This window comes from Musca autumnalis, unplaced genomic scaffold (assembly GCF_047663935.1).
Source record: "Musca autumnalis isolate F117 unplaced genomic scaffold, ASM4766393v1 scaffold_3, whole genome shotgun sequence".
Taxonomy (NCBI): Eukaryota; Metazoa; Arthropoda; class Insecta; order Diptera; family Muscidae; genus Musca; species Musca autumnalis.
Window position 1 is genome coordinate 158,550,145 of NW_027411866.1, and position 72,089 is coordinate 158,622,233.

Sequence of the window (72,089 nt, forward strand, 5' to 3'; positions counted from 1 at the left end):
TATATCATGTGTACTGTGATTTCGATGTTGATTTCGCTGAAATCACGAAATGAGATGATTTCATTTTCGTATGCGAAATCATGATAAATTTTGCTCGATTCCGCGCGAAATCACGAAACGCCTTCGAAATCACGAAACGACGCCGAATGTAAACCAAACATAACACCCTCTTCTCCTGTTTTCTGCAATACACTTTTGGCCTAGTAGAAATAAGCAGCAAGCATGTTCATTGGCATCTAATATGATATAAATATGATATAAATGGCACCTAATATGATATAAATATAACGCATTCAGAACTTTCTTAGGTATTTTTTATTACACGTTTAGGATGAAAATCAGTACTTTATGGTAACAAATTTCGAAGTTTCAAATTTCATGAAAATTTGAAAACTAAATTTACAAAAAAGTAAGAATGCAGCTGATTGTCACTTCTACCTTATATAAATATGCCTTGGTTGATTTCAAACATATCACAATGATCAAGGTAGATGCAAATGTGCAGCTGATCGAACATGAATTTTCAAAACAAGTTGTTGTAAATTGAATTAATCATCAAAAATATACGACAATATAGAACTTTAAAACTTTATTTGGAAAATTATCGTAAAATTATCTTTATATCGTATTAATTGTGTATTGTACTAACAAATGAAAAAATAAAAAAATGATTTTATCGTTGAGACATCTTAATAATAAATTTTGATAGATAAAAGTTGAGCTCAGAGCCTGCACAATATTGGTACTTGCAGTAGTTTTCCCGTTTAGTGCTAAAAATGTGTTCCCGTGCTCCGAAATCTAGCATGACTTGCACTTCTCTTTAAACAAAAATAGCGCCGAATAACACCCCCTTATCCTGTTTTCTGCAATACACTTTTGGCCTAGTAGAAATTAGCAGCAAGCATGTTCATTGGAACTTAATATGATAGCTGATACGTTGATTTTGATATTTATGCTGGAGTTTTTGCAATTTCCGTAATTTTTCCGTTTCTGTATTTTTTAAGAAATTTGTATGGGGAAGCAATTTTTGACAATTCGCTCTTTTTTCTAACATTACCATTAAAAAGTACGAGAACACAATGAAAAATAGCATTGTAACAAAGTAATTTAATATTTTTTCACATTGTTTTCAAATTTTGATACTAACATTTTTTGTTGCAGCAATTGACCATCTACCTTGTTTATTGTGATACGTGAAAAGTGTTGCAACTTTTGGTACTTTTTTAGGCTAAAACAGGGTTGTATATCATTTGTACGGTGATTTCGATGTTGATTTCGCTGAAATCACCAAATGAGATGATTTCGTTTTTGTACGCGAAATCATGATAAATTTTCCTTGATTTCGCGCGAAATCACGAAACGACGCCGAATGTAAACCAAGCATTAAACGTAAAATGAAATCTCATCTAAAATCCATTAGATTTCATTTGATGTTGAAGCAATGGAATTGTCAGTGTGGACCGGGACAAAGCAAGCAACGAGCTGATTGAGTTTCGGCCTTTAGTGCTGTATTCACGTTCTATGAAAATTATAATTTTAAGAGAATTTCCAGAAAATGCTAATGGCTATATCACACCATATGCTTTTTCACATGTATGACATCAGCTGATCTGTATATAAGTATACCCAAAGTGACAATATACACTTTAAAAAGCATATGGTGTGATATAGCCATAATTTTTACTACGATACTCTTGTGCCAGACACTGAAAATAACACATGAAAATATTTTAGTTTTTAGTAGAGAGCGGCGGTGAAGGAGCCCCCTTTCTCCCTTCTTACCCATAACCTCAAAACATGTACATGAAAATTTTCATAGTCTGGCACAAGAGATAGCATCGACAAATAATAAAAATTCGTAGATTCCTGAAGTTCTGGAACAGACCAAGAATTGCGCACATTTCCATATTTGGAGACTATCAATTTTCGGTGTTTAACCGTGCTATCATTCTTTCGTGAATCTACCACCTTCCCAAAGACATAAATACAACAAGATAAGACATTTTGTTTGCTATCATTCTTCAGTGAATGGCTTTTGAATTTAACATAATGTTATATCACAATATGGTGATATAACATTTTTTTCTTTTATACATTTTTACGTATTTAACCGAATTTACCGATCCAATTGACATAGAATTATTCTTGAATAGATCCTTGAATTCATAAATTTCGTTTCTGATACCATTACATGAAATGTTCCTCCTTGGTTGCGATTTTGAATTAACTGCAACCTGTTAAGGGTAATGTTTCTATACAAAGTTTCGTAAACATTTTTTTGTTGCATGCATTTTGTCTAGTCTTAGTTGTATTTATGTCTTTGACCTTCCCGAGCTATCGTTTTTCCGTGATTAGCGGACACAAATGTCAATCCGGAACATATGGCAAACAAGATTTAGCAAAACAACAAATGCAAAAACAACGAATGACAAACAAAAAGAAACAACAAAAAACGTGCATTCAATACTTTCGGTCGGAATGCATGTTTGTGTGTCAGAAAGGCGTGAATAAAAAAATTGACAAATGTATTAGAAAATTTAAAAAAACTTAAAAATTTATTGGTAAATCGGTTAATCAAACAACTTTGCGGTAAATCGGTAGCCAAAAAATCGACAACACAACAACAACTAGGAAGGAGGAAATTCAAGTGCATTCTAAGTGGAATAAGTAGTGCAATTTTTTTTACGGCAAGTTGTGCTAAGTTGTGTCCCCATGTCGCGTGGTTTTGTTTAAAGTGAAGCAGAGAAATTCATTCAGTTCTTTTTGAAAATTTAAAAGTAGTGTGTTTTCATTAAAATTTCATTGATAATTTAAGAAGAATAAATAAAAAAATGAAATTCGAATCATCGTCAATTGTTCGTTATGCACTATATGGAGCAAGTGCAATTGTCTTTTCGGAAATTGCCTATCATTCATATTTTTGGTTAAAAAATCAAATTAGCAAAATGTCAACATCCAAAGAAATCTGTGAAGTCATATGGACCAATGAGTTGACACAATCGTGCGTAAGTCAACATCGCCGGTTTACTACCGCATCGAGTTCCGGTAACGTCTCGGCATCCGGCTCACCAACAATGTCCGAATTAAATCGTATTGTAAAATTACCGTCGCCCAAGAAATCACAAATGGATTGTTCGAATCCATTTTGTGCCGCCTATAATGTCGGTCGTCTATTGGAATTTATTGATTCGGCAAAATATTCGTTGGATTTGGCCATGTACACTTTCACGTCCTATGACTTGGCACAGGCCTTTAATCGGGCGTTAAAACGCGGCGTATTAATTCGTATTATGTCGGATCATGAAATGGCCTATTCAAGTGGTTCGCAGATTATTCCATTAACCAAAGCAGGTAAGAAAGATTGTGCATGCAGAAGTTTCTAATAAGACAAATTGGTGGTGTTGTTGTTCACGAAATAAAGCCTTAACTAGTCTTATTAGAAATTTGATAAAAATTGTAAATTGTGGCCAATAACACTGTGAAACATTTTCAAGGTAATTTGGAACAAGATGAGTTTAGGATGATATATATATACTACATATAGCCCTTGTGGCCCTTGTCTTATTTAATAGATTTTGATGCGCTGGATGCAGTTTTTCCCTAGTTCTTCTGTTTCTAATTTAAGGCTACAATATTTATGAAGACCGTGAAGTAAAATTCTTATTAGTTTCAGAGATAAAGCCCCGACGAGTGGAAAAAATTGTGCATTTTTAGTTTTGCACAGTGTAATAGGCAAAAGTCATCTACCTGCAACAGGAAATAACTTTGTTCAAAAAATGGTTGTTCATACCATAGTATTTTTGGCTTAAATTTCTTTTAGAGGCACCTAAGGAAGGAAGATCATATTTGCACCTTAGGTAGTCCTTTCTATTCTGATTCTCACGGTGTATAACTTTTGTCCCGGAAATGTATACTTCCCGATATATAGGCTTAGAAAGTTCCACCAAAGCCCCCCAAGTTGGACTTATAGTTGGACACATTTATTAAACTCAATTCGTGTTAAGATTTTGTTATTACAGGTAAATCTTGTCGCTCCGAACACAACAGTAAATAATAAATATGGGGAAGTCCATACTACCCGAGGTAAATTTAAAAGAAATTTTGTTTCCCCGGCCGAAGGCCGGTTATTTGAAAAAATGTAAAATTTAGAGGAAAATTTTGTTCCCTGTTCCCGAGGATTGCACCTGTCCATAGGAGAACGTCTTAAATCGCCATCCGAAGCCCGGCTATATACAGAAAAAAATTGAAAATTTAGGAGAAAATTTTGTTGTCGTTCCCAAGATTTCCGCACAATCTTAAATATCCGGAACTTTCGAGGCCTATATCTCGGGAAGTATACATTTGCGGGACAAAAATTATACATCGTTAGAATCAGATTATAATGGGCTATGTGTGGGGAAAATGCCGATTTTTTCCGCCAGATGCCTCTAAAGGAAATTTGTTCCCTTAAACGGGTCATTAGAGCCAGGCTTAAGCGCGATTGATCTGTATTGAACAGACTGGTCACGGTGCGCCTGAACCAACTTTAAATGGAAGGTGCTTACACAGTTTTTGTGGATTCTGAAACTACAATGTTCATAGATGAGAAAAATAAAAAATCGCTGAAGGGCTTTTAAAATAAATCGCGTTCAAAGTTCACATTTTTTAGGGGTTCACGATTTTGCTTGGAAACTGCAGATCCTATCGAAATGGAATTACATAATAAGTTGTAGCAGTGAAAATTCTCTAAGAAATTGACATTTATGATATTTTCGTAGGTTTTGCTGTTTTTTTCAAAGCACTGTCACAAAGGTCAATCATGTAGAGAATTTTCACAGCTACACAATTCTATTTAATCCCATTTCGATAGGACTTGCGGTTTCCAAGCATATGCGCCGGTATTATAATAATATTGCTGCGGAATTATCCTGGTATGTATTTCCCAAATATGTTGCATCATTGATCTATTAAGTGGTGACCCACACACACATGTAAAGCCCAAAAAAAGTTAGTTTTTCATCATTTTTTTTTTTTCAAAGAAAACTACCAAATTTTTGTAAGTATTTTTTTCATTTAAAACAACACATCTGACTCGAGTGTCCGAAATTTTTATTTTTAAGTTTTTGCCTTTTTAGGGTCGAAGGCCATTATTTGTGAGATTTAATTAATTTAATTAATCGAGCTTTTTATGACCTAAGGAGATTACATTGAAAAATTGATATCTAGCGAAGTCCTACACACACATTAACCACTATGCGACGATCGTTTCGTTAGCTGGTTAGGCTAACATCATCAGGCATATTAGATGTTGTTGTTGTTGCTAGACAATTTTCGCCATTTGGAGCTCCTATTTATACATCCAAGATTGCAAATTTTGCATTTGTGAAGTTCAAATTGAAGCTTTTTATTTCCAAAGACGACTCATTTGTCCTCCTTTTATTCCAGAAATCATTTTTTTTCATAAAAAGCTCGATTAATTAAATTAATGAAATTTTTTTTTGTTGAAAAATACTATGTGGTTTTGTGGGAAGTGGCCCTCCACGAACGATCGATGAAGGACTACAGTGGCAAATGGCCCTCCCTTACTAACGATTGTTTACATCGCATTTTCGATACCTGAAGATCAAGTTGACTGTTGTTTTGAGATGCAAAATTATTTTAACTGCAATAAATGGGGAAAAATAAGCGATTCTTGCCGTCAAAGTGGCGTTGCAGAACCCTCCAGACTTTTTTGACGTTGAAATTTGCGCCCAATATATGAAACTATTTAAAAACTGGATTTAGTTTTTGATTGATACTCTTTTCATGCAATCTGAAATGATCCTTGCCTCTGACAACAACAGATTCACCTCCACTCCCACGTTAAAAATTTGTTTCTTAAAAACTGCTTTTAAGTGTTGAATAAATCTGCATTTTGAAAATAATTCGCGGACAACATCTAAACTAAATTACTCGTTGGACATCGGCGATCTAAAAAAAACAACGATTTGTAAAAAGTTTTCCTCAAATTTATACCTGTAAATCCCCAATAATTAAGGGAAAAAATTTTAAAATTTTAAAAATTTTTATTTTGTCGCAAAATCAAATAATTCATATATTGATATCATGGGGAGTGTCCAACTCCATAATACAAAATTATAAAATCCTATACAAGTCATCGGAATTATGAAAAAAAAATTTACATGTGAACCTATGTTTATTTCGGGCACTGTAGTCCTTCATCGATCGATTTTTTAAAAATTATTAGATTTTACTGAAATGCTGGACCAAGAAAATCACATTTTCAATTTTTGGGCTAAAAAACTGAAGTTTTATGGCCACAAAATAGGCAAACATTTTTTAAAGATTAAATCGATTGATGAGAGTCTAGATTGTGATATCCTTGATAACCTCAAAAAAAAAAAAAAAAAAAAAAAAATTAGAGCAATCGGTACATTAGTTTTCGAATGAGAGTTCGCACCGATTTCAAAATGGCATTTCTATGCTACATATGTATAAAACACAATCAGCCCAATTATGAATATCAACTCTCCGTGAGTTTTCTCACTTTTTCCTTTAAGTTGAAACGGCAGAAAGACAAAACTCACGGGGAGTTTACATTCGTAATATCCTATTTATACTTTAAAATAAACCAATACACTTCTTGTCGATTTTCTGAAATTTGCAAGTGGGTGTTTGTTTTTCTAGCAATATGGCCAGGTCTAGAAATGTGGCAACATACTGAGACCACAAGCCTTTTGGAGTTAGTTCATTGTGTCATATTTTGGGTAACAACTGTGGTTTGTCGAGACAGCCGGCGTTCTTCAGCTGCGGTAGATAGGGAAGTACTCAGAGGACACGGTGCGCCTTAACTAATTTTAAAAGGAAGGTGCTTACCCCTGGGAAGTATTTACAGATTCTGAAACTAGAATGCTCATAGATGAGAAATATCAAGAAACAAAAAAAAAAAAAAATCGCCGGAGGGATTTTTAAATAAATCGCGATTTATGTTCACCTTTTTAGGGGTTCTTTAGGTTTTCACGATTTTGCTCGGAAACCGCGAGTGCTATGTAAATAGGCCTGAAGGAAACGTTGTAGCTGTGAAAATTCTCCACAAGATTGACCTGTATGATATTTTCGTAGGTTTTACCGTGTTTAAGATATAGAAGCTCAAATTGAGACAACCCAGCAAACCAAAATCGGAAGAAACATCAGAGTTCGGACCGAATTTGGTCCGAAAGTCGGATGAAACGTCCGAGTTCGGATCCGAATTCTGTCCGAACTCTGACCGAAAGTCATATGGCGTGGTTGACGTGTTCTCTGACAGAAATTCGGATGAAAATCGGATGTTTTAGCCGACTTTCGGACCGAATTCGGTCCGAATTCGGAAGTAAAATCTTATGAAATTCGAAAGTGTTTGCCGACTTTCGGACCGAATTTGGTCCGAAGTCAGATGAACTATCGTATGAACTTCTGATTTATTTTCCAGCATTCGACCAGAATTTGTTTTTATTATTAAAAGATGTTGAAAATACACAGTTAATTCATGAAATATCCAAATCCTACAAAAGTTTATCTACTATAAACATATTAAAGGTTTTAATATCATCTTATGCTGTGTTAAATGCTGAACTTGGTGGAGAAACAAACTGTGTCGTCAACACGACCTGTGAAATATGTAACAATTGTTATTAATATATGAAAAAATACATGTCTTCATTCACATGCAAAAAATGTTGATACACATAAAAGTGTTAAGAAACTTAACATTGGCCACATACAAATATGAAACATATGACTTTCCACGGAATAGTGATGAAGTTTGACGAAGAAAATCTTTACTTTCATTAACTTCATTAAAATAAAGAAAAGTGTATGCAACCGATCGCTATGAATAACATTTAAACACTATCATGCATCAACACGCATAACAAAAATAAACCAAATTTGTTCTCCGATACAGAAGTTAAAACCCGAGCACTCAATTTTTCGACGTTGATGCGTCGGCACATCAACAATTACACATTTACAATGTGCGAGCGAAACATGTAAATTTTGTTTTCTCTCTGCTTGTTTACACTTAGTTTTGCCAAAGCAGCACAAGGGAAAATAGAAAAATTCCCTTCAGAGAGGGAGAGAGAGGAAGGGAAAAAGTTCGTCAGACTAGTCGGACAGAGTTCGGACCGAAGTCGGTCAGACGCGTCGGAAAAAACTTCCGACTTTGAGCAGACGCGTCGGACGTCCGACATTGTGTTTGCTGGGAATGCACTGACTGTATCGCCTCCTTATAAAACAATGTCATTACTAGAATTTTTCAAATTAAACTTATATAGGGTTCCTTTTTAAATGAAACTCAATGCTTTTGTCTAGGGTTAATTAATATAATTTTTAGTTCAAGTTTATTAAAATGAAATTGTAATTAAAACAAAGGAAAGTTAAAATAAAAGAAACATATGAATAATGATCGTCGTTAATCGTCGTTTCTGCGAGCCGTCTTGAGAACGTCTTTATTTGTTCGCGTCGTAAATGCAACTCATTTTGATAATTGTAGCGGGACATCATCATAGCTAAACATCATTGCTCTCGCTCTAAACTTCACTCAAACTTCTGTTCCCACACTTATATATCTTAAAAATGGTACAACGTAGGAAAAAAGAGAATTTTCAGAGCTTCAACATTTTCTTTAGTCCCATTTTGATATGACTTGCGGTTTCCAAGCAAAATCTTGAGGACTTAAGATAAAAACCTAAAAATTCGAACTGAACCTCTATATCTCAAAAATGGTAAAACCTACGAAAAAACATAAAGGTCAGTCTTGTAGATAATTTTCACAACTACAACATTTTCTTCAGACTCATTTCGGTACGGCATGCGGTTTCCAAGCAAAATCATGAAAACCTAAAAAAACCCTTAAATTGTGAATTTTGAACGCGATTTATTTAAAAATCCCTCGGCGATTTTTTCTGATTGTTTTTTTTTTTTTTATCTGTGAACATTGCTGTTTCAGAATCAGCGAAATCTTCCTATATGTAAGCGGTTTTTATCAAAAGTTAGTTAAGGCGCACTGAGCCTGACATTGTTTTATAAGGATGCGATACAGTCAGTGTATTGTCTCAATTTGAACTTCTACATCTCAAAAACGGTAAAACCTACGAAAACATCATAGAGGTCAATCTTGTGGAGAATTTTCACAGCTATAACATTTTCCTTAGGCCCATTTACATAGGACTCGCGGTTTCTAAGCAAAATCGTGAAAACCTAAAGAACCCCTAAAAATGTGAACTTAAATCGCGATTTATTTGAAAATCCCTCCGGCGATTTTTTTGTTTCTTGAGATTTCTCATCTATGAGCGTTGTAGTTTCAGAATTTGCAAAAACTTCCCAGGTGTAAGCACCTTCCATTTAAATTTAGTTAAGGCACACCGTGAGGACGATTTTCAGAACATAGTCATCAGCGATTAAGGCTTCTCTCTTGTAAATTTGGTCCCCTTTGTAGACCTGGGTGCAGAGCTCCGATTTGCTCCAATGAAAATTTGGGTGGAGGTGGTAGTTTTTTGTGGTCCAATTTTTTTTGGTGAGAGTGGGGATAGTTTATTTGGTGTGGGGTAAGTTTTTGTTTGGCGGTGGGGACGGGGCAAGTTATCCCCATCAACTTTCTCGAATTCGAAAAGAGTTTCACTCGCGAGGGGAATTCGAGCGATTATTCGAAGCTCTGTCTGACTGGGGGTCCCATCCACAATGCGCTGATTAGTATGACTGTCACAGTTACACTCCGACAAAATAAAGTCAAACTCCTAACGTACGGGTAGGTGGAAGAATCCATATAAAACATTCATATGACAAGGACTGACTTATTCCATATTCTATTTTTGGCTTAAAAAACGTCATATTTAGATCGGGAACGAATATCAATAATACGGGGAAATCCCAAATTTTTCACAATCCAGAGAAAGGAAGTGGTGTACATGGAATATTAATCAGAATTTATCAATAACCGTAACGTAATTTCAAATATAAACAATTTGTTATTCTTCTTCCAAATGCAAAACAGAAAATAACGAAAATGCACGTGCACTTTACTGCACCTCTACAATGACATACATATTTCATTCATTCATCATCACCATCGTTGCCAATCATCAGCAGTTTTTATTACTAGAACACCCAAATATGGTGTGAAGTTGTCGAATTGAATTAGTAGAGGTTATACAGTAGTAGTTGAGGGTGATGTCATAGCCCTTCCCCCCATTTGTTGTAAAATTTTCAGATGTTTTGCTCCTCCTATTCTAAAGGTTTTGTGCTTGTTATTGCATTCAATGAACGCTGACAGTAGAAATTTGACGCAGCAGCAGAAGCAATACTATTCTACAAGAAGCCGATCGTAAAAAAAACAGCAACAAACATAATTCAACCGACAACCAACGAAATGCAATGCTGCTGTCGATCGTTGCGTTGCGATGATGAAGATGAGTAGTTGTTGCAGTATGACGATAATAGCACCTCAAAACACATGATTGTATTAAAAGTAGAGCTGGCAAACTATCAATAGTCCGACTATCGTTTTGAATGCTGTCGTAAAACAAAGGATACGTCGGCCACCAAAACAAGTTATTTGGGTTATCTATCGCGAATTATTTAAAACACCATTGCTTCTGAGTCCGATATAAACAAAGCTTTACGACAGTGATCAAAACGATAATCCGACTATCGATAGTTTGCCATCTCTAATTAGAAGTCAACAAGGCGGAGGAGTAGAGCTGGCAAAAAATCGATGGCACTATCGATAATATCGATTTTTATTAAAAATTTAATATCGATAGATAGTTTTGCCTATCGATATTATCGGAATTAAAACCCCTAACCTGAAATCCATTGAAATAAAAAGAAATTTCGCTGCTTTTCGGTTATGTGTGTGTAAGAAAGTAAGTCCGTAGTCACACGTACACAGTTTTCGGTAAAATAAAATGTATTTTTTTAAATTTTTTATAAAATAAAAGCTTTTATTTATTCTCCTTTACATTTCTGTGAACTACTTTTGCATAATTTCAAGAAAATCTTTGACATTTCCGCAATTTTCATCTCCAAATTAATGGCGATGACAACATAACGATAATATCGATAGCAATCGATATTTTAAAACATTATATCGAAAATATCTAATGTTGGGAATATCGATAGTTTGCCAGCTCTACGGAGGAGGTACTTGGGGGAGCGGGAAAAACTGTCATAGTGACGATAGTAACATATTGATAATAGCTGAGTTCACTTTTTCTCTGGCTACATTGTAGTTGTTACTGTTATAATGCTGTTACTGCGGCGCGACGCCCATCATTGCAATGTTTAACTTTTTTATTCCATTATGAAGTTGTTGTTGTTGCGGTTTTGTTTTTTTCTACATCTTTTTCTTTTGCCATTCTTAATAGCGTGAAAAAAAATATTTTCAGTTTTGCAAATTTTTCTCGTACTTTTTTATGTAAACAAAGAATAAAAAGTCGGCTAATAAGTGCTGAGGGAAAACAAACAAACAAAGTAGGAGTACATCACCGAAATAGTCTGTCGAAAAAGATTGCTGGGATTTGAATAGTGCCAATAAATTGAAATTTTTGTCTGTTCCTTTACTTTTAAAAATGGTAACAGTGGCAGAAAATGGTAAAAGTGGTAAACTGCTATCATATAAATTGTATGCTATTAAAAGTAAGGGAACACTTTACAGGTTGAAAATGGTAAGAAATGGTAACCTCAGGCACGTAAAGGAACAGAGCATTTGTTTGATTGGATACGGCATTGCACTATGACCGCACATTATCCGACCAAAATGGCTGATGTTGGTGTTTAGTATACGATGTAGTAGGACGGCCCAAAAGCCTACAAAGTTATTATTATACCCTCAGCATTTATGCTAACGAGGGTACATACACTTTCATACGGGCAAAATGTGCCTCATCGAAATAATGGTTTTAGACCCCAAGTATGTTTGGACGAAATGTGTTTCAGAACGGATCAACCGAGTCGGTCCAAAATTTGGTTTTCGTAATATTTTGTCCAAACTTAGTTTAAGTTTGAAGATGGGTTATATCGGTCCACCCCTTTCGGTACCTCCCCCACAAAAGTTCGAAAATGTCGGAAATATGGACTCAATCGGTCCACTCCTTCGGGTAACTTCCACGCAAAATTTCGGATAAGTTCAGTTTAGGACCTGCTCTCGAATCGCTGCCCTCCATACGACGGTATAAATTTCATTAGGGGCAAGTCCATACTTCCTGAGAAAATAGCCTGAATGTTGCACAAAACCCCTATGACACCGTGTGATGTGGTTTTCTTACTTGTTCTTTTTTTTTTTTGAAACGCCTATATAGACGCTGGAGGGTATAATTAAATTCGTCATTCTGTTTGTAACACATCGAAATATTCATCGGAGACCCTATAATGTGTATATATTCTTGATCAGGGTAAAATTCTAAGTCGATATCGTTCGTTCCCACGCCTCTCACACCCGCTCCTGCCGACCGAGGGGGCCACCTCCCCATACGTAGGGAGCACGTACACACCATGGACCGGTCAATGGCGGGTTAGATGGGGATAAAACTACCGGCTACAAATTATATCAGCCGATATAAAAATTTAATTACCAACTGGAACAACAACATAATTTAATTAGGGAAATTAATATGTATTAACATTAAAGGCTCTTTAGGCAGAATACTACTGGTACCGCTGAGGGAGATGTAGTTTGCCGTTAAACAGAGCTCAATTTTTTAGACACTCAACTTAAACGAACTAGGGTGATAGACATAAATTAAAAATAGTTTCTGCTCATTAGCTGTGTTCTACTGTTCCGCAGAGGGAGTTGTAGATATACAGCTGTGTTCAAAATAATAGGAGTGTCCATACACAAAATGGAAAAGTCCAAAAAAACATGGTTAAACTTCTAAATGTTTCCCCATTCTGTATTTTTTTAACATTGTTGGCATCCCAACTGTTAATTCATAAGCAGAAATGTGGCAATTTGTTTTAAATTATTTACTGTTTACACCAACAGTATAAATCGCCTTCAAATTTTTTGTTCAAAAAAATAGGAGTGTGGAAGAAAAAGGACAATAAAAATATATTTAGTTGAATTTACAACCAAAGCTGTAAATATTTTAGTTAATAGTAGCAAATTCAATAGTTTTGAAGTTTGTTTGAAAACAAAAATCCTTTGGTGGTAGCCAAAAACAGGATTTTGTCTTTGTGGCGATTTTCCCATAAATTGAGCAATTATTGGGCAATTCAATGGATTTTAGAGACAAAACCTTTAGTGATTAGAGTTCTTTAACACTCTGGCTGTTACATCGAACAATATATAACGATTATTATCACATTGATTTGTGTATTCTGATCCTTGGGCCCCAGTTAAGTCTATTTCCATTGGCCCTTTATGTAAGAATCTGCCAAAAAACGTATCTATAATGCATTTATTCCACGACCAAAGAATGTTTTGAAGCCTTCAGCATCTTATCTCCACCCAGAACAATTCGTTTTTTCATATTTGAAAAATTGGATGATTGGCAGATATGATACCTTTTTTACACGCTTTCTTAAAAAGCAAACTTTAAACAAATACTTTTGAAGTTGCCCTACGAATACGTTTATTAGGTTTTGAATCGTATAAAACACAGTTTTCTAATGCAACTAGTCTGAATGAAGTATTTTTGAATGAAAAACGTAAATTTATGTAGAAAAATATAGTACGGTGTATACCAAACCTAGTGTAGTCAAAGCATGATTATCACAAAATGGGGTATAACTACATTTCAAGGTTTCACGCTTCAACAATTTTTTGAATAGAAGCGAAATTGATTGTGTACACAATGCTTATATCCCAAGGACCTCAAAATATTATTTGGTAGATGAATAAATGCATTATAGATACGCTTTTTTGGCCGATCCTTACATAAAGGGCCAATGGAAATTGACTTAACCGGGGCTCAAGGATCAGAATACACAAATAAATGGGATAATAATCATTATATATTGTTCGATGTAACATCCAGAGTGTTAAAGAACTCTAATCACTAAAGGTTTTGTCTATAAAATCCATAGAATTGGCCAATAATTGTTCAATTTATGGGAAAATCGCCACAAGGACAATATCCGTTTTTGGCTACCACCAAAGGATTTTTGTTTTCATACAAACTTCAAATCTATTGAATTTTCTACTATTAACTAAAATATGTACAGGTTTGGTTGTAAACCCAACTAAATTTATTTTTATTGTCCTCTTTCTGCCACACTCCTATTTTTTTGAACAAAAAATTTCAAGACGATTTATAATGTTGGTGTAAACAGTAAATAATTTAAAACAAATTGCCACATTTCTGCTTATGAATTAACAGTTGGGATGTTAACAATGTTAAGAAAATACAGAATTGGGCAAAATTTAGAAGTTTAACCATGTTTTTTGGACTATTCCATTTTGCGTATGGGCACTCCTATTATTTTGAACGCAACTGTACATATGCTGAGCTGAAGGGTTCTTAACAGGCACAAGTAGTTTACAGAACAATAGATTCTAAACTAAGTTACTAAAAATTTTGAATACTACATTAAAGAGGATTGGCAACCTGCTTGTTTATACACTATGAATGCAATATTAATTTTTTTTTTTAAAGTATGTAATGGTTCAGTTAAAGGTATCGTATTATAGATGTTATTGTATATATCACACAATAAACGTAATGGGTTATTATCTTCATAATTAGTTTTCACAGTAGGCAAATTAATTGGCAAGAAATTACGGGTTATACGTGAACTATGTCCGTCTGTTGAAATCAGGATACAGCTCGCAATTTTTGGTATTGCAAATGGGCTACATCGGTCCACGTTTTGATATAGCCCCCATACAACTGGACCACCCGATTTTCGGTATTTTGAAGATTTTCGCTTCATTATCACACCGAAATGGCTAAAATTTGGTATTTAGTCTTCGTTAGGGGTATTCAACTTTCCCCTCTAAATTTGTCGGTATAGGTCCACGCCTCCATATAGCCTCCTTAGAACGGTACCTACCGATTTTCGGTATTTTGAATGTTGTGACCTCAATATTCATCCAAAGTGGCTGAAATTTGGTATTTAGTCTTCGTTCGGCTAATAAAACGTTCTCACAGAAATTTGTTATTACAGGCCCACGCCTTAATACAGCCCCCATAGAACGGTACCACCCGATTTTCGGTATTTTGAAGGTTTTAGCTTCGTTATCACACCGAAATGGCTGAAATTTGGTACTTAGCCTTCTTTGAGAATATAAAACTTCTCAATATATAAAACGCCTCAATATTTCTCCGATATTGCTGAAATTTGGCATTTAGTCCTCATTTGAGTAATAAAACTTTTCATATGAATTTTGTCGGTATAGGTCCACGCCTTCATATGTCCGCTTTCTTACTGGTTTTATTTAGAAAAACCTTATGTATGAATTTTTTTGGCGATTGGTTAACGTTAACCCGTGCCACCAGAGGGACCTTTGTTTTCATAGTAATTTGTATGGGGTCAAAGGTACATTTTCACGAAAATTCTCTAAAATTCGCATTTATGGACCAATCGATGAGCATCTTTTACCAGTTCATTGTTGTGGCTAAAAATGCGAAAATCGGTTCAGATTTCGGTGTAGCTATATAGGGCCCAAAATGCCTAAAATCGGCCTATCGGAGCAATACCAAAATACGATCCGACTTTCTAAATTTTTTGTAGGATTCCTTATTTACCCACAACAATGAACTGGTAAAAATGTTCGTTCACCGATATGGTCTATATATAGGGTACCTCCGACACAGTGTATATTGGCTGGAGCGCACGACAACTTTCGAATCAGATACTGCGTTGATCCAAATTTTAATATTTCTGTGACTCTTATACAAAGTTCGAAGACGGTGGCCTATTGGTCCAACCCTTCCGGTACCTATCCCACAATAGTTAAAATATAAATTTGGTATTTAGTCTTCTTTGAGTCTAATTTGTCGGTATAGACATCCTCTGGAATCGTTTCGATTGTTTGGAACAGTTTGTGCTCAAGGCCTCTATTAAAAAATACTATTTTTTCTGGGGGCAAGATCATATTTCGTGAGAATATGACCTGAACGCTGTAAAAAAACCTACGACCGGCCACCATGTATATTGGCTGGAGCGCACGACAGCTTTCGAATCAGATACTGCGTTGGTCAAAATTTTAATATTTCTGTGACTCTTATAAAAGTTTCGAAGATGATGGCTTATCGGTCGAACACTTCCGGTACCTATCCCACAGAAGTTAAAATATATTCGCTAACGGATCAACCGATTTCGTCCACACATTGGATCTCATAATATTTTGTCCAAACTTAGGCCACAAAAGTTAAAATTGTTTGCCAACCTGTAATTTAAGGTCTGTTCGATGATCCTTTGGTAATGTTTACCGAAGGTAATCTTTGTGGTCCTGTTTACAGCAATATTAAGTTTTTCATGGGATTCTGGATTCTGGAATTGGATCTATTTTGGGAGTAATTTCTTTTCGATAGATATCGCGCCCACAAGTCATTTCAGTTAGTCACCGTATAACATTCGAGCTTTTGGACAACTACTTTAGGAATCATGGACTTGCCAACGGTATAAATCACATAGGGGTGTTTTTGTACCTTTCGGGCTATTTTCTCAGGAAGTATGGACTTGCCCCTAAAAAACCTTTATTGTCGTAATGGGGGCAGCAAATACAAGTTTTACAGCGATTCGAGAGCAGGTCTTACACTGAACTTTTCTGAAATTTTTGTGTGGGAGTTACCCAAGGAGTGGACCGATAGAGCCCATATTGGAACCTCTGAACGCTATCATGCAGTGATAATACTTTTTTCATATGTTTTTCAGGGACTTGGGTTCAAACACCAGTCTAGCTCAAGCTGATTTTTATACCCTCAGCATTTATGCTAACGAGGGTATATACAATTTCATACGGGCAAAATGTGCCTCATCGAAATAATGGGGTTTAACCCCAAGTATGTTTGGACGAAATACGTTTCAGACAATTTCGAGTTGATTGAGCCATGTCCATCCGTATGTCTGTCTGTCTGGCTGACTGGAGCGCACGATAACTCTCGAACGGATCAACAGATTCGGTCCAAAATTTGGCTTTCGTAATATTTTGTTTAAACTTAGTATAAGTTCGAAGATGGGTTATATCAGTCCACTCCTTCCGTTACCTCCCCCACAAACTTTCGAAATTGTTCGGAAAATTTGTGCGCACGATTAATCTTGAAGGAAGTAACCGATTTGGTCCATACTTTGCACATCGTGAAACTTCTAGCAGACTTAAATGAGGTTCCAATATGGACTCAATCGGTCTAATCATTCGGGTACCTCCCACACAAAATTTCGGAAAAGTTCAGTTTAGGGCCTACTCTCGAATCGCTTTGATTTTTGTTGTAACAACTTGTATTCACTGCCCCCTATACGACGGTACATGCTTCATCAGGGGCAAGTCCATACATCCTGAGAAAATCGTTCCACTCCTTCTGGTCCTTCCCTCACAAAAGTTCTAAGCTTTTCGCTAAAATGGTGTGGATGGTAATTCTCGAAGGTAGTAACCGAGTTGGTCCATACTATTCACATCGTAAGTTTTGTACGAGACATAGATTAGGTTCGAATATGGACTATATATGTCAACTCCTTCGGGTACCTCCCCCACAAAATTTCCGAAAAGTGCAGTTTAAGAGCTGCTCCCTTTGATTTCTGTTGTAGCAATTTGTATTCGTTGTCCCCATTACGACGGAAAAAGTTTTTTAAGGGGCAAGTCTATAGTTCCTGAGAAAATGACCCGAAAGCTGTAAACCCCCTACGACATCATCAGACATATCGGCTGTAGAGATCCTTTTGTTGTGTTGATCATTTTCTTAATAAGCATTAAAACAAATACATTGCGACTCCCCCGAAAATCCTCTCGAATGCAGTGTAAATGTTCCGATTGTAAGATGTTTGTAATTGCAAATGACTTTCTGTTCCTAAGGCAAATTGAAATATACTCTGGATGTGGTATGTGTTAGCGTTTGAGAAAGTACCCGCTTGTAAAATGGAACTAAATGGAAAAGTCACTAAGTTTCCTCATATAAAAACTGAATTAAAAACAAGTGGGAAAAGCGTTAAGTTCGGTCAGGCCGAACTTTTTATACCCTCCACCACAAATTTCAGCCATTTCGGTGGATTAATGTGGCCACAACCTTCAAAATACCGAAATGCGGAAGGTACCGTTCTAGGGGGCTATATGATGGCGTGGACCTATACCTAAAAATTTCTGGGGGGAAAGTTTTATACGCCTAAAGAAGACTAAATATCAAATTTCAGCCATCTCGGTGTGATAATGAGGCTAAAACGTTCAAAATATCGAATATCGGGAGATATTGTATTATGGGGGGCTATATCAACACGTGGACCTATATAAACATTTTATGGTAGAAATGTTTCTTAGCCTCTGGAAACACAAAATACAAAGTTACAACCGATTCTTTGGTCAAGTGGGCCTAATACATTCAAAATATATTAAAATGACGCGTACTTTATAAGGGGTCTTATGTGGGGAATATACCAAAACGTGGACCTATATAACCCAACTTAGGTAGGAATGTTTTCTGGCCTCTGAAGACACAAAATACCAAATTACAACCAATTCTGTGGTCAAATGGGTCTAATACATTCAAAATATATTAAAATGACGCGTACTTTATATGGGGCCTTATATGGGGAATATACCAAAACGTGGACCTATATAACCCAACTTTGGTAGGAATATTTTTTGGCCTCTGGAGACACAAAGTACCAAATTACAACCAATTCAGTGGTAAAATGGGCCAAATATCTTAAAAACTCCTTAAAACGACGACGCGTCACGCGTCATTTTGTATGGGGGCTATACGAAAGCGTGGACCTACATAGCCCGCTTTCAATACCAAAAGTCCTACGTAAATATAACATATTTTCCCAAAATTTCATCAACCTACGTCAATCCGTTCGGACGCTAGAGTGATTTCCACAGACGGACAGACGGACGGACATGGCTATATCGATGTAGAATTGCACGCTGATCAAGAATATATATACTTTGTGGGGTCTACAATGATTATTTCGAGTAGTTACAAACGTAGTGACAAACTTAATATACCCCCATCCTATGGTGGAGGGTATAAAAAAGTATCAGTCAGCATTGCCGACAGAGATATACCCTCAGAATGTGCGAGCTGAATACCGGCTACGCAACTCAAATTATTTTCCCCAATAATTATATATTATAGGGCTTTCAGATTTTGAGGCCCTTTTTGGACGTAAGAACTCGCCCACAAAAATATATATTTGAATTTAAGCTCAAACGTGTTGCAGAGAATGTACCTGAAGGAATGCGTCAGATTCGATAGCAACTCTTAAACTGCACTTTCTCGAAATTTTGTATGGGAGGTACCCGAAGGAGTGGACTGATATGGCTCATCTTCGAACATAGACTAAGTTTGGACGACATATTAACCCTTTGAACGCCGATCCTATTCAGATGTTGCTAAAAAATTATTTTATATACCAAATCTGCTAAAGTGCATATACTGTTGGGCCCACTGTTCAAATTGAGGTGAGGCGTGCGTCGACGGGATAATTTTTTTTTTGGAATAGCCATCGAAAATGCCTATAGGCCATGCATTTGGAATAGTTCTAAAAATTATTTTATATACCCCCAATACCAAATCTGCTGAAGTGCATATACTGTTGGGCCCACTGTTCAATAACGGTGAGGCGCGCGTCGACGGGATATTTTTTTTTTGAATCAGCATCGAAATTACCTATAGGCCATGCATTTCGAATAGTTCTAAACCTGTTCAGATGTTGGTACAAAATTATTTTATATGCCCCCAATACCAAATCTTCTGAAGTGCATATACTGTAGGGCCCACTGTTCAAAAACGGTGAGGCGTGCGTCGACGGGATATCTTTTTTTTTGGAATCAACATTAGCCGATAGCCTTAGATGCTAGTGCTATTTTTTATATAATTTTATTGTAATTTTTTATTATAATAAATATTTGAAATAAATAAATAAATAAATAATTTGGAATCAACATCGAAAATACCTATAGACCTTGCTTTTTGAATAGTTCTAAACCTGTTGAGATGTTGGTAAAAAAATTATTTTATATACCCCCAATACGAAATCTGCTGACGTGCATATACTGTTGGTCCCACTGTCAAAAAACGGTGAGGCGGTGATTTGGATATTTATGGAGATACAGGCCTCAGGTTTCGCAAGTAAGGGGCTACACCAAAACGTGAACCTATATTAAAACTATTTTGTACAGAAGTTCTGCATCCACTGAAACCCCATTATACCAATTTGCAGCAAAATCGGTTGAAAAATGAACCTAATACGTAAAAACGGTCGCCACCGATATGTGGGGGTTATCGGAAACCGCGGGTCTATGTGGTCCATATTTATCCACATACGATCCACAAAAATAAGAAACATTTTTGGAAAATTTCAGTAACCTACGCCCTTCACATTAAAAGTTATGAGTAAACTTCCATTAAAGTGTCCGTATTTCGCACTGTGCAGCGTCAAGAAATCTGGGCCTGTTGACCCTGAAAATTCAAATAAATTGCAACATAAGTACAAAATACTTTAAAAATAAAAAGTAAACACACATCACAACAAAACTGCAAAAGTGAATCTAAACAAGATAACGACCCTAAGCATAAATCTTATTTATGTAGGACTTGGTTTTTATACAACTGAGCCAAACTCATTGACACCTCAGTCCAAAGTCTAGATATTAATCCCAACGACAATTCATGGGTAGACCCGAAGAAAAAATTCGAGAATAACAGGAGGCACTAAAAAAATGCATAAAAGAAAAATAGGAAAATATATTATTGGAATATGACATTTCTAAACTTATTAAATTCAGAGACGTTTAGAAGCTGTTATTGATGTCCAAGGTGGGCATACGAAATATTAGAACCAACTTTTCGAGAAATACTGCTAAAGACTGAATTTTGCAATTCTTTAGTTGACAGTGCAAATATTGAGTTATTCTCTTTATTTTTTTAATTTTAAGAACATTTTTCGTGAAATTTAGCTACTTTTTATTTTATTTCATTAATAACAAGTAAAAAAGTATCAGTCGGCTTTGTCGACAGAGATATACCCTCAGCATGGGCAAATTGAAACACTTTTTTCACAAAAAACTTATGTATTTAGGGGGATTCGAAATTTTGGTCGTATGAACCGACAAAAATGTTGATTAGGATTAAAGTTCAAAAATTTTGCTGAAACGGTACTTAAAGGAATGGACCGACATAGACCATGGGGGTGCCATAGGGTGTTTTTACACCCTACGGGCTGTTTTCTCAAGAAGTATGGACTTGCCCCTGAAACAACTTTTACCATCGTGATTGAGGCAGCGAATGTAAGTTGCTTCAACAAAAATCAAAGTAATTCAATAGCAGGACTTAAAGTGAACTTATCAAAAATCTTGTGTGAGAGGTACGGGATGGAATGGCCAATATAGTCCATATTCGAAACTGATCTTTATCTGGTAGACATTATGAGAATGTGTAAAGTATTGACCAAATCGGTCACTCCCATCAAAAGTTATCGTGCGCACAATTTTTCCGAATATTTTTGAACTTTTATGGGGTAGGTACCTGAAGGAGTGGACCGATATAATCCATCTTTGAATTTGAACTAAGTTTGGACAAAATATTACGAAAGCCAAATTTTGGCCGGAATCGGCATTTCCGTTCGAGAATTATCTTGCGCTTCCAATAATAAACATGGTGTCATAGGGTTTGTTTTTCAACTTTCAGGCTATTTTTTCAGGAAGTATGGACTTGCCCCTGAGGAAACTTGTACCTTCGTATAGGGGACAGTGAATACAAAATGTTACAACAAAAACCAAGGCGATTCGAGAGCAGGTCCTAAACTGAACTTTTCCAAAATTTTGTGTGGGAGGTACACGAAGGAGTTTACCAATTGAGTCCATATTAGAACCTCATCTAAGTCTGGTAGAAATGTCATAATGTGCAATGTATGGACCAAATCGGTTACTTCCTTCAAGAGTCATCGCACGCACAAATTTTCCGAACATTTTCGAACTTTTGTGGGGGAGGTACCGGAAAGGGTGGACCTATATAATCCATATTTGAACTTAAACTAAGTTTGGACAAAATATTACGAAAGCCAAAATTTGGACCGAATCGCCAGATCCGTTCGAGAGTTATCATGCGCTCCATCCACTACACACGGCGTCATAGGGTTTTTTGTAACTTTCAGGCTATTTTCTCAAGAAGTATGGACTTGCCCCTAATGAAACTTACAGCATCGTATAGAGGGCAGCGAATACAACGTGAGTAAACAAAAATCAAAGCGATTCGAGACCAGGTCCTAAACTGAACTTTTCCGAAATTTTGTGTTGGAGGTACCCGAAGGAGTGGACCGATTGAGTCCATATTGGAACCTCATCTAAGTTTGGTAGGAATTACACGATGTGCAAAGTATGGACCAAATCGATTATTCCCTACAAGAGTTATCGTGCGCACAAGTTTTGCGAACTTAAATCGAATCTGGACAATATATTTGGATACCCAAAATTTGAACCGAATCGATTGGTCCGTTCGAGAGTTATCGTGCGCACCAGCCAGACAGACGGACTGACAGACAGACAGACGGACGGACATTGCTAGATCTACTCAAAAATACTTGCGGTCTAAAACCATTATTTCGATAAGGCACATTTTTGGTCGTATCAACGTGTAAATACCCTCTTTAGCCTAAAGGCTGAGGGTATAAAAATATGTAAGAATTAAACTGTTACAAAAATATTGATAATGATATTTATTTATACCAATAAAAATATGTTTTATTTAAAATTTTGGTATGGCAATAATTAAGTTCACTAACTGTATTTGTAACAACTTTCCGAAGAAACTATAGTCAAACTTTTTCTCTATAAGTAACTGTAATTAATTAGCTATAAAAAATCATCATGAATATAATCATTTTTGTGGATATCCATATTTGTCCCTCAAAAAGAATTCGTTGTCGATAATTTATTCCCACAAAAACGTTCGTTATAGAAAATTTCGATTGTAATTTGTAATAAAAATAAGCTCAACATATAAATCAAAGAGGTGGAATAAATGTAGAAATTTACCATAATTTATATTCCACACTTATTCTGTTTACCAACCACATGTTCATAACAAAGATCACAATACCTACCACATTTAACAATCAGATATATTTTAATATCCCTTAGAATATACAATATTTGTGAATGTTCTTTCAAACACTTTCAACTCACCACAACAAAATATTTAACTTTTGCTTTTTGCTCCTTAAAGTATGCTGTGCGTCATAGTTTTTATAAATATTATTAAGACAACTCACCACGAATAGGTAAAAATGTACATCCCTAAATTATGCTATAATTTTTTACTTTTGATACATTTCCACCCCATTTATGAAATGCATCTTTTATTCTTTATTTTTAGGCGTTCCCATACGTTGCAACAGCAACACCATGTTTATGCACCACAAATTCTGTATCATCGATTCACCGCAACGTAACGATGCCATTTTCAAAAAATTAAATAAATCCACCAAACGATGCCATACACGGGGTATTGTTTTGACCGGTTCATTGAATTGGACAATGCAAGGTTTCGGTGGTAATTGGGAAAATATTTTAATTACCTCCAATCCGGAATATGTACGCAGCTATGAGGAAGAATTTGAACGTATGTGGAATGCATTCAATTTTGATATGAAACCTGCAGCAGCAGCAACAGCTGCCGGAACACCAAAGTAAAGCGTAACTTCTTATTAAACCCTCCTACCCTACACAACTCAGCGAATAGTTAAAACCTCAGGAATGGAAATTTAGTACAATATAGGATAGAATTTTCTAGGCGAACTTAAATAAAAAAAATAAAAGGTAAGTTTGAGCTTGTTGCTTTTGAAAAATCTTTTTAAGAAATATAAAATAGAATAGAATACAAGTTACAATCGGACCTCAGGAAGGAAACTATAAAATAACAAGACGACGAACTAAATCAAAAATATAAGGTAAGTTTAATTTTGTTTTCTTTTTTCAAGTCGTTATAGTAATATAAGATAGACCTCGATTGCCCCCAGGAACCTTTATTGTCGGAAATTAGAATTTATTCGACCATATGGTAATGAAAACAAATAAGAAAGTATCAGTCAGCTGTGCCGATAGAAATATACCCTCAGCCTCGGACCTAAAGAAAAGAAGCAAACACAATACTTCTGACGTCAATAGAGGTTTTTTGAGTTTTGGGGCTAATTTCTCAGGAAGTATGGATTTGCCCCCAAAAAAATGTCCTTAAACTTCACTCTTTCCACACATTGTGTGGGAGGTACACGAAAGGGTGGTCCGATGTAGTCAATATTCAGACATAATTCGAGGCTGTAAGAAATAATACAACCAAATAGGTTTCTCCCTTCCAGGGCTATCTTATTTATTACCAACCTGCTACATGACTAGATAAAATAATACGATGTGCAAAGTTTTGGACCAATCAAAACTTTCCTGCGAGCGTTATCTTGGGAATCGCCATTTTAGTTTGGCCTCTCAAGGTTTCATGAAGCGTTTAGGTAATTATCTGAGGAAGTATGGACTTTCCGCAGAAAAAATTGTACCGTCATAAAAGGGGCCAGTACAAAGAACAACCTGCTGAAAAAATGCAAAACCAAAACGATCCGAGAGGAACTCTTAAACTTCAATATTTCCAAAGGGGTGAACGATATAGTATTACCATATGCAAACCTACGACAAATTCGGTTACTCCCTTCGTGAGTTATCGTGCGCATATGCAATTTTGCATATGCAAAACTTATGTATTTTACATATTTTCTTATGCAACAAATATTTCAATAATATGTACAAAAATGTTTGGCGGTACAATTTTTCTGTTTAAAATTCACTTCAGACAAGTCAATAAAATAGAGAAAGGTATAACCACAGCCACAACCTTCAAAATACGGAAAATCGGGAGGTATCGTTCTATGGTGGCTATATAAAGGCCTGAACCTAAACCGAAAAATTTTAGATGAGAAGTTTTATACCCCCAAGGAAGACCTAATATAAATTTTCAGTCATTTGAGCGTGATGTTGAGGCCACAACCTTCAAAATATCGGAAATCGGGAGATACCATTCAATGGGGGCTATATGAAGACCTTGACCTGTACCGACAAATTTCAGGTGGAAAGTTTTTTACCCCCAAGGAAGACTTAATACCAAATTTCAGTCATTTCGGAGAGATATTGAGGCCACAACCTTCAAAATATCGAAAATCGGGAGGTACCATTCTATGGGTGCTATATGATGATGTGGACCTATACCGAAAAATTTCAGGTGAAAAGTTTTAAATCCCAAACGAAGACCTAATACAAAATTTCAGCCATTTCAGTGTGATGTTGAGGCCAAAACTTCAAAATATCGGAAATCGGAAGGTGTCGTTCTAAGAGGGCTATATGAAGAAGAGGGCCTGTACCGACAAATATTAGGTGTAAAGTTTCATACCCCCAACGAATACTTAATACCAAATTTCAGCCATTTCGGTGGTATATTCAGGTCGCAAATCCTTGCATATAGTTTTGCATATGCTCATTTTATGCAAATATGTAAAAATATGTCAAAATATCCACGATATGTCATATATGCAAAAATTTCTGGGCCTAATTCGTTTTATTTTGTGATAAAACGAGTCTCTGTCTAATCAGATTTTCTCTACGACCATCCTAACCATATATGCATTTGCACGAATGCCAAATTTTGGATCCGATTGGTTAATTCGTTCGAGTGTTATCGTCTGTGAAAAATTCGTCCAAACATACTTAATGTTGCAGTTATTGCCACTAACGGCTATTGAAACAGCATGATCCGAGAAATGGCCCTAAACTCAAAAATTTTGAAGTTTAGAGATGTGTGCCGACATAGTCCATCCAGGAACTTGATCTATGTTTAGTAGAAATTACTTTCCGACAGTCTACCCTCAGCCTATGTGAATTGGACATTTGAATTTGCCGACAAAAAAATGAATTAGGATTAAAGTTTAAAAGTGTTGCGGAGGAGGAACTTGAAGGAATGGACCGACATAGTTCATTATGCCACTGCATATGGTGCCGTAGTATAGACTTGCCCCTGAAAAAAACTTTTATCGTCGTAATGAAGGAAGCGAATGCAAGTTTCTTCAACAAAAATCAAAGTGATCCGAGAGCAGGTCTTAAAGTGGGCTTATCCGAAATTTTGTGTGGGAGGTACCCGAAAGAATGGACAAATATAGTCCATATTCGAACCTGATCTATATCTGGTAGGTATATTAGGATGTGTAACGTATGTATGAAATCGGTCACACCCTTCAAGAGTTATCGTGCCCACAATTTGTCCGAACATTTTTGAACTTTTGTGGGCAGGTACCTGAAGGAGTAGACCGATATGGCTTATCTTCGAATTTAAACTATGTTTGGACAAAATATTACGAAAGCCAAATTTTGGACCGAATCAGCAGATCCGTTCGAGATTTATCTTGCGCTCAGTGCATGCGCCCAACGACAAATATAAAAAAAAATCATGACATCGTTTTAAAAATTAGAAAATGCAAATCGCTTCAAAACATTCCAAATTTTTCGAAGCTCAACTTATTTTTTCTATTTTTCGCGGTTCTTATGGAGAAAAAGCCTCACAAACATGACTAATTTTGAAGAAAAAATTGTATAGTTTTTTACATTCACTTTGGCAGTTTTGTTGCTTGACTTACATACAAATAGTAAGTAAAACACACATCTCAACAAAACTACCAAAGTGAAACTAAAAATAGACACAAAGCATCGTGGATGATTGGTTGTTGTTATTTTTCGACAACTATTAAAATAGTTATGTGCATTCTCTGCAATGTGGAGACACATGAACAGTGGGAGTAGTTAATTTGGATTACATATGCGGCTACGAGAGTTTTTAGGTGTTTCGGATGAATTCGCATTTAAACGAATTCATCAGTCACACTTATTCCTGAGCTCGAGTCGTCATCAAATTGGGGAAGGGTTCTTTGTTTCAATACAAAGAACTAAGAGAACTGATGAGTCCATGTGGCGTTGGACGAAACTAGTCTTCTCTGCCATCCCCTAAAGTAATCAATTTTAACTACATCCCACTTTAAATTTGTTGTTTTTAAATTTGAAAATAACAAATATGAGATTTACCCCCATTATTATAAGTCTTGTTTTGTTATAGTTTGCATTTACCGAACAGATTTATAGCGTTCCGGTTAACTTAAAGTTAAAAGTGATAATTGAATTTCAAGGAGGAGCTTTAAGTCATTAACTTTCAATGTGAAAATTATATTTTTAATGCCTTCAAATTAGTTTATTTTGCATTTTCAAATCCATCAGATAGTAAAAGAACACATGTAATAATGGCCCTAAGCTTGACTTACATACAAATAGTAAGAAAAAATTGCATTTAAAAATGAGAATAAATGGTTATATTCTAAGCGAATGTATGAAACAAAGGACTGTTAATAACGCCTTAACTTATGTTGAATCATTTAGTAAATTGCGTTAGCTTAATTTTTATAGGTATGAAAATTCCTTTAAATTACAAGGGTTGCCATATATTTTGGTTACAATATCGGTCAAAATGAAAATATTTAATATAGATGTATAGACAACAATGTGACAACAAAAATAAGATTTATGAAGTGCTATGTTTGGTCAGTCCTCTTATATGCTTCCGAAGTCTGGACACTTAAAATGTCTGATGAAAGAAAATTGGCAGATTTTGAAACGTGGACATTCCGACGAGTACTGAAAATACCCTGGACTTCAAAAATATCAAATGACGAAGTACTTAGAAGGATGAATGTGAACCGACAGCTAATCTCAACAATAAAAAAGCGTAAAGTCTCATACCTTGGACACATACTTAGAAATAACAAATACAAGATTCTACAAACAATCCTTAAGGCAAAAATCGACGGAAAGTGCGGAAGAGGTAGAACACAAACAACCTGGCTCAAAAATATCCAGACATGGACCGGCTATAATGATGAATACACTCTTTTACAAGCCGCTAAGAACAGGGAGCTGAACATCATTGTGTAACAACAAATAATTATAAATATATACTTAATATCATATATGTATCATTGAAATATTATTGTACGATCACCAATATCCGAATAACGGATGAGTAAATAAAGAAGAAGAATAGATTTCCTTAATGTTTAAGTTACTTTCCAAAAATTCGCAAGAATGGCCACTAGTACCAAATTGAAACCTACGCCTGTAGATTTCAAAACGATATAGACTTCTTGCGGAAATTTGCGGTGTTGTTAGTTATGACCAAAAGTTTAACTCCCTTTTTTAGTTGCTGAAGTAATTTTATTATCCTTTCTTACATTTAGTTTCAATGGACATGGTAACTTCGAGCTGTAATGAAAACTCGCCGAATAAAAAAAAAAATGTTTGGAGATATTCACTTTAACTAATAATAACTTATTTTATTTTTGGGACCACGCTAAAAAGTGGAGATTTCCCCGCACTGAGAAAAAATACATTATTACAAGTAACTCTGCAGACACATGTGGTTAAATCTTATAGAGTACCAAAAAAAGGATGGTAACCCTATATGAAGACTGTGGAAAGTGGACCGATATGACATTTCTTTATAAGATGGTATTCTGAAGACTGAGTTCATTATAAGAACATATTCGCTTAGAATATTTGGTTGACATCTGCCCAAATAAATCGATATAAAAATCATATATCGAGTATACCAAATAATGCAATACAAGTTGTTACAACAAAAATCAATGCGATTCGAGAGCCGGCCCTGAACTGAACTTTTCCGAAATTTTGTATGGTAGGTACCCGAAGGAGTGGACCGATAGAGTCCATATTTGAACCTCATCTAAGTCTTCTAGAAATTTTCCCATGTGCAAAGTATGAACTTCGAGAGCGATTCGGAAACTTCTTAGCCTATCAATGAGAGAGAATAGTTAGTTTTTCAAAAATATTTTTATTTTTCAATATAATCTCCTGAAACGTCAATACACTTAGTCCAATGCTTTTCTAGCAATTCTATCCCTTGATTAAAATAGTTTTCCTCAAGGTCTTTAAAATAGTGGTTTACAACTGTAATTGCATCTTCATTTGAGGTAAAACGCTTGCCAGCGAGGAATTTTTTTAGATTTGGGAACAAGTAAAAGTCACTGGGAGCTAAATCAGGAGAATAAGGTGGGTGGTCAAGCAACTCGTACTTTAAATCGTTGATTTTAGCCATTGTTAAAACACTCTTGTGTGCTGTTGCGTTGTCTTGATGAAATATTATTTTTTTGTGTTGTAAGCCAGGACGTTTTTCTCGAATTTGTACATTTAATTGATCCAAAAGGTTGCAATAGTACTCTGAATTTATTGTTTTACCCTTTTGCACATAGTCAATCAATAAAATACCTTTGAAGTCCCAAAAAACCGTTGCCATAACCTTTCCAGCCGATTGAATTGCTTTTGCCTTCTTTGGGGCACTTCCTCCAGCTTCAGTCCATTGTTTGGATTATTCTTTTGTATCTGGAGTAAAGTGGTGGATCCATGTCTCATCAACAGTTATGAAACGACGCTTAAAATCACTTTTATTTCGCTTAAAACGATCCAAACAAGCTTGAGAAATGTTCATTCTTATGCGTTTTTGATCGACTGCAGAAAGCTTTTTCATCTGTAGTTCTTCATGCAAAATTAAATGGACTCGATCATTTGAGATGCCCATGATAATGGCAATTTCACGCACTTTTATTCGTCGATCATTTAATACCATATCATGCACTTTGGCTAAAATTTCTGTTGTTGTTGCTGTTTTTGGACGTCCACTACGTGGTTCATCTTCAATGCTTGTATGACCACGTTTAAATTCAGCAACCCAATTTTTTACTGTTGCATATGAAGGAGCACTTTCACCTAACACATTCACCATATCATTATGAATTTCTTGTCTCGATAAACCTTTTTTATGTAAATATTTAATGACAGCACGCATTTCTAATTTTTCCATTGTAAAAAATTGCGGATGCGTATTTTTTGAACACCTGTTTCTATATGAAGGAGTTGCCAGATCGAAACAAAATTTAACATGTGTTCATAACAGAGATGGATGTTTCCAAAACACTTAACTTTTTTCTGTTTATACCGCGCTTTTTGTGCTAGGCTAAGAAGTTTCCGAACTGCCCTCGTAGTTACACATTTTTGAAATTTGGAAGTTGCCTGTGGGCAACGTTGGGCCATTGTGGTAATAAATTGGTTACATTAGTGGAAGTCGAAAATGTTGGTTAGTGGTATTCAAAATGAAAATGAAAAATGTTGTATTTATATTGTTATTCGAAGATTTGACTTGATTCAAGAAGATTATTATTTTTATAACCACAATGGCCCGATGTTGCCCACAGGCAACATCTGGTACCTTCCTAACCGCAAGGAATTGATAAGAATTTTTTGCATAAAGGACTTATTTTTGCGACTACTAATCATAATAAATATGAAAAATATTTTTATCTCTACTGAAAAAAATCGGGGTTCAAACGGTTAATACGATAAGTAACAACAAATATTGAGTCTATATTGATCTGCAATCTGTAACAATGTAATAGCTACTTTGCATAAATATCGAGTATTTGAGAACAATTGAGCTAAAGAGAACACAAACAGATATATTGTTGTTAAGTTTAATATTTGTGAGAACATTGACGAAAACAATGCAATAATAATAACTTGCATTGTTTTCGTCAATGTTCTCACAAATAATAATAACTTGTTCGTTAAGTTAAGAAGAAGAAGCATATTTATTGAGTAAATGAGAAAGTTATTTAGTTGCTCCTTCGAGTGAAATTGATTTAAACTCTATAACGAAATATCGTTTAACATTGGATGTAAAGATTGGACGTTAAAATTAACATGAGAATGACGTTAAGATACATACATATGTATAAATGTAGTTGAAAATAAGATGTTAAGTAACATTATTTATCTTCATAATAATATGTATTTTAGTGATAGTCATAATATAAAATATTGTAATAAATAGTGAAACGGGCCGCTACATCCTATATATATTTTACATATTCACAGTCGTGTAGGTTATCATATAGTCGGCCCTGTCCGACTTTGATCCTTTCCTTACTGGTTTCAAAAGTGTTCGATTACACTCATATGGGTAATAACATAGACCTATCATGGTTATTCGAATAACCGGAGCAGCGATTATCCTAATTTTCCTGGTCACGAATAAAAGGGATAATGGATGTCCTACTGATTTAACATTGTCGTTTCATTGCCATAGCCTATGCTTCACTAACTTTTGAAATAACCAACTAAAATTTCAAAATTACGTAATGTATAAATATAAGTTTTTCTTTCTTATTATTTCTAAACCACTGTAATTTATGAGTGTGTGCGTGTGGAAATTTGATATTATCTAGCAAAAAATATAATAGATATTTACACATGTGTTCATGTCATGTTTTCTAAAGGATTTTGTGGTTCTAAAGTAGAGATTCTCATTACTTATGCTGCGGTTGTTGTTGTCATAGTCATACTGTAAGTAAAACACACATCTCAACAAAACTACCAAAGTGAAACTAAAAATAGACACAAAGCATCGTGGATGATTGGTTGTTGTTATTTTTCGACAACTATTAAAATAGTTATGTGCATTCTCTGCAATGTGGAGACACATGAACAGTGGGAGTAGTTAATTTGGATTACATATGCGGCTACGAGAGTTTTTAGGTGTTTCGGATGAATTCGCATTTAAACGAATTCATCAGTCACACTTATTCCTGAGCTCGAGTCGTCATCAAATTGGGGAAGGGTTCTTTGTTTCAATACAAAGAACTAAGAGAACTGATGAGTCCATGTGGCGTTGGACGAAACTAGTCTTCTCTGCCATCCCCTAAAGTAATCAATTTTAACTACATCCCACTTTAAATTTGTTGTTTTTAAATTTGAAAATAACAAATATGAGATTTACCCCCATTATTATAAGTCTTGTTTTGTTATAGTTTGCATTTACCGAACAGATTTATAGCGTTCCGGTTAACTTAAAGTTAAAAGTGATAATTGAATTTCAAGGAGGAGCTTTAAGTCATTAACTTTCAATGTGAAAATTATATTTTTAATGCCTTCAAATTAGTTTATTTTGCATTTTCAAATCCATCAGATAGTAAAAGAACACATGTAATAATGGCCCTAAGCTTGACTTACATACAAATAGTAAGAAAAAATTGCATTTAAAAATGAGAATAAATGGTTATATTCTAAGCGAATGTATGAAACAAAGGACTGTTAATAACGCCTTAACTTATGTTGAATCATTTAGTAAATTGCGTTAGCTTAATTTTTATAGGTATGAAAATTCCTTTAAATTACAAGGGTTGCCATATATTTTGGTTACAATATCGGTCAAAATGAAAATATTTAATATAGATGTATAGTGTGAAGTGCTATGTTTGGTCAGTCCTCTTATATGCTTCCGAAGTCTGGACACTTAAAATGTCTGATGAAAGAAAATTGGCAGATTTTGAAACGTGGACATTCCGACGAGTACTGAAAATACCCTGGACTTCAAAAATATCAAATGACGAAGTACTTAGAAGGATGAATGTGAACCGACAGCTAATCTCAACAATAAAAAAGCGTAAAGTCTCATACCTTGGACACATACTTAGAAATAACAAATACAAGATTCTACAAACAATCCTTAAGGCAAAAATCGACGGAAAGTGCGGAAGAGGTAGAACACAAACAACCTGGCTCAAAAATATCCAGACATGGACCGGCTATAATGATGAATACACTCTTTTACAAGCCGCTAAGAACAGGGAGCTGAACATCATTGTGTAACAACAAATAATTATAAATATATACTTAATATCATATATGTATCATTGAAATATTATTGTACGATCACCAATATCCGAATAACGGATGAGTAAATAAAGAAGAAGAATAGATTTCCTTAATGTTTAAGTTACTTTCCAAAAATTCGCAAGAATGGCCACTAGTACCAAATTGAAACCTACGCCTGTAGATTTCAAAACGATATAGACTTCTTGCGGAAATTTGCGGTGTTGTTAGTTATGACCAAAAGTTTAACTCCCTTTTTTAGTTGCTGAAGTAATTTTATTATCCTTTCTTACATTTAGTTTCAATGGACATGGTAACTTCGAGCTGTAATGAAAACTCGCCGAATAAAAAAAAAAATGTTTGGAGATATTCACTTTAACTAATAATAACTTATTTTATTTTTGGGACCACGCTAAAAAGTGGAGATTTCCCCGCACTGAGAAAAAATACATTATTACAAGTAACTCTGCAGACACATGTGGTTAAATCTTATAGAGTACCAAAAAAAGGATGGTAACCCTATATGAAGACTGTGGAAAGTGGACCGATATGACATTTCTTTATAAGATGGTATTCTGAAGACTGAGTTCATTATAAGAACATATTCGCTTAGAATATTTGGTTGACATCTGCCCAAATAAATCGATATAAAAATCATATATCGAGTATACCAAATAATGCAATACAAGTTGTTACAACAAAAATCAATGCGATTCGAGAGCCGGCCCTGAACTGAACTTTTCCGAAATTTTGTATGGTAGGTACCCGAAGGAGTGGACCGATAGAGTTCATATTTGAACCTCATCTAAGTCTTCTAGAAATTTTCCCATGTGCAAAGTATGAACTTCGAGAGCGATTCGGAAACTTCTTAGCCTATCAATGAGAGAGAATAGTTAGTTTTTCAAAAATATTTTTATTTTTCAATATAATCTCCTGAAACGTCAATACACTTAGTCCAATGCTTTTCTAGCAATTCTATCCCTTGATTAAAATAGTTTTCCTCAAGGTCTTTAAAATAGTGGTTTACAACTGTAATTGCATCTTCATTTGAGGTAAAACGCTTGCCAGCGAGGAATTTTTTTAGATTTGGGAACAAGTAAAAGTCACTGGGAGCTAAATCAGGAGAATAAGGTGGGTGGTCAAGCAACTCGTACTTTAAATCGTTGATTTTAGCCATTGTTAAAACACTCTTGTGTGCTGTTGCGTTGTCTTGATGAAATATTATTTTTTTGTGTTGTAAGCCAGGACGTTTTTCTCGAATTTGTACATTTAATTGATCCAAAAGGTTGCAATAGTACTCTGAATTTATTGTTTTACCCTTTTGCACATAGTCAATCAATAAAATACCTTTGAAGTCCCAAAAAACCGTTGCCATAACCTTTCCAGCCGATTGAATTGCTTTTGCCTTCTTTGGGGCACTTCCTCCAGCTTCAGTCCATTGTTTGGATTATTCTTTTGTATCTGGAGTAAAGTGGTGGATCCATGTCTCATCAACAGTTATGAAACGACGCTTAAAATCACTTTTATTTCGCTTAAAACGATCCAAACAAGCTTGAGAAATGTTCATTCTTATGCGTTTTTGATCGACTGCAGAAAGCTTTTTCATCTGTAGTTCTTCATGCAAAATTAAATGGACTCGATCATTTGAGATGCCCATGATAATGGCAATTTCACGCACTTTTATTCGTCGATCATTTAATACCATATCATGCACTTTGGCTAAAATTTCTGTTGTTGTTGCTGTTTTTGGACGTCCACTACGTGGTTCATCTTCAATGCTTGTATGACCACGTTTAAATTCAGCAACCCAATTTTTTACTGTTGCATATGAAGGAGCACTTTCACCTAACACATTCACCATATCATTATGAATTTCTTGTCTCGATAAACCTTTTTTATGTAAATATTTAATGACAGCACGCATTTCTAATTTTTCCATTGTAAAAAATTGCGGATGCGTATTTTTTGAACACCTGTTTCTATATGAAGGAGTTGCCAGATCGAAACAAAATTTAACATGTGTTCATAACAGAGATGGATGTTTCCAAAACACTTAACTTTTTTCTGTTTATACCGCGCTTTTTGTGCTAGGCTAAGAAGTTTCCGAACTGCCCTCGTAGTTACACATTTTTGAAATTTGGAAGTTGCCTGTGGGCAACGTTGGGCCATTGTGGTAATAAATTGGTTACATTAGTGGAAGTCGAAAATGTTGGTTAGTGGTATTCAAAATGAAAATGAAAAATGTTGTATTTATATTGTTATTCGAAGATTTGACTTGATTCAAGAAGATTATTATTTTTATAACCACAATGGCCCGATGTTGCCCACAGGCAACATCTGGTACCTTCCTAACCGCAAGGAATTGATAAGAATTTTTTGCATAAAGGACTTATTTTTGCGACTACTAATCATAATAAATATGAAAAATATTTTTATCTCTACTGAAAAAAATCGGGGTTCAAACGGTTAATACGATAAGTAACAACAAATATTGAGTCTATATTGATCTGCAATCTGTAACAATGTAATAGCTACTTTGCATAAATATCGAGTATTTGAGAACAATTGAGCTAAAGAGAACACAAACAGATATATTGTTGTTAAGTTTAATATTTGTGAGAACATTGACGAAAACAATGCAATAATAATAACTTGCATTGTTTTCGTCAATGTTCTCACAAATAATAATAACTTGTTCGTTAAGTTAAGAAGAAGAAGCATATTTATTGAGTAAATGAGAAAGTTATTTAGTTGCTCCTTCGAGTGAAATTGATTTAAACTCTATAACGAAATATCGTTTAACATTGGATGTAAAGATTGGACGTTAAAATTAACATGAGAATGACGTTAAGATACATACATATGTATAAATGTAGTTGAAAATAAGATGTTAAGTAACATTATTTATCTTCATAATAATATGTATTTTAGTGATAGTCATAATATAAAATATTGTAATAAATAGTGAAACGGGCCGCTACATCCTATATATATTTTACATATTCACAGTCGTGTAGGTTATCATATAGTCGGCCCTGTCCGACTTTGATCCTTTCCTTACTGGTTTCAAAAGTGTTCGATTACACTCATATGGGTAATAACATAGACCTATCATGGTTATTCGAATAACCGGAGCAGCGATTATCCTAATTTTCCTGGTCACGAATAAAAGGGATAATGGATGTCCTACTGATTTAACATTGTCGTTTCATTGCCATAGCCTATGCTTCACTAACTTTTGAAATAACCAACTAAAATTTCAAAATTACGTAATGTATAAATATAAGTTTTTCTTTCTTATTATTTCTAAACCACTGTAGTTTATGAGTGTGTGCGTGTGGAAATTTGATATTATCTAGCAAAAAATATAATAGATATTTACACATGTGTTCATGTCATGTTTTCTAAAGGATTTTGTGGTTCTAAAGTAGAGATTCTCATTACTTATGCTGCGGTTGTTGTTGTCATAGTCATACTGATTTTCTCAACTGTTTTTCTTCATCCTGACATTTAGTTGATTTTGTTGTGTGTGTGTTTGTGTGTGTTTGAGTACTAAACATTTTCGCTGGTCCGTTAAACACAATGGAACGACGAACAGTCATAAAATGTCATGTCAAATTGTGTGTCAGTTGACAAAATACTTAAATTACTTCTTAATTATGACTTACACATGTTTAAGTACCACTGCCTTTCGTTCATTTAACATGTGTGTGGGTGGGTGTGTAATCGTTTTTCCCAATTTTGCTACCCTGGATGGGGTTTTTTTTATTCCTAAACTACTTACAAACATATTACGTAAAAAAGGTTGGAAATTGAGTTCTTTAAATCAAACAAGATCACGTTTTGTTGGGATTTTCTTTTTGGTGGAGTAATTAAAAACCAGAAGTGCACAACGGGGAGTGGTTAAGTGAAATTATCTATTAAATATGGGAATCATTAAAAGTGAGGTTCTTATTTCTTAAAAAGGTCTTTTGTAGACGTTTTAGTAATTTTGCAAAAACATATGGATATTTCAAAATAACGGATTAAATAAATAACATGGTACAATCCATAACTTATTTCGGGTCCTCTTTTAACTTGTGCGAACACCACCATGGGGACTACTTTAAAGGTTTGATACAAATCGCAATACAGTAGTTTTGATTTTGCTGTCAATCGTTTTAGTGCGAATTTGACTTTCCTGCCAAAAAATTAAAATATTTGCATTTTTGTCAAATTTTCAATGCAAATTACACTTTTAACTGATAATCATTTAAGTCCGAATTTTATTTAACTACCAATAATATTTGGAAAAATTAACGCATTTTTACAGAGAAATTTGTATTTACCAGCCAAAACTAAAATCACGACATGCGACAGTTGTTAACTCATTCACAGGGTCTTTTGTACAGAAGAAAACTGTTTTATGTTGATCATTTGCAGACAACCTATGATATTATGGAAAAAATAGTTAGGCTTTAGTCGTGGGAACTCTTTCTACGAACTTATAATAAAAACTAATAATATTTATTAATTATTCCACAAACATCCCAGAAGGGACAAGAGAGACTCTCTCATATCACATTTACAGGTTCAAGGCATATTTATTGTGGCACCTGCAGCACCTGCAGGTTGTTGCAAAAGTTAACATCACTTTCTTTGAAACAGAAATTTAATGACAGGTGTGGAAGCAAATATTACGATAATAATTGTTATTTAATTCCATTTTGGTTCTTTAAGCTGATGCAAAATAAGCTTTTTGATTATATATTTTTATTTTTTCACTAGTTTTCGGATATCAAGAAATCTGAAGCTGAATATTACATGAAGAGACAATTCTTTGGCAGGTGAGCGAATCGGATAACTGCCAATTTTTGGCAGCTAAAAATACTAAAGGAAGTGTGTCTTATTTTGGGAGTCATTCCTCTAGATAGGACCATTATACCAAAAAACATGGACTTGGTGACGAAAAATATCATATCGCTGTAAACAGGGCTACTAGGAGTACCTTCCAAAGGATTCTCGCAAAGACCTTTAACCGCACTTAAACAAACAATAATGTTGATCATTTGTGTGTGCGGTACCCTAAGGAATGAACCAATGGATCAAATCGGTTGCTCCGTTTATGAGATATTGCGCTTACCATTTTAGCGAATATTTTCGAACTTTTGTGTGGGAGGTACCGGAAGAAGTGGACCTATAAGCACCATCTTCGAATTTCATCTAACATTTGAAGAAATATTACGATATGCAAAGTGTGGACCACCATAGTAGTTGGTTCGGGAGTTGTAGTGCGCACCAGCCACCACACATTGGCCGTAGGGGTTTTTTTACAGCTTTCGGGTATTTTTTTAAAAGGTATATGACATGCCATTTGTACCATCGTATTAGGGGCCTTAAGTGCAACCTGTTGCAAGAAGAATCAACACAATTCGAGAGGATGTCCTAAGCTGTATTTTTCCGAAATTTGGTGTGGGAGGTATCCGAAGGAGCTGACATACATATATAGTCCGTATTCTAACCTGTTTTATGTCTCGTAGAAATATTATGATGTCCAAAGTATGTACCAAATCGGTTACTGCCTTCGAGAGTTATTGTGCGCACCATTTTAACGAAAAGTTTTGAACTTTTGTGGGGGAGTTACCCAAAGGAGTGGGCCGATAAGACCCATCATAGAACTTGATTTAACTTTGGGCAAAACATTACGACTGGCAAATTTTAGATCGAAACGTTTTATCCTTTCGAGAGTTGGCGCGCGCTCTATCCACAACACATGGTGCCATAGCGGGTTTTTAAACTTTCAGACCATTTTCTCAGTAAGGATTCGAGAGGAGGTCCTAAAATAAGTTTGTATAAGAACCTCATCTAGCTATGATAAAAATTTCCCGATGTGCAAAGTATGGAACAAATCGGTTAGTCCCTTCAAGAGTTATCGCGAATTTGCCATTTTAGGTGGCGCCGTCAGGGTTTTTTGGAGCTTTTGGCCATTTTTCAGGAAGTATAAACTTGCGCCCGAAATATATTGTACCATCGTAAAGGGGGCGGCAAGGACAATCTGCTGATACAAATTTAAAAGCGATCCGAGAAGAGCTCTTAAACTGAAATTTTTCCGAATTTTTTTGTAGCAAGTACCCGAAGGAGTGCTCCTATGTATATAGTCCATGTACGAACCCGATCTATGCCTACAAATAGTAATAATTTCGCACCATTTTAGCGAAAATTTTTGAACTTTTGTGGGGAAGGTACCGATATGGTTCATTTTCGAACATAAAGTAACTTTGGACAAAATATGACGAATGCCAAATGTTGGACCCGATCGGCTGCATCGTTCGAGGGTTATCGTGCGCACCAGCCTGCCAGCTAGCCCGCCAGATAGACGGACGGACATTGCTCTACTTACTTACTTAGCATGCCCATTACAGAACATTTGTTCCATAAGCCGAACTAAGAAAAGATCTCCAACTCTCTTTGTTTACTGCTTCGCTTTCTGGAATACCGCGCCTTTTCATCTCTTCATCCACTTGTTTGCTCCATCTAAGCTTAGGCCTGCCAATTCTGCGTGCACCGCCATGTGGCACGTATTTATACGCCTTTTTAGATGGTTCATCATCGCTCATTCTTATGATATGGCCTAGCTAACGCAATCGTTGCATCTCGATACGTTTATCTATACTGATGTCGCTGTATAGCAGATACAGCTCGTGGTTCATACGACGTCGATATTCAACGTCGACGCAGATAGGTCCGTAGATTTTTCGAAGAATTTTTCTCTCAAACACACCAAACACTGCCTTGTCTGCTTGCGCAAGTACCCAGGCTTTGGAACCACACATCAGCACAGGTAGCATCAGTGTTTTGTAAAGCGTGGCTTTTGTTTGACGAGATGTGGCTTTATTCCGAAACTGTTTACTCAGTCCGAAGTAGCATCTGTTGGCCAACACTATTCTTCTTCGTATTTCACAACTGATGTTGTTGTAGACGAAGTCCTTTACTACCTCAAAATTATAGGAACCAACCTCAACAGTTGGCCCGATCTCTATGGACGCATTGCGCGTCGACACCATCAACTTAGTCTTCGCGCCGTTTACCGCCAGACCTACTGTAGAAGATTCCCTTTCGATTTTTTCAAAGGTATCAGTTACTTCCTTTACCGATCGACCCATGGTGTCAATGTCATCGGCATAAGCAAGTAACATATGGCTGTTTGTATATATTGTGCCACTTCTTTTGACCTTCGCATCTCGTATAACCTTTTCTAGCAGAATGTTGAAAAGTTCACACGAGAGACCGTCACCTTGTTAAAAACCTCTTTTGGTACTAAAGTCTTCGGAGAGGATCTTTTCTATTTTAACTGAGGACCGACTCATTCTACAAAGCCGAATGAGCTTTGCGGGGGTACCAAATTCAGACATGGCTTGGAATACCTTTGAACGTAGGGGTCTGTCGAAGGCTGTAATCGAAAAAAGGTGGTAAGTGTCGATCTGCATCTCTTGGGTTTTCTCCAGGATTTGTCGTAGGGTAAATATTTGGTCAATGGTGCATTTGCCAGGTCTAAAGCCGCATTGGTATGACCCAATTATTTCATTGACCATAGGCTTTAGTCGTTCGCACATTATCCCTGACACTATCTTGTGCCCCTATAGTTAGAGCATACAGTCTTACCTCCTTTCTTGTGGACAGGGCACTGGATGCTCAGGTTCCAATCGTCGGGTACTCGTTCTTCCTGCCAGATGGTGCTAACTATATCTCCGTTTTTGAACAGCTCGGTTGGTAAGCCATCGGCTCCTGTTGCCTTATTATTTCTCAGAAGGTTTATTGCTGTCTTTACATCATCTTGGCTGGGCGGTATACATTCAATACCATCTTCTGGGATTGGATCTGTGGTATCTTCGCCGTCTTCGCTGCTATTGGATACCAACAATTTTGAGAAATGTTCTTTCCATATCCTGAGCTGGTCTCCACAGGAGGATATGCCTGTACCAAAGCCATCAGTTTGATGTTTTACTCTTTGGTAGAACTTTCGCACTTCATTCTGGCTCCTGTACATCTCGATTCTTTCACGCTCCCGCCTTTACATTTCTCTCTTTTTCCTGCGGCACAGCACGACACTCCTGGTCATACCATGGATTTCTTGGTGGAGGTCTCTGGTATCCAAGTATGCGTTTTGCGGCTGTTTGCATGGAGTGGGCAATATTTTGCCATTGTGCTATTATGTTTTCGGGACGAGGGGGGGCTTTGATTAAGCAATTGGGCCAGTTGAGTGGAATATGCTGTGGCTATCTGTTGTGTTTGCAGCTTACCGATGTCCAACTTCCGTGTTGTATCTGTTCGTGCTTTATTTGCAACGTTTAGACGGGTACGTACCTTTGCTGCAACAAGATAGTTGTTGTTGTTGTAACAGTGTTTTATTATGATGCTTGTATGTTCGTTCTCCTGATCAATCTGGCTTTGGGTCTATCTCCAGTTCCAGGAAAGTGGTTACTTCGATGGGATGTAACCACAGATCAACTGGAGTTCGATGAGTAGGTTTGGCAGTTGAATAGCCGCTTAGTATCGTGCGGGCCCATGGCGCATACTGGGCAGATGTCTTGCACGGTGCGATCGATTTCCGCCCAATAGGAATTTAGGCGACTGCAATATCCCGAGCGTAATTGAGCCAAAACTACTCAGGTTTGTCGTGGCAGCTGACTCTCTTCAGGTGCGATAGATGGGGAATGTACTCCGATGGCTGCATTCACACAATAATTGCTTATGGCCTCAGCAACTGTGTCCGTATGAATGCTGTTCACACCTGCCTGATATGCCTGTTGATCTAGAGGTTCTCTCCTATATTGCTGGACCTCCGTCTCTAGAACAAGAATATCCTTCCTGATATGTCTGGGTGTATCGGTGGCCAGCAGATGGTGATTGGGATGGCTCTCACGGTAACACCCATGCAAGTACTGCAACGATACCATCCAATTATGTTGTCGTACTGGAAGAATCTTTGCCTCCTCCTGTACATTTGAGGAGGCACCCTGTTGCTGTTCTCAGTGCGGCGTTCTGACAAATTTAAATCTTATCCCACTGCGTGTCACATAAATTCGGGGACCAAACTGGCGCCGCATAGCTTATCACAGACCGACCTATCGCTTTATACGTGGTCAACAAGGTTTCTTTATCTGCACCCCAAACGCTGCCGGCTAGGGACTTGAGGACCTTGTTCCTACATTTCAGTTTATCGCATATAGCTGTGGCATGGGAGGACGACGTGAAGGTGGTGTCGAATGTGACCCCTAGAATTTTAGGGCAGTTTGTGGTCGGAATTCTGCTACTATCGCCCCTGATATTCAACTCTCTTCTATACTGCGCCGTCCATGCGGTGAACAGAGTGGCCGTCGATTTAGTGGCGGATATCTGCATATTCCTCGAGTGACAAAAGGTGGTAAGATTGCTTAAATAGGAGTTCACTCTCACAGATGTCATCAGGATAGGTACCTGACGCCAGGATCGTACAATAATCCGCATACGTTACGATCTCAATGCCGTCTGGATGGGGCGGAATACAGGAAAGGTATAGGTTAAACAGTTCCGGAGATATCACCCCTCCTTGGGGAACTCCCTGTTTCACTCTACGGGGCTTGGATTTCTTGTTCCTGAATTCCACGTACGACTGGCGACCACACATATAGCTGATTATCCAACGTTTCAGACTTGGCCGGAAGGTTGCCTGCTCGATGTCCTCGAATAGCGTGGAGTGCTTGACAGTATCAAAGGCTTTTGATAAGTCAAGCGCCACCATCACTGTTCTATCACACGGCCGCTCCTTGTTGAGTCCTCGACAAATATGTGTGGAGATGGCGTGCAGCGCTGTTGTCGTGCTGTGCTGCTTACGGAATCAATGTTGATGATCGGCAACTTGATGCTATTTCTAATGCTGGAGAGGACTAACGCCTCAAGGGGCTTCGCTACAGGTGACAAAAGCGTAATTGGTCTGTACGATTCACCTTTGCTGGCATCCTTGACTGGCTTCAACAGCGGGACCAAGGGTGGCTAGCGACAGGTTGAGAACTTTAGTGAGATACTCCACTCCCGGCTCATCCAGCTGTTTCAACATTACCATAGAAATTTCGTCAGGGCCCAACGCTTTGGATGATTTAGCGTTCCTGATGGCATTGGCAACATCATCCACTGTAAGCTGTGGTGGTTCATCCTCGGCAGGAAGAGATCTAATGCTACGTAACACTCTTCTCTTCGCCCTGTCACTCTCGGGGTGATCGACAAACTGTCGATTGAAGTAACTTGCACACCTCTTTTGGACAGTCAACGTAACCTCACCAAACGTGACTGAGGTCCTGTCATCCCTAATTCCAGGGTTCGAGAGTGACTTAACCGTTGCCCACAATTTACTTATACCGGCTCAAATGTTGCAACTCTTCAGATGATTTAACCACTTGTTCCGCTTATGTTCGCCGACCAGCCTGTTAACTTCCAGTGTCAGCTCCCTGACTCTGAGGTCGTCGGGGTTGGTTCGACGAAGTTCATCACGCTCATTTGCTAATCCCGTCGCCTCTGCTGGGAAATTTGGTCTTATTTCGGGTATTCGACCAGCAGGTTTATGACGAGCGGCTGCAGCATTGATGATGTCTCGGAACGTCCTTTCGCTACCTGGACATCAGAAGCATTGGGCAGTTCTCTGAAACGGTGAACTCTCTGAAACTCGGCCAATCAGCCTTCCCATGATCGACGAATGTGCGGCGTTCAGAGGTGATGAAGTCGGGTAGTCTGCTGATGGAGACAATTATGGGGAGATGGTCTGATCCAAGGGAAATGACGGGTTGCCAAGTGACGTTATTTGTCAGACCAGGTGACACGATGGTTTTGTCTAGCGAACTGTGACACGCTCGTGTAATTCTGGAAGGGGCGTCCTCATTGACAGAGCAATCTGCTCAGCCAGCGCTATACCCCTCTGGCCGTTTCCGAGGACCGAATGCCACATCTCATGATGCGCATTAAAGTCCCCCAGGACCAGACGATTATGACCTTCCAAAAGCGGGCTAATGCCAGACTTATAATTTGAGATACAGCTATTTCTCGGCGGGACGTATACGTTCAACAACTCTATCTCGGCAGTTCCACACCTGCCTGCTACCCCCATACATTCCATGTACGGGTCGTTAGAGGCAGGCTCAAGCGAGATAGGTCTGTATTGAACAGACTGGTGCAAAAGGAAAGCTAATCCCCCACCTCCATATCTGGTGCGATCCTCCCTTATTACGTTGTAACCATCACAACGTACTGAGCTGTAGTCGTTCAGCATGGTTTCCTGCACCGCCGCTACCTTGATCTTCTTCCGATTCATAAATTCCACTATTTCATCGATCTTACCTCAGAGCCCATTGCAATTAAAATGCAACAAGGATGCATTTTCTGGGATTGGAACAACAACGGCCGGTGTTAAATGCTGTGCGTGCGTTGGGAGGACTGCGGGGGAGTTTCGTAATCTGACGACGAAGGAGTTTCGACTCATTGGAGGCTGTGTTCGCGCAGCATGCAGCAACATAGTCCCAATCGTAGTCCCTCGCTTGGGCAAGTCCAGAGCAACCCCTTAAATGCACCCACTCCTGACATCTATTGCATCTCACCGAAGATCGGATGTGGGTGAAGATGCGGATGTGACAAACCGAGCACAAATATATTGGTCCTGGGTTTTCCTCCGTCCCGGCATGGACCAAAAGATTTCGGAGCAGACATTCCGGGATATCCTGCTCCCAGCACAGAAAATCGAAACAAATACAAACACATTTACACTGAGGTGGCAGCCGCTGGCCGGAATGCTGATGTTGTGTGGTCCCGGGTCAATCCGGTACAGAGAACCAGCTGGTAGTGGTCGGAATCTATGTTTGCTCCTCGCTATGAATGTCTTCCATCTATCACAACATGATCAATTTGATTACTTGTTCCTTGATCTGGAGTAAGCCAGGTGCCCTTATGAATATCGAGATGCTTAAATCTGGTACTGCTAACTACCCTTTCTGCAGCTGCAAATTCTATCAGCCTCATACCGTTGTCTGATGTTTCACGGACATTGTTCTATCGACTCCAAATTGTCTGAAACCGTCCAAACATACTTGGGGTCTAAATCTATTATTTCGATGAGCCACATTTTTGGTCGTATCAAAGTGTATATACCCTCTATAGTCTAAAGGATGAGTCTATAAAAATTCAATAATATTCTGTGACACATTTACCCATTCTTAATTAACTTTCAACTTCGTACTGATAATGAGAGAAAACTGGCATTCCAATTCGACTGCACTTTTAATAAACACAAAAATCCATATTCCCCTAATCGAAGTTGGCCCTAATCGTTGTCTATTTCATTTTCAATTTAATAATGACAACAACAGCAACATGTGCACAATAAAAACATCAATGTTCTTTATAATAACAATTATTGCATAATTTCTATAAACATATCAGGAAAAAAACCACCTGGTTTCGGTTTGCTGGCATTCGTCGACGGACACCAAACATGCAAAATGTGGAGCATAGAGTGAGTGGTGCTGCACTCTCATTGGCACCGAAGTTGGCAAAGGTGGTGTGATGACGTTGATTATGCTAATAAGACATTTGGCCATTTATCAAAAAACCACACATGGAAGTACAAAAAAAAGAGACAAACGAACATCCAGGGGCACCACACAGGTCTGTCTCAGCGGTTGCAGCGTGTAATGATGGTGTGCAAAACACTTGAGTGTCTGAATGACTGACTGACTGACGACTTCTGCTAGTAGTCGTAAAGTCAATACTACGACCCCAAAAAGTAATGCATAGTGGTGGCAAGGTAGCAATAAATAAATAGATGATCCAGCCATTTATTTGCTACAGCCAGTCAGCCGCTGACACTACTGGTCCCCCTAACTCGCTCGCTCACATTACTTTATTGTAATTAATTCAGAAAATTATGATGCGCTATTTGCGAAATTATGAAATTAATATACACCACCAGCACACCGCTTTGCCTTCGTTGTAGCCTCCATAGCCATCGTCTCACTATCGTCAACCCGGTCATTGTAAATGCACTCTATTCACAACATTACGTGTCAGTGTTAAGTTGTCTAACCCCTTTTTTGTTGTAGTTCAATCTAAAACAAAATCAACCAGCCAGCCAGCTAGTCAGTCAGCACGATTGCCATTTCAAACCATCCGAAACTGAGGGCTTTCAATTATGCCACACATCTGTTGTATGGGGGGTATTCTGCAAATGACTGCGATAAATGCATTATAGCCCGAATGCAACAGGTAAGTGTTGCAAAGGTTTGAGCTTCGCAGTTCGTCTGTTTCGTCTGATGCAAATGCAAAAAAGGGGTAGAACTACAAAAAAATAAAAAACTCAAAACAAACACATATAGACAGATGAAATTTAGACCCGTCCACGTCGTCGTAGTCGCCGATGCGTTTAAAATGATGATGCTCATTTTAATGGCACGCGTGTCAGATGCTTAACTAGTTTACATATATGCTTACACCGTTGGCCAGGGAATTCATAAGCGGCAAATTATTTGCATTGTTAATTCGATTAGGAATTTGCGATTTTTCTTTTTTTCGTCTTTGGAACTGCGTTGGATCTTCCTCTTTTTAGATCTCATTAGATCTTTAAAAAATGAAAAATGAAAAAAATGAGCATGGGTGCAAGAGTCAGAAACGTAGGAAATAATGGAAATATCTTGACATTTAAGTTTTGGATTCAGAGTCCAGAGTGCAGTTATAGAAGTCAAAAGTTTGGGTCTCGAAAAACATATGAGCGTAGGGATCGGACCTGTTTCAGAGGACAAAGTTCATTCATTCTCACTACAGGAAATCGTTTTTGAGAAAAAATTTAAAAAAATTATAACCTTAATGTCCATCACATTCACTGATCTATTTATTTTGATTTGATGACAACCATTTAACCGCTTAATCTGGATCTGTCTTCAGGTGTTGGAATCCGGATGCATGAATCAATAGAGTGTAACAAAACAAATTTTGGACTATGTAAAAGGTTTGGCAGTTGAAAATGTGCAGTATATCGTGCAGGCCATACCGCATGCTAGGCAGATATTTTACACGGTGTCATGTCACTAATCCTTGCGGAATAGTAATTTATTCCGAACGTTGTTGAGCTAAAACTAAACTGTTTTGTCGTGGCTGCTGACATTCGTCAGCTGCGATACATGGGGGATGTAAACCTAGGGCAGCATTCACGCAATAGTTGTTTGTGGCAACTGTGACTGCCTCTGTGTGAATAATATCCAAACCGTATTATAGTTTTTCGAGAAACTCATTTTAAAAACATAATTAACCACCTTTGTATTTGTTTCGTTTTTCTTTGTTGGGAGCAGCATATCCCGGAATGTCTGCTCCGAATTCTTTTGGTCCCTGCCGGGACGGCGGAAAACCCGAAACTCCCTCGTCGTCTGATTATGAGACTCCCCCGCAGTCCGCTCGACAACAACCGCACATGCAGCCTTTAACACCAGCCGTTGTTGTCCCAATCCCGGAAAATGCATCCTTTTTGCAATTTAATTGCAATGGACTCCGAGGTAAGATCGTGGAAATAGTAGATGTCATGAGTCGGATGAATATCAAGGTCGCTGCGGTGCAAAAAACCAAGCTCAACAACAACTGTAGCTTAAAACGTTGGTTACAACGTGCTAAGGAAGGATCGCACCAGAAGTGGCGGTGGGGGATTAGCTTTCCTATTGCACCAGTTTGTCCAATACAGACCTATCTCGCTTGAGCCTGACTAATGACCCGTACGTGGAATGTATGGGGGTAGCAGTCAGGTGTGGAACTGCCGAGATAGAGTTGCTGAACGTATACATTCCGCCGAGAAATAGCTGTATCTCAGATTACGTGCCTAACATTAGCCCGCTTTTAGAAGGTCATAATCGTCTGGTCCTGGGGGACTTTAATGCACATTATGAGATGTGGCATTCGGCCCTCGGAAACGACCAGAGGGGTATAGCGCTGGCTGAGCAGATCGATAGCTCTACGTTATGCTCGGTCAATGAGGGCGCCCCTACCAGAATTAGAGGAGAGTGTCACAGCTCGCCAGACATCGTGTCACCTGCTCTGACAAATGACATTACCTTGCAACCCGTCAGTTCCCTTGGATCAGACCATCTCCCCATAATTGTCTCCATTAGCAGACCATCCGATTTCATTACCTCTGAACGCCGCACATTCGTCAATCTTAAGAAAGCTGATTGGCCGGGTTTCAGAGAGTTCACCAATCACCGCTTCAGAGAACTGCACAATCCTTCTGATGTTCGGGTAGGGGAAAGGACGTTCCGAGACATCATCACTGCTGCAGCCGCTCGCCATATCCCTGCTGGTCGAATTCCCCGAAGTAAGACCAAACTTCCCAGCAGAGGCGACGGGATTAGCAATTGAGCGTGATGAGCTTCGTCGAACCAACCCAATGACCCCAGAGTCAGGGAGCTGACACTGGAAGTTAACAGGCTGGTCGGCGAACATAAGCGGAACAAGTGGTTGAATCATCTGAAGAGTTGCAACATTGGAGCCGGTATAGGTGAATTGTGGGCAACGGTTAAGTCACTCTCGAACCCTGGAAGAAGGGAAGATAGAACCTCAGTCACGTTTGGCGACGTTACGTTGACTGACCCGAAGAGGTGCGCAAGTTATTTCAATCGACAGTTTGTCGAGCACCGCGAGAGTGACAGGGCGAAGAATAGAGTATTACGTCGCATCAGATATCTTCCTGCCGAGAATGAACCACCACAATTTACAATGGATGATGTTGCCAATGTCATCAGGAACACTAAATCATCCAAAGCGTTGGGTCCTGATGGAATCTCCATGGTAATGCTGAAGCAGCTGGATGAGTCGGGAGTGGAGTATCTCACTAAAGTTCTCAGCTTGCCGCTATCCACCCTCACTGTTCCCTAAGTCTGGAAAATGGGCAGGGTGGTCCCACTACGGAATCTCAATGGTAATGCTGAAGCAGCTGGATGAGCCGGGAGTGGAGTATCTCACTAAAGTTCTCAACTTGTCGCTATCCACACTCATTGTTCCCGAAGTCTGGAAAATGGGCAGGGTGGTCCCACTACGGAAGCCCGGCAAGGATTCCAGCAAAAGTGAATAGTTCAGGCCGACGCCGGTAGCAAAGACCTTTGAGGCCTAGTCCTCCCCATTATCATCAACATGGATTCCGTAAGCAGCACAGCACGACAACTGCGATGCACGCCATTACCACACATATTCGTCAAGGACTCGACCAGAGACGGCCGTGCGATAGAACAGTGATGGTGGCGCTTGACTTATCAAAAGCCTTTGATACGGTCAGGCACTCCTCGCTGTTTGGGAACATTGGCGGACAACCCTCCGGCCAAGCTTGAAACGTTCGATAGTCAATTATATGTGTGGACGCCAGTCGTACGTGGAATTCAGGAACAAGAAGCCCAAACCCCGTAGAGTGAAACAGGGAGTTCCCCAAGGAACTGTTTAACCTCTACCTTTCCTATATTCCGCCCCCTCCAGACGGCATTGAGATCGTAACGTATGCGGATGATTGTACGATCTTGGCGTCAGGTACATATCCTGTTGACATCTGTGAAAGACTGAACAACTATTTAACCGATCTTACCACCTTTTCCATTCGAGGAATATACATATTTCCGCCACAAAATCAACAGCCACTCTGTTCACCACATGGACAGCGCAGTTTGGAAGAGAATTGAATGTCGTGGTCGATGGTAGCAGAATTCCGACCACAAACTGCCCTAAAATTTTAAGTGTCACATTCGACACTACTTTCATGTCGTGCGCGCACGCCACAACTATCTGCGACAAACTGAAAAGTAGGAACAAGGTCCTCAAGTCCCTAGCCGGCAGCACTTGGGGTGCAGATAAAGAAACCTTGTTGACCACATATAACACGATAGGTCGGTCTGTGGTAAGCTATGCGGCGCCAGTTTGGTCCCCGGGATTATGTGATAAGAATTGAAAAAAGATTCAAACCTGCCAGGATGCCGCCCTGAGAACAGCAATAGGGTGTCTCCTCAAACCTTCAGTGGACCATCTACATGAGGAGGCAAAGATTCTTTCTGTAAAGCAACACAATGAGACGCTTTCGTTGCAGTACTTGCTTGGGTGTTACCGTGAGAGCCATCCCAATCACCATCTGCTGGCTAGGCCCTACACATTCAGGCATATCAGGAAGGATATTCATGCTCTGGAGACGGTGGTCCAACAATATAGGAGAGAACCCCTGGATCAACAGGCATATCAAGCAGGTTTAAATAGTATTCACATGGATGCAGTTGCTAAGGCCATACGCAAATATAGTGTGAACAAGTAAAAAAAATGTATCAGTCGGCTTGGCCGACAGAGATATACCCTCAGCCTGTGTATATTGAAACAATTTTTTCCAAAAAAACGTATGTATTTAGAGGGTTTTAACAGTTTTGAACGTACGAACCGACAAAAATGTTGATAAGACTAAAGAGCAGAAGTTTTGCGGGGAAATTACTTAAAGGAATTTATCGACATTGACCATTATGGAAGTCGATCTTCAGCCACTACATATGGTGCCATAGGGGGGTTTTACCCCCTTCTGGCTGTCTGCTTAAGAAGTGTTGCTTTGCCCCTGAAAAAACTTTTACTGCCGTAATTGAGGCAGCGAATGCAAGTTGCTTAAACGAAAATAAAAGTGATTCGATAGCAGGTCTTAAAGTGAACTTATCCGAAATTTTGTTTGGGAGGTACTGGATCAAGTGGACAAATATAGTCCATATTTGAACCTGATCTATATCTGGAACATATAATAAGATGTGTAAAGTATGGACCAATTCGGCCACTCCCTTCAAAAGTTACCGTACGAAAATTTTTCCGAACATTTTTGAAATTTTGTGGGGGAGGTACCTGAAGGAGTGGACCGATATAGCTTATCTTCGAACTTAAACTATGTTTGGACAAAATATTCCTAAGGCCAAATTTTGGACCCAATCAGCAGATCCGTTGGAGAGTTATCTTGTGCTCCAACCACCCCAAACGGTGTCATAGGGCTTTTGTGAAACTTTCAGGCTATTTTCTCAGGAATTTTGAACTTGCCCCTGATGAAACTTGTACCGTCGTATGGGGGGCAGTGAATACAAGTTGCTAAAACAAAAATCAAAGCGATTCGAGAGCAGCTCCTAAACTGAACTTATCCGAAATTTTGTGTGGGAGGTACCCGAAGGAATAGACCTATTGAGTCCATATTGGAACCTCATCTAAGTCTGGTACATATTTCACGATGGGCAAAGTATGAACCAAATCGGTTACTCCCTTACAGAGTTATCATGCGCACAAATTTTCCTTACATTTTCGAACTTTTGTGGGGGAGGTACCGGAAGGAGTGGACCGATATAGCCCATCTTCGAACTTAAACTAAGTTTGGGCAAAATATTACGAAAGCAAAAATTTGAACCGAATCGGTTCATCCGTTCGAGAGTTATTGTGCGCTCCAGCCAGCAGGACAGACAGACAGACGGAGGGACATGGCTAGATCGACTCCAAATTGTCTGAAACACATTTCGTCCAAACATACTTGGGGTCTAAAACCATTATGTCGATGAAGCACATTTTCATCGTATCAAAGTGTATATACCCTCCTTAGCCTAAAGGCTGAGGGTATAATAAAGTCCTCGAAATACATGCCCCATCTATTGCAGCTGAGGAGCGTCAGCTGCCACGACAAACTAGAGTAGTTTTGGCTCAGCTACGATCGGAATATTGCAGTCGCCAAAATTATTATTGAGCGGAAATCGACCGCGCCGTGCAAGACATCTGCCCAGTATGTGGCATGGACCACATATGGGACCCTAGTTAAAACTGTACAATTTTTATCGGGGGCAAATCCATACTTCCTGAGACATGGGCCTAAAAACCCGTATAGACGTCAGAAGTATTGTGTTTGCTTCTTTTCTTTAGGTCCGAGACTGAGGGTTAGGGTGGGGCGATTTGAACACCACAACGGGCGCCTGGATTTTCTGATTATTGGGATTGTACTGAGCAAAAAAGTCCACTAGACCATATGTCTACGGTGAAAATCGAGCCCTCGGATTTTGACTTGAAGCTTTTTTTTCAAGGTTTTTTGGATATTTTGGCATATATGTAACAGCCAAACCACTGAGATTTTCGAACCAACACAAAGACAACAATTGTAGCCAAAACAATAATAAAGAACTCTCTAGTACATCGCAAAAGCATTGGAACGCTCTTTCAGGTAGTTATGGCCTCGAGAAGGTGCACATTTTTCGGAAAATATCGATAAATTACACTGTGCTACAAAATTTGACTCAAAGTCAGTGGGTGGAAATTTCCTTTTGGAGATGAAAGCCCTTGGTGAGTGTACTAAGTTTCTGAGATATGGTTTGGCCAAAATATCCTTGAAAAAAATTTCAAGTCAAAATCCGGGGGCTCGATTTTCACCGTGGACATATGGTCTAGTGAACTTTTTTGCTCAGTACATTCCCAAGAATCAGAAACTCCAGGCGCCCACTATCACTTTTTTCCTTCCATGCAAATCGCCCCGGCCTACTGAGGGTATACCTCTGTCGGTACAGCTGACTGATATCTTCTTACTTGTATACTTTTATATTGACACAAAACCTGTAGTCTGCGATTTATATTTATTAAATATTTCGCCTGAAAGTATGCTTAACAATTTATATTTCTTAGTCAGAGAAGTGTTTTATGTAATAAAACCAAAACCACCAAGAACTAATTCTGATTAAATCCCTAAATAAGAACGAAAATAAGATTTGCAAAAACAAAAAACAATATTTAAATTACATTTATTATTACATCCCTTATTGCTTTACCGATTCTATTGAATTCAATGATTTTTCAATAGACTGGACTTGGCTCATTCAACAAAAGCATAGAACCATGACCCCTCAATACAAAGGTAACAACATTTTCAATGGCCACAAGGCTTGTCTGTGTGTGTGTGTATAACCCCCCCGGCAAGGATAACTGTCTGAGATTATTTACTTGTTTCTCGCGTGTTTTTTTTTGCATTTCGATACTATATGCCATCCATCACCAGCACCGCCAAAAAACAAGTTTTCTTTCAATTCATTTATCCTTACAAATTTTCGACGTAGTTTACCGACAAAAAATACGAGTCCTTCTTGCTGCCATTACTAAAGTTTAGTTGATTTTTTGTTTTGTTCTCTTAAGACGCTATTCATAGCGCTTGTTTTGTTTTCGTTTTGTTGTTGCTACTTGTGCTTCTTCTTGTCTTTGTACAACAAAAAAGCAGCTGAATCTTTCTTTCATTTAATTTTTGCAGACGCAAAAAATATTCCTCAATACTCCTCGTCCTTCTGCTGCTTGCGCTTACGCTTCATTTGTCCATGTGCTCCAATTTGGTTTCGATTTAAAACGTGAACTTCTAGTGACAGATGTTCGTTCCTGTTGTTTTTGTCTGTACAACAAGCTCTACAATTTCAATCTTATTACTCAAAAGTAAAAAAAAGAAACAAAACCACTTTAACTTCGGGTTCTCTTGATGGCTGATCATGATGATGATGAACCAACCAACTAACCATTGCCAGTATCATCATCATATCTGGTTGGCAATTTCTTCCTCTGCGTATTCTTTATTTCGATTGCAACTAGTTTTGTTTCCTTTATAAGTTGCTGAACTTTTTTTGTGTGTATTTATTATCGCCTCTTTGGTTGAGTGAGTGTTGTTCGTTGTCTGGCAGGGTTCTCCTTTAGGGGACGCCACCTTTAAGTCTTGTACATCCATCGTCCTTGTTGAGAGTTTGTTTTATTTGTTCTTACTTCAGGACAAAAGACAACACAGACCAAAGGTACATTGAAATGCTTTTTGATTAGAGGGTTCTTCATTTTTTTCGTTCCGACAAACACCTTGAATTAATTTCACAATTTTATGAAATTATTAAAGATAATATTTGATGGTGCGGTAAGTAATGGTAAGAATAAAAAATACCGTTTTCGAGAATCAATTATTTTTGGCCTACTGGATGGGATCTAAAAACTATGAGTTTATATGGAAGTTACCTAGGGTTAGTTACTTATAATTCCACGGATTAGTTGCCATTAAACCCGCCCGGTTAGTTCTCACTAATCCCTTGGATTAGACACAACTAATCCCCAGAATTAGACACTACTAATCCCCAGATTAGTTATCGGGAAAATGGTGCTAGTAAACAGATTAAGCTTTAGGTTCGTTTTAAGGATACTTACTTAGCTGGCCCATTACAGAACATTTGTTCCATAGACCGAACTAAAAAAAGATCTCCAATTCTCTCTGTTTCGTGCTTCGCTTTTTGGAATACCGCGCCTTGTCATATCTTTATCCACTTGTTTGCGCCATCTTTTCTTTGGCCTGCCAATTCTGCGTGCACCGCCATGTGGCTCGAATTTATACGCCTTTTTAGCGGGTTTATCATCGCTCATTCTTATTATATGGCCTAGCCAACGTAATCGCTGCATCTCGATACGTTTAACAATATTGATGTCGTTGTACAGCAGATACAGCTCGTGGTTCATGCGACGTCGATATTCACCGTCACCGCAGATTGGTCCGTAGATCTTTCGAAGAATTTTTCTCTCAAACACACCAAGCACTGCCATGTCTGCTTGCGCAAGTACCCAGGCTTCGGAACCATACATCAGCACGGGTAGTATCAGTGTTTTGTAAAGCGTTATTTTTGTTTGATGAGTTGTGGCTTTGTTTTTAAAGTGCTTACTTAAGCCATAGTAGCATCTGTTGGCCAATACAATTCGTCTTTTTATTTCACAACTGATGTCGTTTGTTGTGTTTACGGCGGTGCCGAGGTATACAAAGTCTTTTACTACCTCAAAATTATAGGAACCAACTTCAACAGTTGGTCCGATCTCAATGGACGCATTGCGCGTCGACGCCATCAACTTGGCCTTCTCGCCGTTTACCGCCAGACCCACTTTAGCAGATTCTCCTTCGACCGTCATAAAGGTATCGGTTACTTCCTTTACTGATCGTCCCATGATGTCTATATCATCAGCATAAGCAAGTAACATGTGGCTATTGGTGTAGATTGTGCCATTTCTTTTGACGTTTGCCTATCGAATAACCTTTTCTAGCAGCATGTTGAAAAGATCACACGAAAGGCTGTCTCCTGGCCTGAAACCTCTTTTGGTACAAAACTCTTCTTTAACTGAAGATCTTGTGTCAGTTAGAGTCATTTTACAAAGCCGAAAGAGCTTTGCGGGGATACCAAATTCAGGCATTGCTTGGAATACCTTTGAACGGAGCGGGCTGTTGAAGGCTGCTTTATAATCGACAAAAAGGTGGTAGGTGTGAATCTGTATATCTTGGGTCTTCTCCAGGATTTGCCGCAGGGTAAATATCTGGTCAATGGTGGACTTGCCAGGTCTAAAGCCGCATTGGTATGGTCCAATTATTTTGTTGACCATTGGCTTTAGTCGTTCGCACAATATCCCTGACACTATCTTGTAGGCGATAGGGAGAAGACTTATGCCCCTATAGTTGAAGCATAAAGTCTTATCTCCTTTCTTATGGACGGTACGCAGGATGCTCAGGTTCCAATCGTCGGGTACGCGTTCTTCCTGCCAGATGGAGCTAACTAGCTGATGCATACACCTTATCAGCGTGTCGCCTCCGGGTTTAAACAGCTCGGCTGGTAGGCCATCAGCTCCTGCTGCCTTATTATTCTTCAGCCGGTTTATTGCTGTCTTTACCTCATCTTGACCGAATAGCATCTTCTGGGATTGGATCTGTGGTATTTTCGTCGACTTCGCTACTATTGGATACCAACAGTTTGGAAAAATGCTCTTTCCAAGGTGCATTACGATAACTTTTAAATTTAAGTCCCAAGACACAAACCACGCAGTTGGCAGAGCGTTAGCAGCGCATAACATCAAAGCTATTGCAAAATTTATTTAGCTACAAAATCTAATTTATTTACTCAATTCAGCCTAAAAAGGAACAAACAGGACACTTTTTACTAATTTCTATTGTTTACCAAGTAATCCCGGCTCTATGGTTATTTACAACCTGTATGTAATAACAGAAGTATAGCGATCGGTCATTTGCGTACTACGTCCACAAGGACAATCCTACAAGGACAAAATAGATACCAATGGAAAGCTATTGATGAGTAGCATCTACTGAAATAATAAAACAGTCGAAAAGTTCAGCTAGTTTTCAAGATATTTGACCATTTTGGCGGTAACCCTTAGTCCTGACGATTATTCTGACTCCTGCGTCCCCAGGACAATTCTGCATGGTCAAAGAGGGTACCAATGGAAAGCTATTAATGAGTAGCATCTACTGAAATAATAAAACAGTCGAAAAGTTCAGCTAGTTTTCAAGATATTTGACCATTATGGGAGGTTACCCTTAGTCAGGACGATTATTCTAACTCCTACGTCCGCAAGGACAATTCTGCATGGTCAAAGAGGGTACCAATGGAAAGCTATTGATGAGTAGCATCTACTGAAATAATAAAACAGTCGAAAAGTTCAGCTAGTTTTCAAGATATTAGACCATTTTGGCGGTAACCCTTAGTCCTGACGATTATTCTAACTCCTGCGTCCGCAAGGACAATTCTGTATGGTCAAAGAGGGTACCAATGGAAAGCTATTGATGAGTAGCATCTACTGAAATAATAAAACAGTCGAAAAGTTAAGCTAGTTTTCAAGATATTTAACCATTTTGGCGGTAACCCTTAGTCCTGACGATTATTCTGACTCCTGCGTCCGCAAGGACAATTCTGCATGGTCAAAGAGGGTACCAATGGAAAGCTATTAATGAGTAGCATCTACTGAAATAATAAAACAGTCGAAAAGTTCAGCTAGTTTTCAAGATATTTGACCATTATGGGAGGTTACCCTTAGTCAGGACGATTATTCTAACTCCTACGTCCGCAAGGACAATTCTGCATGGTCAAAGAGGGTACCAATGGAAAGCTATTGATGAGTAGCATCTACTGAAATAATAAAACAGTCGAAAAGTTCAGCTAGTTTTCAAGATATTAGACCATTTTGGCGGTAACCCTTAGTCCTGACGATTATTCTAACTCCTGCGTCCGCAAGGACAATTCTGTATGGTCAAAGAGGGTACCAATGGAAAGCTATTGATGAGTAGCATCTACTGAAATAATAAAACAGTCGAAAAGTTAAGCTAGTTTTCAAGATATTTAACCATTTTGGCGGTAACCCTTAGTCCTGACGATTATTCTGACTCCTGCGTCCGCAAGGACAATTCTGCATGGTCAAAGAGGGTACCAATGGAAAGCTATTGATGAGTAGCATCTACTGAAATAATAAAACAGTCGAAAAGTTCAGCTAGTTTTCAAGATATTTGACCATTTTGGCGGTAACCCTTAGTCCTGACGATTATTCTGACTCCTGCGTCCGCAAGGACAATTCTGCATGGTCAAAGAGGGTACCAATGGAAAGCTATTGATGAGTAGCATCTACTGAAATAATAAAACAGTTGAAAAGTTCAGCTAGTTTTCAAGATATTTGACCATTATGGGAGGTTACCCTTAGTCAGGACGATTATTCTAACTCCTGCGTCCGCAAGGACAATTCTGCATGGTCAAAGAGGGTACCAATGGAAAGCTATTGATGAGTAGCATCTACTGAAATAATAAAACAGTCGAAAAGTTCAGCTAGTTTTCAAGATATTTGACCATTATGGCGGTAACCCTTAGTCCTGACGATTATTCTGACTCCTGCGTCCGCAAGGACAATTCTGCATGGTCAAAGAGGGTACCAATGGAAAGCTATTGATGAGTAGCATCTACTGAAATAATAAAACAGTCGAAAAGTTCAGCTAGTTTTCAAGATATTTGACCATTTTGGCGGTAACCCTTAGTCCTGACGATTATTCTGACTCCTGCGTCCCCAGGACAATTCTGCATGGTCAAAGAGGGTACCAATGGAAAGCTATTGATGGGTAGCATCTACTGAAAAAACAAAACAGTCGAAAAGTTCAGCTACATTTCAAGATATTTGACCATTATGGGAGGTTATCCTTAGTCAGGACGATTATTCTAACTCCTGCGTCCGCAAGGACAATTCTGCATGGTCAAAGAGGGTACCAATGGAAAGCTATTGATGAGTAGAATCTACTGAAATAATAAAACAGTCGAAAAGTTCAGCTAGTTTTCAAGATATTTGACCATTTTGGCGGTAACCCTTAGTCCTGACGATTATTCTGACTCCTGCGTCCGCAAGGACAATTCTGCATGGTCAAAGAGGGTACCAATGGAAAGCTATTGATGAGTAGCATCTACTGAAATAATAAAACAGTCGAAAAGTTCAGCTAGTTTTCAAGATATTTGACCATTTTGGCGGTAACCCTTAGTCCTGACGATTATTCTGACTCCTGCGTCCGCAAGGACAATTCTGCATGGTCAAAGAGGGTACCAATGGAAAGCTATTGATGAGTAGCATCTACTGAAATAATAAAACAGTCGAAAAGTTCAGCTAGTTTTCAAGATATTTGACCATTTTGGCGGTAACCCTTAGTCCTGACGATTATTCTGACTCCTGCGTCCCCAGGACAATTCTGCATGGTCAAAGAGGGTACCAATGGAAAGCTATTGATGAGTAGCATCTACTGAAATAATAAAACAGTCGAAAAGTTCAGCTAGTTTTCAAGATATTTGACCATTATGGGAGGTTACCCTTAGTCAGGACGATTATTCTAACTCCTGCGTCCGCAAGGACAATTCTGCATGGTCAAAGAGGGTACCAATGGAAAGCTATTGATGAGTAGCATCTACTGAAATAATAAAACAGTCGAAAAGTTCAGCTAGTTTTCAAGATATTAGACCATTTTGGCGGTAACCCTTAGTCCTGACGATTATTCTAACTCCTGCGTCCGCAAGGACAATTCTGTATGGTCAAAGAGGGTACCAATGGAAAGCTATTGATGAGTAGCATCTACTGAAATAATAAAACAGTCGAAAAGTTAAGCTAGTTTTCAAGATATTTGACCATTTTGGCGGTAACCCTTAGTCCTGACGATTATTCTGACTCCTGCGTCCGCAAGGACAATTCTGCATGGTCAAAGAGGGTACCAATGGAAAGCTATTAATGAGTAGCATCTACTGAAATAATAAAACAGTCGAAAAGTTCAGCTAGTTTTCAAGATATTTGACCATTTTGGCGGTAACCCTTAGTCCTGACGATTATTCTGACTCCTGCGTCCGCAAGGACAATTCTGCATGGTCAAAGAAGTACCAATGGAAAGCTATTGATGAGTAGCATCTACTGAAATAATAAAACAGTTGAAAAGTTCAGCTAGTTTTCAAGATATTTGACCATTATGGGAGGTTACCCTTAGTCAGGACGATTATTCTAACTCCTGCGTCCGCAAGGACAATTCTGCATGGTCAAAGAGGGTACCAATGGAAAGCTATTGATGAGTAGCATCTACTGAAATAATAAAACAGCCGAAAAGTTCAGCTAGTTTTCAAGATATTTGACCATTTTGGCGGTAACCCTTAGTCCTGACGATTTTCTGACTCCTGCGTCCGCAAGGACAATTCTGCATGGTCAAAGAGGGTACCAATGGAAAGCTATTGATGAGTAGCATCTACTGAAATAATAAAACAGTCGAAAAGTTCAGCCAGTTTTCAAGATATTTGACCATTATGGGAGGTTACCCTTAGTCAGGACGATTATTCTAATTCCTGCGTCCGCAAGGACAATTCTGCATGGTCAAAGAGGGTACCAATGGAAAGCTATTGATGAGTAGCATCTACTGAAATAATAAAACAGTCGAAAAGTTCAGCTAGTTTTCAAGATATTTGACCATTTTGGCGGTAACCCTTAGTCCTGACGATTATTCTGACTCCTGCGTCCCCAGGACAATTCTGCATGGTCAAAGAGGGTACCAATGGAAAGCTATTGATGGGTAGCATCTACTGAAAAAACAAAACAGTCGAAAAGTTCAGCTAGATTTCAAGATATTTGACCATTATGGGAGGTTATCCTTAGTCAGGACGATTATTCTAACTCCTGCGTCCGCAAGGACAATTCTGCATGGTCAAAGAGGGTACCAATGGAAAGCTATTGATGAGTAGAATCTACTGAAATAATAAAACAGTCGAAAAGTTCAGCTAGTTTTCAAGATATTTGACCATTTTGGCGGTAACCCTTAGTCCTGACGATTATTCTGACTCCTGCGTCCGCAAGGACAATTCTGCATGGTCAAAGAGGGTACCAATGGAAAGCTATTGATGAGTAGCATCTACTGAAATAATAAAACAGTCGAAAAGTTCAGCTAGTTTTCAAGATATTTGACCATTTTGGCGGTAACCCTTAGTCCTGACGATTATTCTGACTCCTGCGTCCGCAAGGACAATTCTGCATGGTCAAAGAGGGTACCAATGGAAAGCTATTGATGAGTAGCATCTACTGAAATAATAAAACAGTCGAAAAGTTCAGCTAGTTTTCAAGATATTTGACCATTTTGGGAGGTTACCCTTAGTCAGGACGATTATTCTAACTCCTGCGTCCGCAAGGACAATTCTGCATGGTCAAAGAGGGTACCAATGGAAAGCTATTGATGAGTAGCATCTACTGAAATAATAAAACAGTCGAAAAGTTCAGCTAGTTTTCAAGATATTTGACCATTTTGGGAGGTTACCCTTAGTCAGGACGATTATTCTAACTCCTGCGTCCGCAAGGACAATTCTGCATGGTCAAAGAGGGTACCAATGGAAAGCTATTGATGAGTAGCATCTACTGAAATAATAAAACAGCCGAAAAGTTCAGCTAGTTTTCAAGATATTTGACCATTTTGGCGGTAACCCTTAGTCCTGACGATTATTCTGACTCCTGCGTCCGCAAGGACAATTCTGCATGGTCAAAGAGGGTACCAATGGAAAGCTATTGATGAGTAGCATCTACTGAAATAATAAAACAGTCGAAAAGTTCAGCCAGTTTTCAAGATATTTGACCATTATGGGAGGTTACCCTTAGTCAGGACGATTATTCTAATTCCTGCGTCCGCAAGGACAATTCTGCATGGTCAAAGAGGGTACCAATGGAAAGCTATTGATGAGTAGCATCTACTGAAATAATAAAACAGTCGAAAAGTTCAGCTAGTTTTCAAGATATTTGACCATTATGGCGGTAACCCTTAGTCCTGACGATTATTCTGACTCCTGCGTCCGCAAGGACAATTCTGCATGGTCAAAGAGGGTACCAATGGAAAGCTATTGATGAGTAGCATCTACTGAAATAATAAAACAGTCGAAAAGTTCAGCTAGTTTTCAAGATATTTGACCATTTTGGCGGTAACCCTTAGTCCTGACGATTATTCTGACTCCTGCGTCCCCAGGACAATTCTGCATGGTCAAAGAGGGTACCAATGGAAAGCTATTGATGGGTAGCATCTACTGAAAAAACAAAACAGTCGAAAAGTTCAGCTAGATTTCAAGATATTTGACCATTATGGGAGGTTATCCTTAGTCAGGACGATTATTCTAACTCCTGCGTCCGCAAGGACAATTCTGCATGGTCAAAGAGGGTGCCAATGGAAAGCTATTGATGAGTAGAATCTACTGAAATAATAAAACAGTCGAAAAGTTCAGCTAGTTTTCAAGATATTTGACCATTTTGGCGGTAACCCTTAGTCCTGACGATTATTCTGACTCCTGCGTCCGCAAGGACAATTCTGCATGGTCAAAGAGGGTACCAATGGAAAGCTATTGATGAGTAGCATCTACTGAAATAATAAAACAGCCGAAAAGTTCAGCTAGTTTTCAAGATATTTGACCATTTTGGCGGTAACCCTTAGTCCTGACGATTATTCTGACTCCTGCGTCCGCAAGGACAATTCTGCATGGTCAAAGAGGGTACCAATGGAAAGCTATTGATGAGTAGCATCTACTGAAATAATAAAACAGTCGAAAAGTTCAGCTAGTTTTCAAGATATTTGACCATTATGGCGGTAACCCTTAGTCCTGACGATTATTCTGACTCCTGCGTCCGCAAGGACAATTCTGCATGGTCAAAGAGGGTACCAATGGAAAGCTATTGATGAGTAGCATCTACTGAAATAATAAAACAGTCGAAAAGTTCAGCTAGTTTTCAAGATATTTGACCATTTTGGCGGTAACCCTTAGTCCTGACGATTATTCTGACTCCTGCGTCCCCAGGACAATTCTGCATGGTCAAAGAGGGTACCAATGGAAAGCTATTGATGGGTAGCATCTACTGAAAAAACAAAACAGTCGAAAAGTTCAGCTAGATTTCAAGATATTTGACCATTATGGGAGGTTATCCTTAGTCAGGACGATTATTCTAACTCCTGCGTCCGCAAGGACAATTCTGCATGGTCAAAGAGGGTACCAATGGAAAGCTATTGATGAGTAGAATCTACTGAAATAATAAAACAGTCGAAAAGTTCAGCTAGTTTTCAAGATATTTGACCATTTTGGCGGTAACCCTTAGTCCTGACGATTATTCTGACTCCTGCGTCCGCAAGGACAATTCTGCATGGTCAAAGAGGGTACCAATGGAAAGCTATTGATGAGTAGCATCTACTGAAATAATAAAACAGTCGAAAAGTTCAGCTAGTTTTCAAGATATTTGACCATTTTGGCGGTAACCCTTAGTCCTGACGATTATTCTGACTCCTGCGTCCGCAAGGACAATTCTGCATGGTCAAAGAGGGTACCAATGGAAAGCTATTGATGAGTAGCATCTACTGAAATAATAAAACAGTCGAAAAGTTCAGCTAGTTTTCAAGATATTTGACCATTTTGGCGGTAACCCTTAGTCCTGACGATTATTCTGACTCCTGCGTCCCCAGGACAATTCTGCATGGTCAAAGAGGGTACCAATGGAAAGCTATTGATGAGTAGCATCTACTGAAATAATAAAACAGTCGAAAAGTTCAGCTAGTTTTCAAGATATTTGACCATTATGGGAGGTTACCCTTAGTCAGGACGATTATTCTAACTCCTGCGTCCGCAAGGACAATTCTGCATGGTCAAAGAGGGTACCAATGGAAAGCTATTGATGAGTAGCATCTACTGAAATAATAAAACAGTCGAAAAGTTCAGCTAGTTTTCAAGATATTAGACCATTTTGGCGGTAACCCTTAGTCCTGACGATTATTCTGACTCCTGCGTCCGCAAGGACAATTCTGCATGGTCAAAGAGGGTACCAATGGAAAGCTATTGATGAGTAGCATCTACTGAAATAATAAAACAGTCGAAAAGTTCAGCTAGTTTTCAAGATATTTGACCATTTTGGCGGTAACCCTTAGTCCTGACGATTATTCTGACTCCTGCGTCCCCAGGACAATTCTGCATGGTCAAAGAGGGTACCAATGGAAAGCTATTGATGAGTAGCATCTACTGAAATAATAAAACAGTCGAAAAGTTCAGCTAGTTTTCAAGATATTTGACCATTATGGGAGGTTACCCTTAGTCAGGACGATTATTCTAACTCCTGCGTCCGCAAGGACAATTCTGCATGGTCAAAGAGGGTACCAATGGAAAGCTATTGATGAGTAGCATCTACTGAAATAATAAAACAGTCGAAAAGTTCAGCTAGTTTTCAAGATATTAGACCATTTTGGCGGTAACCCTTAGTCCTGACGATTATTCTGACTCCTGCGTCCGCAAGGACAATTCTGCATGGTCAAAGAGGGTACCAATGGAAAGCTATTGATGAGTAGCATCTACTGAAATAATAAAACAGTCGAAAAGTTCAGCTAGTTTTCAAGATATTTGACCATTATGGGAGGTTACCCTTAGTCAGGACGATTATTCTAACTCCTGCGTCCGCAAGGACAATTCTGCATGGTCAAAGAGGGTACCAATGGAAAGCTATTGATGAGTAGCATCTACTGAAATAATAAAACAGTTGAAAAGTTCAGCTAGTTTTCAAGATATTTGACCATTATGGGAGGTTACCCTTAGTCAGGACGATTATTCTAACTCCTGCGTCCGCAAGGACAATTCTGCATGGTCAAAGAGGGTACCAATGGAAAGCTATTGATGAGTAGCATCTACTGAAATAATAAAACAGTCGAAAAGTTCAGCTAGTTTTCAAGATATTTGACCATTTTGGCGGTAACCCTTAGTCCTGACGATTATTCTGACTCCTGCGTCCGCAAGGACAATTCTGCATGGTCAAAGAAGTACCAATGGAAAGCTATTGATGAGTAGCATCTACTGAAATAATAAAACAGTTGAAAAGTTCAGCTAGTTTTCAAGATATTTGACCATTATGGGAGGTTACCCTTAGTCAGGACGATTATTCTAACTCCTGCGTCCGCAAGGACAATTCTGCATGGTCAAAGAGGGTACCAATGGAAAGCTATTGATGAGTAGCATCTACTGAAATAATAAAACAGCCGAAAAGTTCAGCTAGTTTTCAAGATATTTGACCATTTTGGCGGTAACCCTTAGTCCTGACGATTTTCTGACTCCTGCGTCCGCAAGGACAATTCTGCATGGTCAAAGAGGGTACCAATGGAAAGCTATTGATGAGTAGCATCTACTGAAATAATAAAACAGTCGAAAAGTTCAGCTAGTTTTCAAGATATTTGACCATTTTGGGAGGTTACCCTTAGTCAGGACGATTATTCTAACTCCTGCGTCCGCAAGGACAATTCTGCATGGTCAAAGAGGGTACCAATGGAAAGCTATTGATGAGTAGCATCTACTGAAATAATAAAACAGTCGAAAAGTTCAGCTAGTTTTCAAGATATTTGACCATTTTGGGAGGTTACCCTTAGTCAGGACGATTATTCTAACTCCTGCGTCCGCAAGGACAATTCTGCATGGTCAAAGAGGGTACCAATGGAAAGCTATTGATGAGTAGCATCTACTGAAATAATAAAACAGTCGAAAAGTTCAGCTAGTTTTCAAGATATTTGACCATTTTGGGAGGTTACCCTTAGTCAGGACGATTATTCTAACTCCTGCGTCCGCAAGGACAATTCTGCATGGTCAAAGAGGGTACCAATGGAAAGCTATTGATGAGTAGCATCTACTGAAATAATAAAACAGTCGAAAAGTTCAGCTAGTTTTCAAGATATTTGACCATTTTGGCGGTAACCCTTAGTCCTGACGATTATTCTGACTCCTGCGTCCGCAAGGACAATTCTGCATGGTCAAAGAGGGTACCAATGGAAAGCTATTGATGAGTAGCATCTACTGAAATAATAAAACAGTCGAAAAGTTCAGCTAGTTTTCAAGATATTTGACCATTTTGGCGGTAACCCTTAGTCCTGACGATTATTCTGACTCCTGCGTCCGCAAGGACAATTCTGCATGGTCAAAGAGGGTACCAATGGAAAGCTATTGATGAGTAGCATCTACTGAAATAATAAAACAGTCGAAAAGTTCAGCTAGTTTTCAAGATATTTGACCATTTTGGGAGGTTACCCTTAGTCAGGACGATTATTCTAACTCCTGCGTCCGCAAGGACAATTCTGCATGGTCAAAGAGGGTACCAATGGAAAGCTATTGATGAGTAGCATCTACTGAAATAATAAAACAGCCGAAAAGTTCAGCTAGTTTTCAAGATATTTGACCATTTTGGCGGTAACCCTTAGTCCTGACGATTATTCTGACTCCTGCGTCCGCAAGGACAATTCTGCATGGTCAAAGAGGGTACCAATGGAAAGCTATTGATGAGTAGCATCTACTGAAATAATAAAACAGTCGAAAAGTTCAGCCAGTTTTCAAGATATTTGACCATTATGGGAGGTTACCCTTAGTCAGGACGATTATTCTAATTCCTGCGTCCGCAAGGACAATTCTGCATGGTCAAAGAGGGTACCAATGGAAAGCTATTGATGAGTAGCATCTACTGAAATAATAAAACAGTCGAAAAGTTCAGCTAGTTTTCAAGATATTTGACCATTATGGCGGTAACCCTTAGTCCTGACGATTATTCTGACTCCTGCGTCCGCAAGGACAATTCTGCATGGTCAAAGAGGGTACCAATGGAAAGCTATTGATGAGTAGCATCTACTGAAATAATAAAACAGTCGAAAAGTTCAGCTAGTTTTCAAGATATTTGACCATTTTGGCGGTAACCCTTAGTCCTGACGATTATTCTGACTCCTGCGTCCCCAGGACAATTCTGCATGGTCAAAGAGGGTACCAATGGAAAGCTATTGATGGGTAGCATCTACTGAAAAAACAAAACAGTCGAAAAGTTCAGCTAGATTTCAAGATATTTGACCATTATGGGAGGTTATCCTTAGTCAGGACGATTATTCTAACTCCTGCGTCCGCAAGGACAATTCTGCATGGTCAAAGAGGGTGCCAATGGAAAGCTATTGATGAGTAGAATCTACTGAAATAATAAAACAGTCGAAAAGTTCAGCTAGTTTTCAAGATATTTGACCATTTTGGCGGTAACCCTTAGTCCTGACGATTATTCTGACTCCTGCGTCCGCAAGGACAATTCTGCATGGTCAAAGAGGGTACCAATAGAAAGCTATTGATGAGTAGCATCTACTGAAATAATAAAACAGTCGAAAAGTTCAGCTAGTTTTCAAGATATTTGACCATTTTGGCGGTAACCCTTAGTCCTGACGATTATTCTGACTCCTGCGTCCCCAGGACAATTCTGCATGGTCAAAGAGGGTACCAATGGAAAGCTATTGATGAGTAGCATCTACTGAAATAATAAAACAGTCGAAAAGTTCAGCTAGTTTTCAAGATATTTGACCATTTTGGCGGTAACCCTTAGTCCTGACGATTATTCTGACTCCTGCGTCCGCAAGGACAATTCTGCATGGTCAAAGAGGGTACCAATGGAAAGCTATTGATGAGTAGCATCTACTGAAATAATAAAACAGTCGAAAAGTTCAGCTAGTTTTCAAGATATTTGACCATTATGGGAGGTTACCCTTAGCCAGGACGATTATTCTAACTCCTACGTCCGCAAGGACAATTCTGCATGGTCAAAGAGGGTACCAATGGAAAGCTATTGATGAGTAGCATCTACTGAAATAATAAAACAGTCGAAAAGTTCAGCTAGTTTTCAAGATATTTGACCATTTTGGCGGTAACCCTTAGTCCTGACGATTATTCTGACTCCTGCGTCCGCAAGGACAATTCTGCATGGTCAAAGAGGGTACCAATGGAAAGCTATTGATGAGTAGCATCTACTGAAATAATAAAACAGTTGAAAAGTTCAGCTAGTTTTCAAGATATTTGACCATTATGGGAGGTTACCCTTAGTCAGGACGATTATTCTAACTCCTGCGTCCGCAAGGACAATTCTGCATGGTCAAAGAGGGTACCAATGGAAAGCTATTGATGAGTAGCATCTACTGAAATAATAAAACAGTCGAAAAGTTCAGCTAGTTTTCAAGATATTTGACCATTATGGCGGTAACCCTTAGTCCTGACGATTATTCTGACTCCTGCGTCCGCAAGGACAATTCTGCATGGTCAAAGAGGGTACCAATGGAAAGCTATTGATGAGTAGCATCTACTGAAATAATAAAACAGTCGAAAAGTTCAGCTAGTTTTCAAGATATTTGACCATTTTGGCGGTAACCCTTAGTCCTGACGATTATTCTGACTCCTGCGTCCCCAGGACAATTCTGCATGGTCAAAGAGGGTACCAATGGAAAGCTATTGATGAGTAGCATCTACTGAAATAATAAAACAGTCGAAAAGTTCAGCTAGTTTTCAAGATATTTGACCATTATGGGAGGTTACCCTTAGTCAGGACGATTATTCTAACTCCTGCGTCCGCAAGGACAATTCTGCATGGTCAAAGAGGGTACCAATGGAAAGCTATTGATGAGTAGCATCTACTGAAATAATAAAACAGTCGAAAAGTTCAGCTAGTTTTCAAGATATTAGACCATTTTGGCGGTAACCCTTAGTCCTGACGATTATTCTGACTCCTGCGTCCGCAAGGACAATTCTGCATGGTCAAAGAGGGTACCAATGGAAAGCTATTGATGAGTAGCATCTACTGAAATAATAAAACAGTCGAAAAGTTCAGCTAGTTTTCAAGATATTTGACCATTATGGGAGGTTACCCTTAGTCAGGACGATTATTCTAACTCCTGCGTCCGCAAGGACAATTCTGCATGGTCAAAGAGGGTACCAATGGAAAGCTATTGATGAGTAGCATCTACTGAAATAATAAAACAGTTGAAAAGTTCAGCTAGTTTTCAAGATATTTGACCATTATGGGAGGTTACCCTTAGTCAGGACGATTATTCTAACTCCTGCGTCCGCAAGGACAATTCTGCATGGTCAAAGAGGGTACCAATGGAAAGCTATTGATGAGTAGCATCTACTGAAATAATAAAACAGTCGAAAAGTTCAGCTAGTTTTCAAGATATTTGACCATTTTGGCGGTAACCCTTAGTCCTGACGATTATTCTGACTCCTGCGTCCGCAAGGACAATTCTGCATGGTCAAAGAAGTACCAATGGAAAGCTATTGATGAGTAGCATCTACTGAAATAATAAAACAGTTGAAAAGTTCAGCTAGTTTTCAAGATATTTGACCATTATGGGAGGTTACCCTTAGTCAGGACGATTATTCTAACTCCTGCGTCCGCAAGGACAATTCTGCATGGTCAAAGAGGGTACCAATGGAAAGCTATTGATGAGTAGCATCTACTGAAATAATAAAACAGCCGAAAAGTTCAGCTAGTTTTCAAGATATTTGACCATTTTGGCGGTAACCCTTAGTCCTGACGATTTTCTGACTCCTGCGTCCGCAAGGACAATTCTGCATGGTCAAAGAGGGTACCAATGGAAAGCTATTGATGAGTAGCATCTACTGAAATAATAAAACAGTCGAAAAGTTCAGCTAGTTTTCAAGATATTTGACCATTTTGGGAGGTTACCCTTAGTCAGGACGATTATTCTAACTCCTGCGTCCGCAAGGACAATTCTGCATGGTCAAAGAGGGTACCAATGGAAAGCTATTGATGAGTAGCATCTACTGAAATAATAAAACAGTCGAAAAGTTCAGCTAGTTTTCAAGATATTTGACCATTTTGGCGGTAACCCTTAGTCCTGACGATTATTCTGACTCCTGCGTCCGCAAGGACAATTCTGCATGGTCAAAGAGGGTACCAATGGAAAGCTATTGATGAGTAGCATCTACTGAAATAATAAAACAGCCGAAAAGTTCAGCTAGTTTTCAAGATATTTGACCATTTTGGCGGTAACCCTTAGTCCTGACGATTATTCTGACTCCTGCGTCCGCAAGGACAATTCTGCATGGTCAAAGAGGGTACCAATGGAAAGCTATTGATGAGTAGCATCTACTGAAATAATAAAACAGTCGAAAAGTTCAGCTAGTTTTCAAGATATTAGACCATTTTGGCGGTAACCCTTAGTCCTGACGATTATTCTAACTCCTGCGTCCGCAAGGACAATTCTGTATGGTCAAAGAGGGTACCAATGGAAAGCTATTGATGAGTAGCATCTACTGAAATAATAAAACAGTCGAAAAGTTAAGCTAGTTTTCAAGATATTTGACCATTTTGGCGGTAACCCTTAGTCCTGACGATTATTCTGACTCCTGCGTCCGCAAGGACAATTCTGCATGGTCAAAGAGGGTACCAATGGAAAGCTATTAATGAGTAGCATCTACTGAAATAATAAAACAGTCGAAAAGTTCAGCTAGTTTTCAAGATATTTGACCATTTTGGCGGTAACCCTTAGTCCTGACGATTATTCTGACTCCTGCGTCCGCAAGGACAATTCTGCATGGTCAAAGAGGGTACCAATGGAAAGCTATTGATGAGTAGCATCTACTGAAATAATAAAACAGTTGAAAAGTTCAGCTAGTTTTCAAGATATTTGACCATTATGGGAGGTTACCCTTAGTCAGGACGATTATTCTAACTCCTGCGTCCGCAAGGACAATTCTGCATGGTCAAAGAGGGTACCAATGGAAAGCTATTGATGAGTAGCATCTACTGAAATAATAAAACAGCCGAAAAGTTCAGCTAGTTTTCAAGATATTTGACCATTTTGGCGGTAACCCTTAGTCCTGACGATTATTCTGACTCCTGCGTCCGCAAGGACAATTCTGCATGGTCAAAGAGGGTACCAATGGAAAGCTATTGATGAGTAGCATCTACTGAAATAATAAAACAGTCGAAAAGTTCAGCCAGTTTTCAAGATATTTGACCATTATGGGAGGTTACCCTTAGTCAGGACGATTATTCTAATTCCTGCGTCCGCAAGGACAATTCTGCATGGTCAAAGAGGGTACCAATGGAAAGCTATTGATGAGTAGCATCTACTGAAATAATAAAACAGTCGAAAAGTTCAGCTAGTTTTCAAGATATTTGACCATTTTGGCGGTAACCCTTAGTCCTGACGATTATTCTGACTCCTGCGTCCGCAAATTTCATAAAAATCATTACTTACCCTAAACCCACAAATTTATAGGGTGCATGTAATCTTTTGTCCATGACTGTATGTCCCTAATCCTGAAAATTTTGCACCTAAGGACTCAGTGCATAAAACTATTTTTGGTCTCTCCAGTTATAGTTGTCCTAATATGCAGCTGGAAGTGATTTTTTCAGCGCAATATGTTGGTAGCCCTCACACAGTCCCGAATGTAGTTTCAGTAGATGCTACTCATCAATAGCTTTCCATTGGTACCCTCTTTGACCATGCAGAATTGTCCTTGCGGACGCAGGAGTTAGAATAATCGTCCTGACTAAGGGTAACCTCCCATAATGGTCAAATATCTTGAAAACTAGCTGAACTTTACGACTGTTTTATTATTTCAGTAGATTCTACTCATCAATAGCTTTCCATTGGTACCCTCTTTGACCATGCAGAATTGTCCTTGCGGACGCAGGAGTTAGAATAATCGTCCTGACTAAGGGTAACCTCCCATAATGGTCAAATATATTGAAAACTAGCTGAACTTTTCGACTGTTTTATTATTTCAGTAGATGCTACTCATCAATAGCTTTCCATTGGTACCCTCTTTGACCATGCAGAATTGTCCTTGCGGACGCAGGAGTCAGAATAATCGTCAGGACTAAGGGTTACCGCCAAAATGGTCAAATATCTTGAAAACTAGCTGAACTTTTCGACTGTTTTATTATTTCAGTAGATGCTACTCATCAATAGCTTTCCATTGGTACCCTCTTTGACCATGCAGAATTGTCCTTGCGGACGCAGGAGTTAGAATAATCGTCCTGACTAAGGGTAACCTCCCATAATGGTCAAATATCTTGAAAACTAGCTGAACTTTTCGACTGTTTTGTTTTTTCAGTAGATGCTACCCATCAATAGCTTTCCATTGGTACCCTCTTTGACCATGCAGAATTGTCCTGGGGACGCAGGAGTCAGAATAATCGTCAGGACTAAGAGTTACCGCCAAAATGGTCAAATATCTTGAAAACTAGCTGAACTTTTCGACTGTTTTATTATTTCAGTAGATGCTACTCATCAATAGCTTTCCATTGGTACCCTCTTTGAGCATGCAGAATTGTCCTTGCGGACGCAGGAGTCAGAATAATCGTCAGGACTAAGGGTTACCGCCAAAATGGTCAAATATCTTGAAAACTAGCTGAACTTTTCGACTGTTTTATTATTTCAGTAGATGCTACTCATCAATAGCTTTCCATTGGTACCCTCTTTGACCATGCAGAATCGTCCTTGCGGACGCAGGAGTCAGAATAATCGTCAGGACTAAGGGTTACCGCCAAAATGGTCAAATATCTTTAAAACTAGCTGAACTTTTCGACTGTTTTATTATTTCAGTAGATGCTACTCATCAATAGCTTTCCATTGGTACCCTCTTTGACCATGCAGAATTGTCCTTGCGGACGCAGGAGTCAGAATAATCGTCAGGACTAAGGGTTACCGCCAAAATGGTCAAATATCTTGAAAACTAGCTGAACTTTTCGACTGTTTTATTATTTCAGTAGATGCTACTCATCAATAGCTTTTCATTGGTACCCTCTTTGACCATGCAGAATTGTCCTTGCGGACGCAGGAGTCAGAATAATCGTCAGGACTAAGGGTTACCGCCAAAATGGTCAAATATCTTGAAAACTAGCTGAACTTTTCGACTGTTTTATTATTTCAGTAGATGCTACTCATCAATAGCTTTCCATTGGTACCCTCTTTGACCATGCAGAATTGTCCTTGCGGACGCAGGAGTTAGAATAATCGTCAGGACTAAGGGTT

At 38.4% G+C, this 72,089-nt stretch overlaps 1 protein-coding gene across 1 annotated transcript; it reads left to right on the forward strand.

Annotated features, from left to right (window-relative positions):
• Nucleotides 1-2,355: 2,355 nt before the first annotated feature.
• On the forward strand, nucleotides 2,356-23,928 carry zuc (Mitochondrial cardiolipin hydrolase zuc). The gene is made up of 2 exons (XM_073975136.1): nucleotides 2,356-3,351; nucleotides 23,487-23,928. Exons 1-2 carry the CDS (start codon nucleotides 2,832-2,834, stop codon nucleotides 23,801-23,803), a joined length of 837 nt encoding a protein of 278 aa, XP_073831237.1. The 5' UTR covers nucleotides 2,356-2,831; the 3' UTR covers nucleotides 23,804-23,928.
• Nucleotides 23,929-72,089: the final 48,161 nt, after the last annotated feature.

Bases quoted from the DNA above. Each gene is read 5' to 3' on its own strand.
- zuc (XM_073975136.1), top strand. From the start codon at position 2,832: ATGAAATTCGAATCATCGTCAATTGTTCGTTATGCACTATATGGAGCA. The intron at 3,352-23,486 runs GTAAGAAAGATT...CTTTATTTTTAG, and splicing joins TATTCCATTAACCAAAGCAG to GCGTTCCCATACGTTGCAAC.